Here is a 72089-nt window from a genome sequence, read left to right as displayed (position 1 = left end):
GAAGGGAGTACTATATATATTATATATTTTCTTGATACCAATATAAATTATAAGTACTATTGACGCATGTTTTTATGCCCCCGTCTAACCCGATGAGGATACAAGGATGCGGAATAAGGAATCAGGGTCAACCAGAAGTCTTTAAACCAAGAATTGATTTAAACCAGTTCAAGGAAGTCTGACCTGCGCTAGGGTTGCGTCACACAGCTATAAGGTGCGTGACGGCACTAATAGTTGCGTCACGCAACTCTAACCAGGATGACCTCACCTTGAAAAGCCCACAAAACGGTTTTGCTTTTTGTGTGGATACATGGCAACAGTCCAAAAAGTGAGCTGCGTCACGCAGCTCTCGGGTCCGTCACGCAACTGTTAGTTGCGTGACGCAGCTATGTTCTGTTGCCCTACCCATATAAATACTGCAATTTTATCTTTTAAACGGGACTTTTTGAGAAAACTGGAGAGTAATTTTTGAGAGAACACAGAAAACATTTGCGGCTAGGTTTTCTACAAGAACTCCTTTGAGTTATCTTGAAGAAAAACGAGCTTTAGAGATTAACTAGGTTGAAAAACAAAATCACAAAAAAAAAAAAAAGAGAAAAAGAGAGAAAAGAAAAGAAAAAGAGGTTTTTTGGTTAAAACTTTGTAAAAAGGCCTTCTGGGACCCTGAAGCATTATTCCTAAGGTATTCAAATCGTGTGCAATCCTCAAATTTGAGGGTTAGGTAATCATCTAAACTCTTCTTGTTATTTTCTTAGTTGTTAAGTTATTAAATATCTATTTTGTTGGTATTTGGGTAGTTTGATATTGGTCAAATAGTATTCTGCCTATTATTGAACATTTCTGAGTTATATTAAACAAGTTTTGATAAAAAGAAAACGTAAAAAAGGTAGTTGCGGACCAGAGCAGTTACGTCACGCAGCTACAAGCTACGTGACGGAACTATTCATGTCCAAAAGAGGTTGACATTACCCTGACCAGTTGCGTGCTGGAACTGTTCGTGTTTATAATTTTTACCTTTGTTTTTATGTTTTTATTTAATATTATGATTTAAATAAATGATTGATGAATCTGAGAATTTTTCCAAAGTCACGAACAGCTACGTCACGCAACTAGGAGTTCCATCACGCGACTGTTCTTCCATAGAACAGCTGCGTGACGCGACTATTCTAGGGTTCCAAAATAATTTTATACTTTGTTTTATTTTGTCCAATTAAATAAATGTTCAATTTCTTTTTATAATTCAAGAAACAGCCAATAATGGGCAGATTATAGTTTAATCAAATCAAGTAGGTTAATTTATTATCATGTATGATTTTGGGTTGTTAGGGTTTATTGAATTTAAATTGAGTAGAATGTATTTTAAATTCGGTTTGTGGCCCGCCTTTAACCATAAGGCAAGAGCGGGTCTTTTAATTATTTTAATTGCTATGGGTTGAATGATTGATGTGGTTTGAATGATTATGAATGCAATGAATGGATTTATTTGGGACGATTAAATAATTTTCCACATAAGAACTCGGTTCGATTTATTCGGGTTGGGTTTATGTAAATAAATTGGCTTTTTTAAATTAAAATAAATTAGAAATTGTAGGTTAAGAAAGGCCAATTTTCCCGGCGTCGGCTTCCAACGGGCCGACGTACCCAATTCCCTTATCTAGAATCGTATTTGGTACGCCTGATCAGTCTTTTAAAATAATTGGCTTTAAATAAAATCGGGTTAAATGAAGTCACTTTTAATTGGAAACGGTCCCATTGCGAAATAATGGGTGGCGACTCAAATGTTTTATAAGACCGATTTATCGGCATTGCGTTCCTAAAAGGTTTTGTCACCATTTTCTTAATAAGAATCACATTTCCAACCCAAAAAACATTAAATCGAGCGTTCTTCGTGTCGCTCGGGGGCGGTGCGAAAACAGATTGGCGACTTCACTGGGGATTCTGCATCCACTAATCCCCGGTTATTTTTAATAACTAAGTGGTTGCAATTAGGAATTGACTCTAGAGCCTACAGTTTTCTAAATAAAATTGAATAGAAAGCCGTTGGAAAATTCTTTAATCGTCCGTATGTGTTTATTTGCTTTCCTTTATCTTTCTAGGATCTTGCATTCATACCGCATTTCTCTCTTCTCACCACTTTCTACCCATATTACCCTTCGGTACTGTTGTTAACTTTGACGGTGGATCTAGTCTAAACCTCGCGTTTTAGGTACATCCATCCGAGAATTAGCAAAACTATCAACCGCAAGCCTAGTACCTTAAAGGTGCGTCAAAAGGAGTAGGCCCATAAAAAGCCCGAATCCTGTTTGCGGAACCCAGACCTTGTAAAGCCTAATGGACTGAAGCCTATGCATGTAGTTGAAAACCTTAGTTGCTTCCCCTAAGGAACACCTGATTCTGTTTGCTGTTATTATGCCGCATTCATTTCCGAGAGTTTGTATCGTCAATCTCAAAACCCTAGGAAACAGATGTCGGAATTTATACCAATGGAACTCGTGTGTGGGAGAAATAAGGTTGGAAGGCATGCATTTCCCAACTCCCGTTCCCTTGGATGTTATAAACTGTACATATGTTATGACATTCATGCACCATGTAATATTTTTCTTTTCAGCCATACATTAATAAGAGCTAATTTTCGGTATGGATGTTTGACCTTGGTCTTGAGACTGGACCTTAAATTCGCTTTGAATAAGATAACGCAATCACTTATAGCGAATTTATACCCAAAAGAAAAGGGAGATATAAGGGGGTCGCGATTCCTTTGTATTTTTACATTTCTCGCATTATCTGAAAATAAGTGAGAGACTACAAAATTTGTAACAAAACAAAATGAGATCTTGCTTGGGACCATATGTTCCAAGGCAAAAAGTAAGCATACAAAAAATAATAATAAGATAAAAATAACACAAAAAAAATGTTCCGCTTGGAAATTCTTTCGTTCCAAGGCAAAAGTTAGGGACTTGAGAGAAAATAGTCAACCGTAAAATCCAAAAGGAACGGTCGACGACAGATAATGCCAGAAATGTTTGAATACAAAATAAGTTATTGTCGTGTTATTCACATCGAATTTTTGGTCCAGTCGTTGAAATCGAGATCTTATTTCCATACCGGTCATTAGCACATTAGAACTGCATTTTTCATTCTATGTGCTGTTATTTCTCATGCATACATGCAGGACCTACTTTAACTCAGGTATTTCTATCTATCAGTCAGAATTGATCCTTCCCGGGAAATCACTTCGAGAGCTTGGCACCGACGCCCTGGTCAACGTTTGTTCAGAGTGTCCCCAATCCCCGAGCCTACTCCAGTTAGTTCTATGATTCGTTCAAGTTCATTGGATTCTGTTTCTGATTCAGACTTGGCAGAAATGGCTGACGATATTGTGAATGAGACCGGGTTCTCTCCAGCCTAGATAAGGACCATCACCGAGATAATAGCTGCTGCCTTCGCCCAAGAGAGGGCACAAAATCAGACTCCTCCTGCTTCAAGCAACCAGCCTGTGGTTGAGGAAAGGGAAATCCCAAAGCCTACTTCAGATAATCAGGCCTCTACTGGTAATGCTGTCCCAGTTGAGAATGATCTAATCTAGCAACTTGCTGAGCTGAAAGATAAAGTAGAGAAAATGTCTGTTGCAAAAGAGAAGGACCCAATCACTAACTTCCATGTAACCGAATATGTCTTGCATCCTTCAAGTTCCACTTCATTCAAGACTTTCAAGCATACTATGTTTGAAGGAGACAACGACCCGCGGTCCCATCTGTCTGAATTCCTCCGGGTCTCCCAAATGAACCGATACAATGAGGAAGATGTCTTACGAGCATTTCCTCAATCGCTGCATAAGAGCTACCGGAGATGGTATGATGGCTTGGACATGAAGACACAGAGAAATTAGGTTAAGTTACAGACCGCTTTTCTTAAGCACTTTAAGACTGATGACAATGATGAGTTCGGCCTGCGTGACTTGGAGAGTTTGAGGCAGGAAAAGGATGAAACTTTCTCAAATTATTATAGGAGGTGGAGGACAAAGCTATTCATGGTCCAGACAAGGCCAAAGGACCAAGAACTGATCAGGATTTTCTGTAGAAGCCTGTTACCCTTCTTCAAGGAGAGAATGCTAGCCCAACCTCTCACTGACTTTACTCTAGTTCAAAGGGCTGGGTTGAACATAGAAGAGCTGTATAAGGATGAGAAGAAGAAGAGTCGAGGGTTTGGTAACGATCGGACCTCCCACATTGATAGAAATGCCAGAAGTAGTACCCCGAACCAGTCAGGGAATAGTAACACGGTCGAAGCTGTCAACGAGAAAGTAAGAAGGGAGTTCACTGACTTGGCCAGACCTTTGAGCACGGTCATGAGATCCTGCATTAAGAACGGAGTGCTTTCAAAGCTGCCTGTTAATCCAGCTAAACCTGTTCGGGGAAGGTTTATGGATCAAAACTACGATTACCACCAGTGTAAGGGGCATTCTACTGATGATTGCTTTAAGTTAAGGCACGACATTCAAGATCTGATAGACAGTGGAAAGATTACCAAACCCTCGGAGAGGAACAAGCCGAGCACCAAGAACAATCCTTTGCCACAATACCAGTACAACTATCCACCCCACAAAGCTCAATCGGGTGGATCGGTTAATGCAATCGGGAGTGGTCTACCGAAAGAGCTAGTGTTGGCAGAAGCTGAATGGGAGGAAAGAATGTGTGCCATGCTGAACATCTGGGATGATTGCAGCAATGAGGAGGAAGAAGAGAAGATGCCGGTGAAGATCAAAATTGAAAAGAACATCACAGTTAAGGTGGGTGAAGTACCAGAAAGTGAAGACGAGCATATTCAGCTCGCGATCCAGAAAAGTTTGGCTGATCAGGAAGATCAGTGGTACTATAGCAGTGAGGAGGATGTGAATGAAGTCGGCATCCAGAGCTTAACCCGAAGCGGACGTGTGTATAATCCCGATAGCAGTGCTTAGTCTAAAGGGAAAGGAGTTGCCACTGATGGAATGGGAAAGAAAACATCAGATAAGGGTGAAGAACAGCCTAAAGAAAAGAAGAAAGAAGATGAAGTGGGGAAAGTGCAAAAGAAGACTATTGAAGTGGGTGAGAGCAGCCAAAACAGAACACCTAGCGGTGTAACAGCAAATTCAGTATTGAGCCAGCTACAGAGGACCAAGGTAGATATCTCACTGTGGGATTTACTGATAGCTTCAAAGGAGCATAGGGAGTCTTTGTTAGAAGCTATGACATTTGTTAGAGTGCCTGCCAGAGTCCAGAGTGTGGACATGATCAATGTATTGCAGCGCAGGATTGGTGAGATCACCTTCTTCGACTCTGACCTCCCTCCGGAAGGAAGAAATCACTTCAAGCCTCTGTACATTCAGGTTACTATTAACGGGCTTGAAACCCGCAATGTGATGGTGGACAACAAGTCAGCCTTGTGTGTATGCCCCCTGAAGATGCTGTCCAAATTTAAGATTGAGGAGTCAGAACTTGAACCGTCTAACATGGTGGTCAAAGCCTATGACAATACCATGCGCAATGCGAAAGGAACTTTCAGGGCAAAGATCTCAACGGGGACTATAGAGAGTTGGGTGGACGTCGTTGTTCTGGATATTCTGGCCAATTATGCTCTACTGTTGGGAAGGTCATGGCTTCATCCTCTAGGTGCAATCCCTTCCACCTTGCACAGAAAAGTTAAGGTTCCCTGGGGTACCGAGATGGTGACCATTAATGCGCAAGAGGATTTGAATGTGGTGGCTGTAGAAGGTTTGGAGGCGGTAGTGCCTTTGTCTGGTTTTCAGATGGCCATGATTGGTAATGCTGCAATTACTGAGAACAAAAGTGCAGTCAACAGGATGAGTCCTTTTTCTCGAAAAATGATGAAAAAGATGCAATGGCAATATGGCAAGGGACTAGGCCATGAGTTACAAGGAAGATTTGAACCTCTGTCGTCAGCACATGGACAACAAGATCGACGTGGGATGGGGTATTCAGAAAGGAGAAAGAAGGAGAAATATGAGATCCAGTCTCCGGTTAGAGAGCCAAGTCTGAATCAGATTTTCTTTGTCCCAGAGGCTTCAGGGGAATTTCAAAGTAGAGGAAAGACCTATCCTAGCCTTGAGATCTTCATGACAGGCTTTTATGAGCAGTTGATCAAGTCTCCTGAACCTTCCTTCGAACAGTTGGTTGAAGGCACACAGTTCATGGTTGGTACGGTTCAGACAGGCAGTGGCGCTGAATGGTCACAGAAGATATCTGAGTTTGAAGATTTCTTGGGGATTGGGGGTGAAGCTTCCAGAATGGTGCAAGAGCAGAAGGCTAAGGCAAGGATCCTCCAGTCAGTACTAGCAGCTGAAGATGTTGAAGACGCAGAGAGGAAGGTGATGTAGATGACAGAGCATGGAGAGACAAAAGGAGAAGCTGCCCCGGAAGCAAAGGAAGCTCCAAATGCTGATGAAGTGATTCAAGCAATAAAAGACAGTTGTGATGAATGTATCAAACAGGCTATTAATCCTGTCTTTTGTTTTTCTGATTATTGTTTTGAGAATAATTTGGATGGTATCCCTTTATTATTTCAATCAATGGAAGTGAATTTTGACTATTTGTTTTCTTGTTTTCCTGATTGTCACGTTCATGGCATTGATTATACCACGCGCATATTTGACATAAATGCATTGCATCATTTTGCATTTAACCTAAGCACCACCGAAGATCCTAAAGTAATCGAAATCAGATCGGACTTCAAACCTAAACTTAGACAGGATCTCCAAGAATGTCTTAAGAGAAATTCAGAGGTATTTGCCTGGAGCTATGCTGACATGCCAGGAATCGAGAGATCAATCGCAGAACACTTCATTCCTACTGACCCAGGTATTAAGCCGGTGAAACAAAAGAGGAGACGAGTCAGACCAGAGTGGCAAGACAAGATTAAGGCTAAGGTCCAGAAACATTTGGATGCAGGATTCTTAGAAGTAGTACACTATCCTGAGTGGCTGGCTAACATAGTCCCTGTGCTAAAGAAAGATGGGAGGATAAGAGTTTGTGTTGACTACAGGGACCTAAACAAAGCCTCGCCTAAAGATGACTTTCCACTTCCGCATATAGATGTTTTGATTGACAGTGCTGCCGGAATGGGATGTTATTCTATCATGGACAGATTCTCTGGATACAACCAAATATTGATGGCCTTAGTTGACAAGCACAAGACTGCCTTCACCACGGACTTTGGGACTTTCTGCTATAAAGTGATGCCATTTGGACTAAAGAACGCAGGGGTGACATATCAGAGGATGGCTACAACATTATTTCATGATATGATCCATAAATGATTGGAAGTATATGTGAATGATATGGTGATCATGACAAGAACACAGGAAGAACACACGGAGATGCTAGAAAAGTTCTTTGCACGGGTTAAACAGTACAACTTAAGACTCAATCCCAAAAAGTGCGTGTTCAGAGTAACGAAAGGGAAGTTGTTAGGCTTTGTGGTAGGACCTAACGGGATTGAGGTTGACCCCGACAAAATAAAAGCCATTCAGGATATGGAACCGCCAAGAACAGAACGTCAGGTGAGAAGCTTCTTGGAAAAAAATTCAGTATATCAGCAGGTTTATTTCTAGCCTATCCATCACTTGTGCTTCGATTTTCAAGCTACTTAAGAAGAATCAGCCAGTTAGATGGAATGAAGACTGCTAGAAAGCCTTTGATCACATAAAGAGATATTTGATGAATCCACAGGTGCTGAGTTCGCCTAGACCAGGAGAACCTCTGATCCTGTATTTGTCTATAGAGGATGCAGGAGTGGGGGCAATGTTGGCACAGCCGGATGCTGCTGGAGTAGAAAAGGCCATCTATTACATCAGCAAGAAACTACTGCCTATCGAGGAGAAGTACAATTTGGTAGAGAAAACGTGTATGGCAATAGTATGGTCGATAAAGAAATTGAGGCCTTACTTTAATTCTTTTAGGGTCACTTTCGTCTCTAAAATTGATCCTATGAAGTATCTGCAGAGAACGCCTACTCTAGAAGGACGGCTGTCCAAATGGCTAATTCAGATGTCTAGTGTGGATGCAGAGTTTGTCACGAAGAAAATGGTCAAAGGACGAGTTGTGGCAGAGTTCCTGGCAGAGAATCCCATTGTAGATGACGAATCATAGGAATTGGAGTTTCCAGATGAACACTTGCTGTGTGTTGAAACAAGGGCTTGGAAATTGTACTTTGATGGATCAGCCAACAGAAATGGAGCCGGACCCGGTATTGTAATAGAAGCACCTAATGGCGAGGTCACAATAATGTGCAAAAGATTATTGTTTCCGGTCACCAACAATATGGCCGAGTATGAAGCGTGCATCATGGGAATGGAGGCTCTTCTTGTATCCGGTGCTAAGGAAGTCGAGGTGATAGGAGATTCACTATTGGTTATCGAACATGCTAACGAGAGATGGAAAGTGGAATAAGAAAGGTTGAAGCCATATGTCGAGTACTTATTGAAGAAGGCAGCGCTCTTTGATAAGATAACCTTCACTCATATAGGGAGAATCTATAATAAAATTCTGGATTCCTTGGCAAACTTAGCATCAGCTTAGCAAGATTTGAGACCCGAAGAAGCCGTTCATCATTACCGCAGCCAATATCCCATGCTATGAAGAACATTTTGTGAATCAGGTGGAGTCAGAGGAAGAACCCTGGTTTACGGATATTCTGCGGTACATGAGAGACGGAACCTTTTCTGATGACGCGACAAAGGAAGATCGTTGGGTCCTAAGAAAAATGGCTCTGAATTATGTCTTGGCTGATGGTGAACTCTATAGGAGAGCTTGGGACGGGATGCTGCTAAGATGCGTAAGTAAAAAGGAGGGAGAAGAAATAATGAAGAAAATTCATGAGGGAGTCTACGGTACTCATTTAAGCGGCATGAGCTTAGCCAGAAAAATCATGAGGCAGGGTTATTTTTGGATGCAGATGGAAGGTGACTGTGTCAATTATGTACGTCATTGCAAAGCCTGCCAATACCATGATAATAAAAACCATTTGCCTGCTGTTGAACTCCATCCGACAGCTCATTCTTGGCCTTTTTCAGCATGGGGTATAGATATTATCGGCAAGATCACGCCAACAGCATCGAATGGTCATCAGTATATATTGGTTGCAGTAGACTACTTTTCTATATGGATCGAGGCTCAATCCTACAAAACTTTGACCGCCAAACATGTGGCTAGATTCATTGAACAGAACATTTTTTGTCGCTATGGTGTTACCCATCACATAATTACAGACAATGGTTCTCATTTTCAAGCAGATGTTGGTCAGTTGCTATATGGATATAAGGTTAAGCATCACCATTCTTCTCCTTATCGCCCTCAGGCTAATGGTGCAGTAGAAGCCGCGAATAAGGAGATTAAAAGAATCCTATCCAAGATGTGCGAAAAGTATAGAAGCTGGGCTGAGAAACTTCCTTTCGCGCTCTGGGGGCATCGCACTACCTTTAAGTCAGTGAATGGAGCTTCTCCCTTTGAACTTGTATATGGGATGGAGGCAGTGTTACCAATAGAGCTCGAAAAGAAGTCTCTCAGAGTTCTTGTGGAAGCTGGTCTGACCGAGGAAGAATGGGTCAAGAAAAGGTATGAAGATCTGGCGCTTTTGGATGGAAGAAGATTGAACGCTCGATTCCAGGATCAGATGAGAAAGAGAAGGATTGCTCGTTTCTACAACAAACGGGTACATCCAAGGGCTTTAAAGAATGGAGATTTGGTGTTGATCAGATTGTTGGATCATGAAGCCCAGAATCATCCTAGTGGGAAATTCAAACCTAACTGGTATGGACCATTCAGAATTCAGAAGCTATTAGCTAAAGGTGCCATTGAATTAATCACCATGGAAGGGAAGCCTGTCAACCGGATTGTCAATCAGGACCAAATGAAAAGATTCTATGTCTGAAATGATGATTTCGAATAAAAAAAAAAAAGAAGGGCTAAGTTGAAAACCCGAAAGGACGGCTTAGGCAAGAAATGAGCTCGCTAGGTTGAAAACTCGAAAGGGCGGCCTAGGCAAAAGTTAGAGCATAATAAAAATAAATAATGATAAAAATAAAACTATCGGGATTAACGCATGGTGCTTAGTTTAAATGCAAAATCTATGCCATGCGTTCGTGATAGATTTGTGATTGGTTGCTCAATGTCATCAACTTGACTAGAAGGAGAATAAGTAAGTGAATAGCTAGAATAAATGACCATTGTATTAAAATAGTTTTCTTTACTTCTGTATAATGTTGAAAGAAGTAAGATTAATAAAGGGTTGAGCTTCAAAAATTTTTCTTCCTTTTGTTTCGGGGATATGGTTAAAGAATGCAAGACCTTCCTCTCTACTTATCTGATCAAGATTGACTCATCTATTTTCAAAATGTTCTGGCTGCTGATCCCGCCTAAATGATGAATTTTTTTAAACATTGATCAGGAGACTAAATACCATTTTCTCAGTGATTTCCTTGGAAAGATCAATAAAAAACCATGGATAAAACCTTAGTACTCAGTAGGTTCATGCATACATAAAGAAGTTACATAAATTGTTTTTGTTTGATCTATGCAGGTAATAAAAATAGTTACCCCATCTTTTTGTTTCTAAATGTAAGCTTCTGTCTTTAAATCAAATAATTCATTTTTATGAGCTTTTATTTATTGACCCAGGGGCAGGAGGCCCAAATAACTAACACAACAAATAATTTCAAAGGAAAAGATATGTTGTCTTTTATTGTCCATGTGTGCAGAAAGCAGAAATGAATAAAGACAAACCATCGGAGTCATTTACTAAAAAGAGAAGGACACATTAACTAGGAGCTCGTGGCCTGGGAATACAAGGAATTAAAAAAAAGAGAAAAGCAACAACAACATTTATTCCAGTAGGGGCTATCATCAGACACCGATCTTTGCAGAACCTAATATCATCATGGGGTGTAAAACCAGTTGACGTACTCGGGTGTCAGAGTGTCCTGCATCACTCCTTGACCTAGGTACCTGGTGTTTCAGTTTTGCCAGCGGTTAGCCAAATTGGTCAAAAGACTCGGTGTCATGAGACCACTTTCAAAGTCATGAATTCTGGGAATGCGCTGTATCATTCCGTATTGACGGCTGATCCTGTATGGGAAATAGGCCATGAAACGGTCTAGACTGGCGTATAACACGTAATTGAGATTCATGCTTCCAGTAGTGACCATTTCGATCCTCCACTAAGGACAAGTCCACCGGATCACAGGGTTATCCCCAAAATCGAAGTGTCCTCGGGACCGAGATCAAAAATGGGCAGGGCCATAGGTTGGAATCAAATGAGCTGGGACCGGAGGAATCAGGCTTAGCTTGTCTAAAGCCCAGGCTTGCAACAACATCGGACAACCTCGATGGTGAACGTTAAAGTTGGTAACATGAAGGGCAATATCCCTGACCCACCACATCGTCTCCCCCATGATCATCATGAAGATAGTACGATGATACATTTGCATGTCACGAACAACTGTCAGAAGTCGAAAGTCTCCAATTCCAAGTTGGCGGTTCTTCATGGCATACATATTCAACAGCAGGAAACAACAAGCTCGAATCCAAGAGGGATCTATATCCATGGACAAAACCCTACTCAGAAAAGGCTCTAAAGGAAGACCTTGATCTGTGTTTATACCATCAGGAAGGTAAACTGGACATAGAGCTACAATCTCGGTCAGATCATATCTAGGGCCTGGGGGCAAAGCTGGAGTTTCACCTTGTTCAGGGTGATGATCCATCACAGCACACATCTCCTCATAGGTCGGAGTTGCTTCGGAATCTTCAAACCGGAAAACCATGGTGTTGGGGTTGAAGTACGTGACGAGCCAAGATAAGAAACTATGATCAGGCTTCAAGTCTTTGAAATATTTCAGCCAAGCGAGTTGGTTCATGGGGGGAATCTGCCATAGGTCGTCAAGAATGGACTGGACGAAGGACGAAACTTGCTTTCTGAAAGCCATAAAAAGGGACTATTCAAGCAATGGAGTTGTTTTGAATTCTGGGAATGAAGAAGACGCAGAAGAAAATCGCTACTTATAGAAGTGGAAATAAGTCAGTGAATGGGATGTCATCATCATAGTATTTACTGTCGATGGTGGTTGGATGAACATTTATGCATAGATCACTCCGGTAGTTGGGCATTTATGCCGGCATTAATAAGAAGGACAGCTTGTACAATAAGGAGGTTGAGCCTTTATGATCACATTAACCGAGAAAGGGTGGTTGAGCCTTTTATGTCCGCATTAACCAAGTGGACCGCCCTATAAGGTAAGTACTACAATCCATTTCTGTTTCTCATTGATTTTTGTCGTGTTTCATTTTAAGTTCCTTATTTTGTTTTTATTTCATTTCATTTCATTTACTTTTTTACAATGAATTGGTTGGTTGAGCACTAACGAGGTGGACTGCTCTTGTGAGTAAGTGGGACGCTGCTATGTTGCGTTTTTGTGTGTTTGTGTTTTTCTTATGCCGGAATCAAATTTTACACAGTGTAAGTAATAAACATGTAAATGACACTGTAATAAAAGCAAACATACTGTAAAAAGTGTAAATAATGTTGTAAAATTAATAAAACTGTACATATAATCGTACAAACTACAAAAATGTTCAAAAAGTGGTCAAAACACAGAAGGCTGGTTAGCATCGCCTCCGGTTGGGACTAGCTGCTGCCTGAGGGGGTGGAGACGGCGGTGCATCATCAGATGAGGAGCCATCATCATCCTCCTCATCCTCGGAGAAGTCCAACGGAATCCCCTCCACCTCTAGCCTCGTCTGAAGTCGATCCACCTCCAGCTGGAGTCGGGTAACAGCGCTGGACTGGCGGGACTGGTGCCTCCGCAACTTCCTAATCTCCAGATCCTGTAAAAGCATAAAGATGTAAGAAGGGTATACAAAGAAAAAGAAGAAGAAGGTAAAGAGATTCATACCCTCTCATGATGCTCAGAGTAGAGCCCGGCAATGTAAGACCGGGCGAACCCAAACCTCCGGCACAGCTCCTGGTATCTCTGAGCTGGCACTTGCGAGCACAGAAAAACATTCATTAAAGAATTATCCAGGTAAAGTATTTCTTTACTTAGTAAATTCAGTTTATTACTCACGTGTGTGGCATGCTCAGGATCCAGCTGCAGTGGTAGAGGAGCCTGTCTGAGGTCAGCAGGGATGATAATAGCCGACCCGAGACCCAGAGCAGGATCCAGCGCCACCTCCATACTCGGAGGGAATGGGACATCACGCAGTACAGCTCTCGCTGGTCCAGCCGGAGCAGCCGCCTCCGCCTCCCCCTCAGCCTCCGCCTCTGCTCTATAGTAGGCTGGCGTCCGATGCTTCTTCCTCTCCTGCAACAAGTCAAAGACAAATACACTTAGTCGCTTGGCCAAACAATTAAAGAAAAAGGGTCATAACTGAAAACAAGAGAATCACCTGGGTGTACTCCCGAACCTCTGGCAGCCGGGCCTGCAGTCGAGTGGAGAAGTATGTGGCATAATCGCCAGCCGACAAAGGGATATCAGCAGGAGAGCCATCATACTCCTCCTCCAGGTCCTCCCGAGTCATACCCTCCAGCAAGCACATGTGGCGAGGAGGAGCATGGGGCACTCGCCTCTGTGCCGTGGCCACCTGGATCTCATAGACTCTCTCCCCCAGGAAGTACCGGTCAAGCCAGTACCCCCGCAACAGGAGTCTCGACCGAGTATAAAACTCTGCTACCTCACGAGCGGGATAGGTCCTCTAGGCCTCTCCCTCCCAGGGAGTCAGAAGAAGCTGCAAAACAGGAGAGCCAGTGAGCGCAAAGTGAAAAAGAAAAGAAAGATATGTTGTTCAGAAGATTCTTGTACTTACATCGGATAAAGCCCTATCATTCAGGAAGCACCTCCAGTAGTGGGGATCCTCGGAACTGGAGAAGGTATGATGGCAGTGCGCCAGATACCGAGGAATCCGCCGGGAGTCAGCCGGGGTATCACCACTCGGACCACCTGGATAAATGCGGTACTCGTAGGCCCACACCTGCAGTAAAGATCACAATAAGTTCAGTATACAGTTGAGCAGTAAAAAAATAATAAGATGATAAAAAAAAGAGGGTGAAGAGGATATGAGTCTTACCTCAAGCGGGCGAATGAACTGCCAGTTTGACTTACCACTACCCCTGGTCCATACATCAAAACCATGGTAGAGGTGAGCCAAGGCGGGAGTGGCCCAGTCGTAGGAATCAACCTAGCTCAAATCTCGCAGACATGCCAGCACAGCAGGATCTCCCTTATTCTGGGAGGTGCATAGCAGCTGCGAAGAAATGATATAGAAGAGGAAGGATTGGGCCGCCTGATCCCTCTCCTCCCGAGTGTATGCTGGGGCAGCAGGTCAAGCATCTACCGGTAGCTCTCTCCATGTGGCTAGCCTTGTCCGGATCCGCTCGGCCCAGAAGCGGTATATCACCTCGTAGGATACACACCCCTGCGCGGTGTACCTAGTCTGAGTGGTCACATCGAGTAGGGTGCGGACCAGTTGAGCTCCCAGAGTAGCGGTCTGGTACCGAGCGTCCAGAGGAGCAATCGGACCATTAAATCCGAGCCCAGTAATTACGGTGTAGTCGGCTGGTGTCAAGGTCATCTCGCCGAAGCCAAAGATGAAGGTGTGGGTCCAGTCATTCCACCGCTCCATCAGCGCATAGCGCATGGCGGGTGGAAATCGAGGCTGAGTGCGACGAAGCCCAGCAGTGTAGTCGCCGAAACCAGCAGCAACGACCCTGGCACGCATGGGAGGGTCCAGCAAATCCTAGAATGTAGACGCGTCAGTAGAAGATCCGCCAGCGTGGGCCTTGCCCAGATCAACCTGTGTAAGAAATATTTCAATTTAAATAAAAATTAAGCTAACAATTATTTATTTTTGTTTCATGGCAGGAAAATAAAATATTCAAGCCTCGGGCCAAGCACAGCTGTGTCACGCAACTATAGCTGCGTCACGCAGCTTGCACAAGTCACGCCTCCTGAAGAACAGCTGCGCCACGCAACTGTCCAAGGCCTTGCCTTGTTGACGAACAGTCGCGTCACGGAACTGTTCTTCCATAGAACAGTTACGTGACGCAACTGTCGAAGGTACACAGAAACTAACTTATGATCAAATTTCCTTGTGTTTGTGTTATTTCTATACATTTTCAGGGCAAAATTATGTTGCATGGGAGGTAACATCAATTCGCAATCAATAAATAAAGCGTTAAACACATGCAAAGAGGAGAATTCACCAAGTTCAGAAAAGCTAGGGTTCAACGGCGCCTCGAACAGTTGCATCACGCAATTGTTCACTTAGAACAGTTGCGTCACGCAACTGTTCACGCAGGAACAGTTGCGTCACGCAACTCCTTCCTGCGTGACGCAACTGCCGACGCACATACAGACAACAAATTCAACAAAAATTCACAATGCGCAATCAAAAATAAGAAATTCAAAAGCAAAATTACTTACCTCAGTCTGGAAACCGCGCATCCCGCTGGTCTCATAGCGAACCGGGAACTCAGTGCCCGGCAATGGAAGCAGCTGCAGCGGTCGTGTCCCGGGAGTCAGGGGATTACGGCTGACCGGCACCCGCTCGCCCTCGAAAGTCGTGATATTCGAGATCGCCCCCAGTGTGTTCATCTCCAGTGTGTAGGCGGAGGCGGGGATCTCGGGAAGTTGAGACATTTTTGGTTGGAGTTCAGAGTGTTTGCAGAAAGCTTAGGGTTTTGGAAAGTAAAAAATGAAGCGCTTAAGCAGCTTACTTATAGTAAGCAATGAGCCCAAGCCCATTATCACCTTTTCAAGCCCAAAAGAGGGAGGGGCCCATTAACCTCTTCAAGCCCACAAGGCCCAAACGGCCCGTTCAAGCCCATGATGGCCCACTTAAGCAATTTGACGCCGGTATGCGGCTCGTAAACTTCAGCAATTTTGTCCACTCACCGCACAAGGGGCAGGAGCATCAAATTGCCCAAATTACCCTCAGGTAAGTTATCTTTTAAACACTGCATCAGGAAGGGTATACCTGAAAATTCAGGCTTAAAATTTTATCTGGCCTAAATTTTTGCTAAATTTTTGCAAAACTTTTAAACCAAATTTTGACAATAAACATTAAAAGGCATGCCTAAAACGATAATATTTTTTGTCCTAGGTCGAAATTCTGGACTGGGGGCAAAAGTATAATCTTTTGCCCTGATGCAAATTTTTTAATTAATGCATTGGGGCATGTGACGTCCCAACATTTTTCTAACAAAAAGGCAAGGTCTGTTTGTACATAGATATTTCTCTTTTCTCTCGAACAATTTTTCAGGCCAATCGGTGATGGTTTTTCGAAGCCGATAGGTCCCACCAAGCAGTGATGGTGTATTACGAAGCTGTTTGGATCCTTTTTCTCGATTAGTGATGGTGCATTGCGAAGCTGATCGAGTCAATCTTCTTACTGATTAGTGATGGTATATTGCGAAGCTGATCAGGACAATTTCAACCACCAAGCAATGGTGGTGTATTACGAAGCTGTTTGCACTCTCTTCCCGGTCAATGATGGTGAATTGCGAAGTTGACCAGGGCAATTAAAACCCTTCGAGCCAATCAAACCGAGCCTCAAAGGTATCTTCATATCCAATCAGACCGAATTTTGGATGTCGTTACTGATCTGACTGGAGCCGACGAAAGCTGATCAAACCGAGCTGATAAGGTGGCCAGATGATCAAGTTAACCCAACATCTTTCAAGCCAATCAAACCGAGCTTTGAGGATGATTGCCAGATAGAAGGCGCGTCAATGGACCACTTTAACATTAATCGTTTATACAATTAATGATAAAGTGGGGGGGCAAACTGTTGACGCGTGTTTTTATGCCCCCGCCTAACCCGATGAGGATACAAGGATGCGGAATAAGGAATCAGGGTCAACCAGAAGTCTTTAAACCAAGAATCGATTTAAACCAGTTCAAGGAAGTCTGACCTGCTCTAGGGTTGCGTCACGCAGTTATAAGGTGCGTGACGGCACTAATAGTTGCGTCACGCAACTCTAACCAGGATGACGTCACCTTGAAAAGCCCACATAACGGTTTTGCTTTTTGTGTGGATATGTGGCAACAGTCCAAAAAGTGAGCTGCGTCACGTAGCTCTCGGGTCAGTCACGCAACTGTTAGTTGCATGACGCAGCTATGTTCTGTTGCCCTACCCATATAAATACTGCATTTTTATCTTTTAAATAGGACTTTTTGAGAAAACTGGAGAGTAATTTTTGAGAGAACACAGAAACCATTTGCGGCTAGGTTTTCTACAAGAACTCCTTTGAGTTATCTTGAAGAAAAACGAGCTTTAGAGATTAACTAAGTTGAAAAACAAAATCACAAAAAAAAAGAGAAAAAGAGAGAAAAGAAAAGAAAAAGAGGTTTTTTGGTTAAAACTTTGTAAAAAGGCCTTCTGGGACCCTGAAGCATTATTCCTAAGGTATTCAAATCGTGTGCAATCCTCAAATCTGAGGGTTAGGTAATCATCTAAACTCTTCTTGTTATTTTCTTAGCTGTTAAGTTATTAAATATCTATTTTGTTGGTATTTGGGTAGTTTGATATTGGTTAAATAGTATTCTGCCTATTATTGAACATTTCTGAGGTATATTAAACAAGTTTTGATAAAAAGAAAACGTAAAAAAGGTAGTTGCGGACCAGAGCAGTTGCGTCACGTAGTTGCGTCACGCAGCTACAAGCTGCGTGACGGAACTGTTCATGTCCAAAAGAGGTTGACATTACCCTGACTAGTCGCGTGACGGAACTGTTCGTGTTTATAATTTTTACCTCGTTTTTATGTTTTTATTTAATATTATGATTTAAATAAATGATTGATGAATCTGAGAATTTTCCAAAGTCACGAACAGCTGCGTCACGCAACTAGGAATTCTGTCACGCGACTGTTCTTCCATAGAACAGCTGCGTGACGCGACTGTTCTAGGGTTCCAGAATAATTTTATACTTTGTTTTATTTTGTCCAATTAAATAAATGTTCAATTTTTTTTTATAATTCAAGAAATAGCCAATAATGGGCAGATTATAGTTTAATCAAATCAAGTAGGTTAATTTATTATCATGTATGATTTTGTGTTGTTAGGGTTTATTGAATTTAAATTGAGTAGAATGTATTTTAAATTCGGTTTGTGGCCTGCCTTTAACCATAAGGCAAGAGCGGGTCTTTTAATTATTTTGATTGCTGTGGATTGAATGATTGATGTGGTTTGAATGATTATGAATGCAATGAATGGATTTATTTAGGACGATTAAATAATTTTCCACATAGGAACTCAGTTCGATTTATTCGGGTTGGGTTTATGTAAATAAATTGGCTTTTCTAAATTAAAATAAATTAGAAATTTTAGGTTAAAAGAGGCCAATTTTCCAGGCGTCGGCTTCCAACGAGCCGACGTACCCAATTCCCTTATCCAGAATCGTATTTGGTATGCTTGACCAGTCTTTTAAAATAATTGGCCTTAAATAAAATCGGGTTAAATGAAATCACTTTTAATTGGAAACAGTCCCATTGCCGAAATAATGGGTGGCGACTCAAATGTTTTATAAGATCGATTTATCGGCATCGGGTTCCTAAAAGGTTTTGTCACCATTTTCTTAATAAGAATCACATTTCCAACCCAAAAAACATTAAATCAAGCGTTCTTCGTGTCGCTCGGGGGCGGTGCGAAAACAAGTACTAACAATCCATCCTTCTCCTCCAAAGGGAAATTAAAGACCCCAAATAATTTTAGCATCAATTGCTAAATACCCAACAATGCGATATTAACTCCTTCAGGCTTAGTCAATTAGGCAAATGTATCTTACAGTGACTGAATGAATATCTCTACTATCACACTATTGTATAAAATGTTAAATATAGTATAATATAGTATATATGTACTCCGTTCTATTTAGATAGCAAAGTTGAATTTGCATAAGAATTAATGGACAGTTAAACTATAATTTTTGACTATTTTTTCCTAATATGCCCCCAACATAATATTAACTCCTACTCATATTCCTATATAAGGCCACACATAGGTGAAAGAGAAAAAGGATGTATTAATTTCAAATTCCATCATTCAAGGAGTGATTTGGGGTATCCAAGAACACTAATTAAAAGTGAAAATTAACCTACTGTGATTGAATTAGACTCTGAAATACAGTTCAATGTCCAATTACAAATTTGTTCACAGATTGATATTTAGTGCCCCAATTTCCTTAAAATTTGTTTAGTTGTTTATAATATACTTTATGAATATATTTATGTGCTAAATTGTACAATACGTTTGCATATTCTCATTACTTTGTGCTTCCTACTAACATATGTCCACATTTTTATTATTACAGTATCATTTTACCCACTGTTGATATAAAGTTGTCCCCAAGTTTTGTTTAAGTGCTCAGTTGATGTAAATTTATTATTAGTTTATGTATACTTGTTCCTCCTTTTTTTGTTAATGTTTTCCAAATGACAACTTGAATGAGTATAAAAAACAAAAAGAAAACAAAAAATTGAAATCGTGTTTACAAATCTAGCTCTTGGTCAGTTCTTTTTCTTGCTCACTATGAGCTTTTTGTCTATCAACGAATTGACTATCTTTCATTTGCAATTGTTATCTCCTTCATTTTAGTGCTCATTTATGAATAAATTCACATTTATTTATCAAGGGATAATTCTCAGTAAAGTAACCTCATTAAATGCACTTCAAAGTCTTTGTCCGCCACTATCTGCATATTCTCCTAATATTAAAGTTCTTTTTCAGAAATTAAATAAGGGCAAAATAGTATTTTTAACTAGTATTGTTCACAAAGTTACTAAACAAGTGATTTTCTCTATCGAAATAGAACTCCCAAAATAAAAACTTTTTCTATCTAAATAGAACGGTGGAAGTGATAGTTATAAAATATTAATCAAAGTTATAAATATAGTTAGAAAGCTGAAAACTATAGAAATCAATTCTAACTCTCACATAATAAAAGAAAAATATAAAAGAATTTGAGAATATATATATATCTTTTTTTGCACCCCTTAATCAACAAAATACCAACAGAGGACAGAAAGCACTAATTTGATTAAAAAATTTTGTTTGAACACTTGATTGTAAAACATTCACACTTTCCATTCAAATACTAAAATAAAAAATTTTAAAAAGTCCATACATTAAATTTACCCATCTAAACATCAAATTTACAATTATGACCCGATGAAATATGATATAATTTTTTTTTTTAATTCAATCTATGTTCATAATCTACTAGTGTTATAGTACCCATATTTATAATCTGCTAACTATGAAACGTTGAGACGCCAAATCGGTACTAAAAAGCGCATAGCATGATATCTCCTACTCGTTAAAGCCACATCCTCTACATTAAGAAATGATGTTAACGAACAGAACATCCAGAAATACAAATGGTGTAATTACAGAAATGAGTTGTGAAAAGCTAGATATCATATTCAGCACCATTGTACATATTCGAAAACCGATAACTTTGTACACAAAAAGACTGGACAAACAAAGTAAATGCTACTGCATTCGCCATCTTGCTGCTGTCTAACATTTGAAACCTCGACAGACAAGAAGCCAAAGTATGACAATCAGGACAAGTATTGCTCCTCCTATCATCAACTTCATTTGGAGATTCTGCAGCCACATTTTCCGTCGGAGTTGTCTTCCCTGCCGCTGGAAGCTGTCAGCCTGGAACAAAAAATCGATGACAAAGTCTATTGTTACAAGCCGCCCCTTAAGTCTTTCAAAATTTGATCAATCAAGGAACAGTAGTTACCTGAAACTGCAGGTTCTCTGTTTTATCTACCAGAAGTTCAATCCTCTCCCCACGATCCAAAACCTGCAATTTATGGGATTAGTCCCCTTACAGCAACAAAATCTTTTACTCACAGAAATTTGGGGTAAAGAAATTTTGAAACGCAGAATATAAATGATATAGTTTGGTCTAGTTATGTAGATTTTTTAAAAAAACTGAATTTATGGCAGTACCATGAACATTTCACTAAATAGCAAAATGAAAACATAATTACAAACTAATTCTACAAAAATTGATGGAATTCATTAACATCAAGAAAGCCTTAAGCACTTGGCATGGCAGCTTGATTAAAGAGAGTAATGGAAATCTGTAAATAGTGCAGCTGTTCAATTCACATCAGAATCATTGTTTCAATTACAGCTGTTCAATTCCACAACTATTTGTCAAATTGTTACATGATGTTTCCCAAAGCACTATTTGAATGTTATTCTTCCAAGAAACTGTTTGTTTGATTATAGTCCTTGTCAATGGAGGCGTATATAATCCTATTTTCTGCTATCACATATGGAATCCAATGTCCATTAGGAATTCATTTACCTAGAGTTCAATTATTTGCAGAGGTTTTACACTGAAACTTTATTGTATTTGAAGAAATGCTCAAAAGAAATTAATAGAAATCAACAACTAATAATAAGTCCATACAACTGATGAAAACGTTTCAAGAGAGTCTGGCCACTTGAAGTAGGAAAAAGAAGCCAATATTGCAAGATGTGAACCAGGTGTTCTCTAATTGAGAGCATTTTTTTCTTACATGAAACACAATTTTGATTTCCACCTAGCCACTGTTTTCAAGTGCCCTAATTTTTAATGAGTCTCTTGACACCAGTTAGGCCGTAGTTACAAATGAATTTACTTTGTTTTCTTCTCTTTGCTTGGTTCTACTTCAAACCCAGCATAATTTTCAACTTTTTTCTTAATAACTAGATAGTTGGTGTCCCCATCAATGAGAGGTTAACTAATGCAGTCCTATATAAGTTAACAGTATCTTTAAGGTTTTGCAAATTTAATGTAGCTAAAATAGAAAAAAATTGAAAGACTATTACAGATTTGGGCATGTCAATGTTATTTTGACCTTTAAACTGACAAGTATAGCTCTGTAGAACACACGAAGTTGATATTTATTCAGTAATTTTCTGTTCATGCCTTTTTTTACCATTGCTATTGTCTAATTCAAGTAGAAGAACTAGAATCACCATTTTAGCAAGTTTTATTGAAAGATTCTTGAGAACTTTGACATGGGGGCTCAAGTGAGTTTTCTTTTCACATCTAAGACCTTCCAAGATTCTGATTCCTTCAAGTTTCTTAGGGAGATAACAAGAATTCTTAGGAACTGACTTTCTCGACATAATTTTTCTTCTTAGTCCATTATCACAGTTATTTGAGAAAGTCCTTCCTCAGTCCATAATTGACCAAGAGTATATTTAATAGATGCATATTAGTTAGACTCACTGAATGATCCTAATAATGAATTCTCCTGTTTTACAACTGCACATCCATGCACTTGCACTATGGAAAAGGAACTTTTGATCTATCCTCAACAACTCATGAACTAAAACAACCAAGAATTTTTCATGAAATTGTCTTAAAGATCAGACCATCTTCAAAGGAATCCACATATAGAATCAAACTTATCTAATAACCTTAGTCTCAAGAACTTCAAAGATGACTCATGTTGGAAACTTCATTATGTCTTCAAAAGACAATTTGAAAACATAGCTTCAATCTAACTGAAATTCACGAAGGTAACAACAGGAGTTGATGAAAAGGCATGCTGAGTGACTTAATTTCCTTTTCCTTCATTGTCTATGCAAGAGAATCATGAACAAGTAGAAAGCGACAGTTAATAGAGCATAAACCTTATTACATAGCTTCTAGTACAGATTTCCTAGAAAATGAATATCTCTAGCATTAGATTGCATTTACTAATTACTAAATATCATATCATGACATATACCTGCATTGTCATCTCAGGGCTTTGTTGACTAATCTACTCCACAATTTTGCTAATGTTTATTGAAAGGCTTTCATCTGACCAATAAAAACCAGATGATGCTAGGAGACTCAGTTTGACTTACCCCTAAATGGCAATATACGTTAAATTTCAAAAAGTACCAAATGGGAAATTTCATATAAAAATGAAAAGATAGTAACTCAATCCACTCTTTGAAAGCATGAAACAGAGGTAAAAATTCACAATTATTTCTCTGGGATCAGGTGTTGATAACTTTACTGCCTATAAGATAAAAATAATCAATTTTCCAATGTTGAAAGCCGTCTTAAAGATATCATGCAACCTAAAAGTTAAGGCCTTTTCAAAATTTATTGAGCACACCTCAAGTTTGGTTCTTTGATCAGACTTAAATCTACTATTATTCAAATGCTGAAGCTAATCAATGAAATTCTGCATCTAGAGTAGCAACTACAGGGTCATCTCTTGGTACAATATGGTTACATTTCTCAAATTGCAACTACAAAGATGCAATCAAGTATTAAGAGGAACCAATATGGTTAAATTCAGAAAACCCTCGTTTGAAATAGATGGAAACAATTACAATAGATATAGACGAGAAATGTAACAATATTGTACCATATTAACATTGAAAGATGCCTCCCTGATCTCCAAATGCAACTCAAATGGAGAATATAAAACATCAACAGTAAACATAAAACAACAAATACAGGGTGTTGAACACCCTATAAATAATATTCAGTGCATCTTAATTCCACAAACTATTCCCATAAAAAAAATGAAATGACATTATTAATCGCACCAGAAAAGTTAACCAGGACAAGTAATAGCTAATTTGAATAGATTCTCCACAATAATCTCAATTATTCTTCCACCTAACTGTGTTCATTATCTTCTTAATTATCTTCTGTAGAAATTCTAAAATATTCATGCTACTAAATTTACAATTATAGAAGTTCCCTCTCTCAGCCAACCCTCCGCCCCACAACCCCACTCAAAAAAAAAAAAAAAAACACAAGTAATGCATGGCAGAACCCACACAACTCAACAAAGGCTCAATCATCCACAAGCTCAACAAACTCTACCTAATTTGCTATCAGAAGAACAGCTTGAGTGGTGTGATATATTAATCATCTTCCCTGTTTGGGATAATTCATCTAACAAAATAAAATCCAAATAAAGCCATATAAACACTTTGGACAGCATATAATCAAAGAAAATAAGATCCACAATAGCCTGAATTACATAAGAAACATAGTTTCAAATAACGCATTGCAACAAAGTCAATGTCAACCATATGGACCAGAAAACTTGCTTAATAGTATTACGCAAAGCCAAAAATTTTAAAGGAAATACAGGCTAGAAAGATGTTATTTGCTGCTATTCTATCTATTTGTGCATTGGAGTGCTTCATATCCTCCTTGCTCTTTGTCTAAGATTGGACTAAAGGTACCAGTATATTCGATGAAAACTCCCAAAGTCCAACTCAAAACTTAACTGAGAAAACATACAAGCTTTAGAAAAGTTTTTCCCAATATAACGACCAAGAATTGTTTGATAGATGCACTTATTCCCAATATTTATCCCAACGGATAAACCCTGATGTTCAAAATCAATCAAATGATTGCATGAATAAGCAACAATATCATTGGTAGTAACTTCACATTTCACAGCTTCCTCCCTAAACCATCAAAAGAAAGCAAAAGGCCATACAGACATAAATAATAACACTTCATGCTAAAGAAACCATGGTGAATACTGGATAGCATCCATTCATGAGAAAACATGATATTTCATGTTTAAATGTTAACATCAATTGTTCCACACCAAGTCTCAAAAATTGAAAATTACCTTTTCAATATTGTCCATCATAATGCCCTTGACCTCAGTTATCTGGGCCTTTAATTTGGATAACTTGCTGATCTCTTCTGGGTGGTTCATACAATATTGCATGTGTTCCTTAAGCCTCGGCCTATTAAGTAGTAGAACACCAAAAGTAATTCAACATGGGCCAAAAAGAAAATCCAATAGCCACATCCAAGGATGTACTCACCCAAACTCTCTGTCAAGATTATAGGCAACACTGAATCGGTCTTCAAACAAGTCATCATCGTCATCTTCATCCACAAGTGGGTGTGCCTCATTCTTAATACTCGCACCATAACGCTGTTTAAAATCATCCTTCACCCGCTCAAGAAAAACAAAAGGCACACTTCTCCCTGTCGCTTCATCTGCAACAACAAGGAAAACTGCAAGCCAAAAAAATGAATGGTCAAGCATGAATTTGCATAAGCTAGCACTATGTTTGCATAAATAACCAACATGAAGAAATTATACCAAATCCACCGTCGATCAGGAAGTTAAACGTATATCCATCACATGAGTATGTGTATTTGCTGCTGTTTGAAGGAAGCTTCTGTAAACATTGAACGGCAATGGTACTGAAGTTCCCTGAATATGGGGTGTGTTCTGCTAATACAACCGTACCCTTTGCCACAAAACTATATATCAAACCTTTCTGACTCATCTCTCAATTGCAGTTTCAATCAGGGTCAAGATCCACAAAAGAAATGAACTCAACCCTTAATGTGATATTAACCAAATCAATGTATTGCTGACCTAAATGAAATGAGAGAACAGCATTTCCCAACTTTGTCCAGCTATGAATTTGAATTCCTAACAAACAAAAATAAGAATTAATAACACAGACCCAGCGCACAATTTAGCCAATGCTTATAGATTAACCACGAAATTCATAAGAAAAGCAAAATAAATTACCGGGGAAAAAATATATACATCTAATCAAACAAATATCACTTACTAGATGGTCAAATAAGTCAATCAAAGAACTACAGAAGAATAATTTATAGCAATACAATCAGTTAGTAGATGCACGGTATAACCTATAGCAACAAGAATTTAGCAATTCTAAGTAGTCACAAAGAACTAACCCTAATTCTATTATTGCTTGCCGTGAGAATCTAAGAAGAGAAAAAGAAAAAAGAAAAGAAAAGAAAAACTGCATAAGTAACATAATTATTCGATTCAATCGAGATTGCGAAGACGAAACTTTGAATCAGAAATAATACTGTCATTTTTTATTTTCTCAGGAATAAAACAGAAAGAAATGCACGATGATGTATATTTCCGAAATTACGTAATTTTTGTTTTTCGTTGATCTAATAAATGAAAACCAAAAATTGAAAATTGAGTATTTGAAGGGAAAAAAAAAATACCTTAATTTGTTCGTCAAAGAACACGAGAAAGAAAGAGAGATAGGCTGACGATTATCTGCAAGAACAATACCTGTTTTTTTTTTCCGTAACGTGGAAGATGGGGGTGGCGTTAAGGTGGATTTTAAGAACAAATAAATTGCATTCACCGGTCTTTAATTAATATTTAAGAAATTAAATTTTTAATTATTACAAAGAAATATTCTTTTAATTTTTGAAAAAAAAAAAAATTATTTTTCAATAATTCAAGCGGATATTTTTTTTAAGTAAAAAAGCAAAAATTACTAATGAATTCCTAATTTTGACCAAATTACTATTTCATCCCTATTTTTTGAAAAAATAAATGAATTGAACTAGTTTTATGCGACTCAAATTTTTTATTAAATCAATTTGAATTGGTATTAGAAAATTTTGATTTAGTCATTTTTAATTGTCCAATTCAATTTTGGTCCACACTGAACTTTTGTACAGTCATAGTCAAATACTCTTGAATAACAAATTTTATAATGTCTAAAGTCCAAATTATATAAGATTTTATCAAAATTAATCATGAAATTTGAAAATGTTAACAATTAATAATGAGTAGCCGTCTTCTTATGCTTTAGATAAGTATATTATATGTTTAAATAGTAAGTTATTGAAATACATGTGTTAATTTGAAACTTTTTTTTATGTGCAATTTTTTAGTAAAACTAAAATTAAAAAATATTTAAATATCATTGTCATTTTAAATACATGGGTTAACTATCATAAATTCGATATAATTTTAAATTTATCATAATGATATAATATAACTGGTCATGTTTGAACGTTGTACGGGTTAATACTTACGAATAATTGATGCGACTTAAATTTTATTGCAAAAATGAATAATTAATATGATGAAAAGATAATATTTGTTATTCACCTTTTTCCTGTTTTTTAATTATGATAACAAAAATTACTCATCTAACTTTTTTTATAAATTTAAAAATAATAAAAGAATTCTAGACTAATAAATTAAAAACAATAAATTCATCTTCTTAGTTAAACTAAAAGCAACAAAACATAAATATTGCTTTTACAAATTAAAACAATCACTCAAATCATAAAATTATCTAAATGGAAAAAGAAAAAATTTTATAAATCTTTAATTATAGTTGTTTTTTGCTCAAGGTATTAATATTTATCACTATCTAAAAATATATTAAATATTAAAAAGTAAGTAAAAATTTACATGATAAATTTAATAGATATAGTACTCACTTATATAGTACTCAAAAGGAAATTAAGATTAAAAAAATATAGAATAATTAAATTATAAAATAACAAAATATTACAATCAATCTATTGTATGATTATCAGTTATTGAAAAACCTAATAAGTTTTTATTATATGGTTATTAACTATTTAATAAAGAAAATGAAAAGTTTTTATAATTTGATTTCTTCAAATTAGAAAATTAAATAAAACTTTTAAAAATTTTAAAAATATCAAAATCATCAACTGAGTTCACATTATCATATATTTAGATAGATAGATACATGATATAGATATAGATAGATAAATACTATCATGGAGCCAATTAAGTATTGTAATAAAATCTATTTTTTTTTTACCATAAGATAAAGAATATATAATATAATGATTAAAACCATTAACTGTAAATTCATATTATATTTATAAATCAAGTAAAATTCATACAATATCCATTATAGTCGATTATTTACCATAATAACGCATACTGTAAATTAAAATTTCTATAGTTTTTCTTTGTTAGTGTAGTATTTTAGTGCAATACAATTTATTACCGTTGACCCAACCATTTAGTAGTAGTAAAGTGATATATTCTAATCTAGAGCTATTAAAATTCACCAAAAAATATAAGTTGAAGTTTTTCTAAGCAAAGTGAAATTTTTTCTAACAATTCTTGAAATTATCATATAAATTTTTATTAATGAATTGAATATTTTTTGTCTGTATAGAAAAAGATTAAGACACAAGAATTGCTAAAAAGAGAAGCAAAGTGAACCAAATAACATGAGGTTATCTAGATTTTAAAGGAACCCCTGGAAAGTCCTCCCTACTTGGTTATAATTCAAAACTGAAAATATTTGAGTTAATTTAATCAAACTTTTCAATTTAATTTCAGCCTAATACCAATCTAAATTGGATAGTATAAAAATAGAAATTTTAACAATGGAAATTTCAAATTTCAATTTCAAAATCATTATATATATAATATGGAGAATCATTGGCTTTCTTTGATTGTTGACATGACTCTTCCTTAGACGAGTGAAACTCTCAAACATTAGTATTTGCTTTTTACTTATTTGAGAAAATTTATAACTTTTAAATAGAAAATACGGCTCCCTCTCCAATTTATCTCTTCTTCTTTAATGATAATTATACATGAATTAAACAAAATTTATTGTTGTTGGGTGGAAATTTATGACTTTTGTGTGATATATGAGATTCTATAATTTTGTAACATGCAACCAATCATCTCCCCTTTAATTAAATTTTACTTAATTTTTTTCTCATTCTTTAATTCTAATTTTTAATCTTCCTCTCTCTAGTTATTCTTACAATGTATAATGGTGCTTACTTTGCAAAATATTATATATATATATATATATATATATAATGTTCATTTCAGAAGAGGTTTTGCAAAAATTGATTTTCAAAATCAATGATATTATATTGAAAGATATGTGGTTATTTTTTCTATGAAATCAGATAGTATTGGAGAAGTGGTTTATTCTTCTACTGACAAAGATGCAAAGATGGTGTATTTTAATTCTCATAACTCAATTTTAGTTTAAAAATACCACAACTATAATATTTTATGCAATCCTAATCTTATAAATCGTGCTTTTATTTTCGATAAAAATTTATTTGTCTATCTTTTTCTATCAAATTACATTCTTTTGTATATGTAAATTAGGAAAAGAAAGATATTATTTTCTCTTTGATATCGAATTTTAATTTGTACCCTACTATTTTCATATGTTGTAATATTGTTATTTTTCAAATATTACTCTTATTTTATTCTGTGTAGAAAAAGTAATATGAAAGAAATATAATTTTATTTTAGAGAATAAATGCAAACATGTAATAATTTTATTGTGATGAGATGTAACATGTACAAAGTTCTCTATTTGTGCTATTTTGTTCATTAAACTCTATGCTATTTTTTTCATAACTTTGGCTGATATAACTTGGAAACAACAACATAATGGTGAATGTTTATATTTCTTTATCTTTGTTATCTTTTTGTTTTTGGATTGTTTGTTTATGATTTTTAGTTCTTAGTTAATTGTTTTTGCTTAAAAGTTTGTTCTGCTTTTCATACATAAATACTAAACAGCCGCGCCAAGTGCGAAGGACCACCTAGTTACTAATATATGAAAAGCCTTTTCAAACTTGAAAATACAATCATATCAATTGTTCTTTACAAGAAAAATAGAAAATTATAGTGTAAACTGAAACTATTCTGTCAATCTGCCATTGAAAGATGATTTCTCATTTAAATAAAAACTCGAATTAATGAACAAGTATTAGAACATTTGAGTTTCTTGGTTCATTTTTTCAAAAGACTTTGTATTCTCTCCATAACCAAGTAAACTCTGAGAGTTCTAACCCTTCTTCGTCTTTTTCATTTCTAAGCGTTAAAAAATGCCTCCTTTTCATTCGTTGTGAGGATAGCCATGTGATGACCCAAGGGGTGTGTCCTGAATCGGAATGGCGCATGCCACTACATGTGGCGCACGCCACTGTGGTTAGCCAAACAAAGGGAAAATATTCTTTTTTTTTTTTTAGGTCTCTACTTTGGGCAAGACTCTTACACGCCACACGTAGTGGCGCACATGTCTTCACTTGAGGCCCCTGAACAAATATTTCCACATAACTTGTCATGATTCTAGGATTCAATTGAGTCGAGCATCAAGCACTTTTGCTTAAAATGCATACAGAACCAATTTTTGGCCTAGATGAACAAATAAGAAATTGAAAAAGGATAGTAATGGTCATAGTTGTTCATCATTCGTGATGAACAACAAATTCTTGAACTCAAATCCTATTCTATGTTAAAAAATAAAGAATTACTATTCTGTTATTTACTTTCCAGTTCATTTAGATTCTGTCATTTAAATTTCAAGTTATTTATTTTATGCTTTTTCATTATTGCATTGTGATTTAATGTGCTAACCATTGTTCATTAGTATTGTTATCTTTTATTATGATTCTTTGAAGTTATTTCATGTTTCGTGGCCTGTGAATGCTCGATTATAGTTATGTCATGATTATTACTTTATTCTTTATAATTGATTTAATGCTTTTTATTAAACTTGATGTAAGGGTCTATAATGGATTCCATAAATTGCATATTCGTAATCTTAATAGGTTGGAATGGGTTAAAGGGTAGATGGTCAATAGGTTGTGGTTTGTAACTCTATTCTCCTTTTCCCATTTCTTTGGTTAGTTTTATTTTACTTTGTTATATTTGATTGATGATGTGCATGGTTGCCATATTTAAAATGCATCAAAATATGTTATACACCTCAATTAAAGTTATGGTGTTATTAAAGTTGCGAATGAATGGACAATAAAGAAGCGCGGTTTCTAACCTGGCAGTCAGGGTGCCTAACCCCTTCCTGTGACCGTACCTAATTCCCTTACCTAGTGTTTGATTAAAAACTGAATTAGTCATCCGAAGAAATGACTATTCTGTGGATTTCTTCTTTAGAGGGTGGCGACTCTAAAAATAAAGTTTTTACCAAAATAAGAGTTGTTTTTACAAAAACTCTTTTTAAGTTTGCTTATCTAGGGACGCTAAAACTAGTCTAATAAGAGAAACCCGATTTAATAAATTAAAATAAATCAAGCACGTTTTCCTTTTTTAGTCATTCGTAAAAGACTATCCATGCTCACTCATGTTTTTTTGTCCAGGACTATATGTATCATGACTTAGTCATGTGGATATTTTGTGGGGTTATAAAAATTGTAATGGAGTTCATTTGATCTCCAATATGGTTGATCTTTTCTTTTATATTTGTACTATTACTTTATGTAAGCATAGTGTTATTTTCTCTGCAAACTCTTTATTTACTTTGATTTGGAACTTGCAAATTGTGCACTATGAGTACTTCATTACACTGGGCAAAACCTGATGCTGATCTAAGATGTTTTTATGAAGCTCATAATCACCTTGTTTTTTATCGGTTGTCAAAAATCAGCCATCGTTTTCAACTGTTTCTTCTTTTTCATATAATTAGTGTGGCTATTATCCTATTTTTAAGCCTATTTCTATCCATAAGGACAGAGGACAAATGTTGTATCCTTTTTCTATATTGTACTGATTTTCTGGTAAGTGCATTTGTAAATTTGTAGTCTCTTAGAGTTAGAGCATTAAAGGGTTTCATATTAAAGAATTAATTTGATTTTTGGCAGGTGTCTATGTTGATTCAGTTAGCTGGAACTTTGTTGCTTGGGCAAGGCAGTACTGACAATGCATTCAGCCTAAGAGATTGTTCCTGAAAATTTCATGATCGCATGTAAACACATGCTGCAATCTTGAACCCATAGCCCCTAGTCAACTAATACCCAAACCTAAGAGAATTTGATTCATCCTCTCATGGGGTGAATTTTAAGCCCACATTCAGATCTGCAATTCGTAAAGTCTGGAACCATGCCGATAGACATTGTAGTCTCTAGTGTAGCAATTTACAATAAGTGACAAGCGTTGGGTAAGGCTTGCTTTATAATTAGTTACTAAATTTGTAATACAACTTTTTTAATTCTTTGTTTTTAAATTTGTAATATAGCTTCTTTAATTCTTTGTTTTACAGTGATCTATTTGGAGCACAATCCTAGTGGAATCATTATGTATGGGCTAATCGTTGATCATACTTTGTTGGAGGCCATTTTTTTCCTTGTTGTCTCGCTGCTAAGCTTCGTTTGACTCTTATAAAAGGAGAATGGAAGGATAAGTTGGTTGTCTATAAGATCTTGTCTTATGGTAGTATAGGAATCCGCGGTATAACCACTTCTTTAGTGGAATTGACAAAATTCAATAGTGTTACAACCTAATGGAAAGGGATTTGGATTCAAAGGCTTAATAAGACTACCTTAAAGGCTTTTCGAATACCATGCTTAGAGGCATGCCCAAATCAATAAAGGTCATAGGAAGTGATTTTGAGCAAGAGTAGCTGGGTTCGATTTTGGAATAGTATTTTCACTTTTGAAGGAGAATCGTAGATCATGAGTGTGGTTCTTGGGCTGGATTCATTATATTTTCAAGGTGAAGGATTGGAGACTTTCCTTTAGTCAAGGAAGCGGGGAGATGAGTGGCAACAACTTGTTGGATCATACCCTTAACTTCTTCGAGGATGGACAGTTGTTGTTTGCTAAGGGCAAGAGCCAAGGTGGTTTTAAAGGATTCCTCTTATTCAATAAGGAGACCAATAATCATAGATTCTATTTCAACATTGTCAAGAGTCATCGGTACATTTACGGAAATTAAGAGAAGTAGGGTAGGTCGATTTTAACATGATAGGTACTTACTATGTAAGAGTTTTGAATAATAATGGGTGCATTATGATGCATGGCTTTTAAGGATGGTGGATGTCTTATGATGTAAGGGCCTTTTGGATAAGGTTGTCTCATGAATGGATACCCTCTTCAGGTTAGGGAATGATTTTGGCATTGTAGGAGTTTGGCTAGTTCATCAAAATCTTCATTCTCCGAGTTAACTTGCTCACTCCTATTCATCCTCATGACCAACTTTACTCTCTTAAATCGAGCATCTCCTTTCTCACTCTCTATTGAGGACTTCACGACAAGTGGCGAATGAGATACAACAAGCACCGACAAAGGTGGGACTAGAGATATTTTTTAATGGTGTCATTTAGTAAATATGATTTTTTTTTTCAATCAATTGGATTGAAAAATTTGAAAAATTTTCACATAATGTGTGTACTTTTTAGTTTAATTTCATCAATTTAGTCCTATATTATAAATATGTATTTTTAACAATTGACTCCACTATAATAGTTTTAGTGTTGCCCCTGCATGTCGAGTGAGTCAAGTAGACGACTTGAGTTTTGGACCCAAATAATGAAAATGTGCATGGCTTTTTTTTTTTGCTACTAATAACGAAAATAAGGGCTCTTGGCTACCATAGAAATTACTAAAACATAAAAGACAAAAAAAAAGGGGGGGGGGGGGGGGGGAGAGAAAAGACGGTAGGAGAAATTTTATCAGTTCAAAAACCCTCCATCACCTCTCTCTGTCTTACTTTTTCGATCGATTAAAACTGATAAAGATCCCTAAAAATTTAAACGGAAGGATTATTTAGGATGGCAAAATCGAATCTCAAAAAACACGCTGGATATTCAACCAAATAATAAGACTAAAATAATTTGGTCATATCTCGAGACGAAATAATAATTTTTCCAATGTATAAATCCTTCATAAAATTTTGAAATTATAAAAGTATGAATTGTATAATAAATCTTCAACAAATTTTGTACTCATTTTGTATTAAATAGAAATTGATTTATGGATTTGTTAGTAAATATAATATAAAACTAGTGAGCCATAATATGTTAACGTCAATATTATGTGAGTTATCATAAAGCGGGCCTAAAGCCTTTGATTGTGATCGAGTTTACATAATGGAATACCCGCTTAGGCTTGTTTCCACGACTTTAATAAGCCTATCTAAATCTTTGCGCTAGTCCTGCCCAATAAAACGTATCATGACATTTTCTTATTCTCCCACTTGAAAATTTTTTGTTATTGCAGTAAACAATTCAACGAAAATGGACACTAACCGAATTTAATTAGCGCATTACTGCATATGCTATTAGCGGATATTACAACCAATTTCAAGCCTTGTCATAGATGTGCTATCTACTCTGCCGATATGTGCAAGGTAAGTATCACGATCCGTTTTCAAGGTCCAGACGAGCCCAGGATAACTCTTTAACAGTAACAAGTATATAGACAAGTTTTATCCTATGCAGAATGGACTCACAAGTAATTTTAAAGACCGAAAACAATGTTAAAATGGCTTAGCTATATAAGGAAATATTTCTATATAAGTACATTGCATATCTATAGTATATATGATCGGGCTCACAAGTAATTTCAGAGGCTGAAAACAATGTTAAAATGACTTGACTATATAATGAAATATTTCCATATAAGCACATTGCATATTTATAATATATATAAAAATACGAATGGAGAACATTGGATTTCCAAAACGCTCGCATGGACTTTTAATTTTATTAGTTGATTAAAAATATAATTAAGAATAATTTAGTTCTATTTCAACTAAGAAATTTTAATTTTATTGTTATTTATTGGTTGATTTTGTCCCATTCTAATTAGAAAACTTTTAATTTATTATTTTATATATTATATTTAAAATATCATCAAGTATAATTTAGTCCTATTCTAATTAGAAAATTTTTAATTTTATTGACTAAAAAATTAAAATTAAGATATAATAATATAAAATATTTTTTAGATGTTTAAATAGACTACCTACACGTATTAGTACACTAGAAAACGAAAAAATAAAAAATAAAAATCTTTTAATTCATTTATATTGATCCTAATTGTTAAATTATACAAGAAACAGAAAAAAAGTTATTAGCTGATTATAAATTATTTATTTTAAAGAAAATCATTAAGAAATATTAAATATCAACTAAATATATAGGAATATTAAATCAATTAGGAATCCTAATATTAATCTAATTAACCTAAAGTCTCACTATAAATAGGTCTTTTAGAGCTAATTGAGAGAAAGTAAATGTTGAGAGAAAACAAATGTTACCTCCAGATGATCAGAGAGTACAAGAGTTCCAGTAAAATGATAGTTTGATTTTCTAAAAATATTTCATCTCTTGGAATTCTAATGATTCACAATTTTTGATTTGTTTTATTTTATTTTATTAATTGATTTTCTTCTTCAATTTTTCACATTATAAATTTGTTATTGTTAGTGAAAAAATTCAGAATTAGGTTCAACTATAGGTACATCGAGAGAATTTTAATTGTTTGGAATAATTCTATTAATGTGTTTATTTATATTAATTTTTTAAAAATTTGTGCATTTATAGAGACTAAATAAGGAGATTTTGGCTTCAATGAATTTATCACTCCTATGATAGTTTTAATTAATAGTACTTTTTTATTTTTGAAGTTTAGTTTATATTGAAAGTGTCTTATTTTTACTATGTGATTTATTATTAGATCAGTTGAAGGTTAAATATTTTTCTAAATATATATTTGAGACATGTTAGCTTTTACCACTTTATTAAATTCATAACTTCTGTATTAAGTATTTTATTCCTAATATTCTAATTAAATTTTATAGTTTAGTAATAAATATAAGTTTTATTAGTTTCTTATAAATATACATGGTTGTAACTTTTTTTTTTCCCTCAAGTTTTTACATATTTTTGAATTAGAGGACCTAATTATTATTATTATTTAGTTTTAACATTGCAATAGTGTTTTGTACGTTTTAGATTCATAAAGGAAAAATATTAAAGAATAAAAAGAATTAATTTAAGCATATAAAATAAATGTATCTTATTTCATATATTCTATTTAACATTTTAATTAATTAAATTTATGGATTGATAAAAATATCATTAAGGACTTTAATTTTATTGGTGAAAAAATAAAGGTAATTTAATTTTAATTGGTTATGTTAATTTACTAAATTTTCATAGGAAAATATTATAAAAAACCTTATTCGATTTATGATATTTTGTTTAATTATTATTATTATTATGTCATTATTATTTTTTTATCAACATTAAACTGATAACAATTAATAGTATCAGTAGTAAATTTAGAGGCTGCAAATCAAATCATATAAAACAAAACCAGAAAGCAAAAAGATAATGTTTTCTTTTATTTTTTACAACAAATACACATAAATTCAAAATTAAAATACTTTTTCTTGGATAGCAAATACTAGAAAAGGAAAATTCCAACATGACACACACTGCAGAAAAATAGAAACTTTTTTTAATCACTCATTTATATTCATAATCAAATATCTTTCTATTGGATAGAAGACATTCAGAAAATTGCATTCAGTGAAAATTTTCTAATCCTTAGGGCAGAAATATAAAAATCGACAAAAATTAGCCTTAAATAAGAAAGCATTTTTATTTATTTTGTAAGCAAAACTAACATAAGAAATACCAATTTACATAAAAAAAAGCCCTAAATTCTCAATATTCTTAGGGCGAAAATATGAAAACCGACAAAAATTAGATAAAAATAAAGGAAATATGCAATCCCAATTTCTAAAATTCACATATACAATCAACAGTCAACCATCAAAATTAGAATTGAATTCTCAAGTTAGAAACTGCACAAGTAGAAAAAATAAGTACAAACATAGATTTATATATTGCTAAACTATAGATTCCAAAGTTTGAGGTACTAACCAAAAGAAGCAAAAGATTCAGAACAAAGAAGATAAGTTACAAATAATTTTACAAGGACCGATCCCAATAATGTTATTAATAATAATTTTTATTATATATATTACTTTTTTAGAATAATATATCAATTTTAATAATATATCTTGTTGTTTTTTCAATTATAATTTTTCTTAAAAAGTTATACAACTATTAAACTTTTTTATTTTATTATTTCGTAAATACTCTTAGATTTTTTTAGTAATATTAAATATTCATAATTTATAACAAAAATTAATAAAATATACATAAATTAATAAAAAATTATATATATAAATTAAATTACTACTAAAAACAAGTAAAAATCATCAGAATATATATAAACACACGAGTACAAATAACAATTACAAACAACGCGCAACGCACTTCACAAAAACTAGTTCGAAAAAAGAACACAATCACATCATCAAAAATAAATAAATAAATAAATAAAAGGGACACCCTCCCTTTGACTCCTAGTTTTAGCAAAGAAAAGGGCCGATCATTGAATACTCATGCAAATGATTAATTACTTGCAAACAAGATATAGATGAAGTTTTAAATAAAAACATAAGAATGTTAGGGTACACGAACGCACACTGGATAATTTCAGATTTCTAACTTGATATGAGTTCAAACGACGGAAGCTTCCACAGAGGAACTGCTGCATGTGAATGTTGTATGATAATCCCACAGAAACATGAGTTCACCGTTAGGTGTGTTTCTGATTCTTTCTTCAAAATCAAATGAATTTGAAGAATGATATTGACAGGTCATAACAATTACTGAAGCAGTTTGGGTGGAACAGGAATAAATCCATTCCAACCCATAAATGATATTGACAGGTCATAACAATTACTGAAGCAGTTTGGGTGGAACAGGAATAAATCCATTCCAACCCAGAAATCCTTTTGAAATAATTCTTTGGTTTAGACAAACAAGCTTGGCTGGTTAAGCAAAAGCTTGTCTGGATATCAATGGTTGCTGGGCTTAGCCCCAGTAATAGTCGGAGCTGCACCCCTGGTTGCCTTGACATAAGAGACGTAATCACCGTAGGTCATAGTAAATATCGTGCTCTGGTAACGAGTCAATCTTATAGACTTCAGAAGTGACTCAGTGATGTGGCCACCATAGCCTGCTTTACGCATCAATGATTCAATTGCCTCCAATTTTGTCCAACCTGAACCAAAATGCCCAAATCATAAGAGACAAGACAAGAGAGAGAGAGAGAGAGAGAGAGAGAGAGAGTCAAGGCGGTATTGTCTCTTTATCATGATCTGCAGCATTCACGCAAAGTGGAAGATAAATCTCTTATGCAAAACTTATACACAGGTGTAGCAACACAAGCCACTCTGCTCACAAATGCAAAAGCTATTTTTGGCATAAGAATAACCAAACAACCCAGATATATGCTGCAAAAAAAAAAAAAAAAAAAAAGAGATGCATGGCATCTACCAAAGCCTTTTAGATTAGGAAGATGTGAGCAAAACTTTGTGACAAAACCAATCTAACAGTTACAGAACAAGAGGCCAAACGGACCTAACAAGTACAATTACTCCTCAGACTGAAACTGGATTAATCAGAAAGAAGGCATGGTAAGGAGATGCCAGACCTTTGTTCTGTCAGCTATATGGACAAAAAGACCAACTAAAATAGCTTACCCCAATACTGTATGAGAAAATTCAAGAGTTTTTTCCCCTTCGATGAGTCTTAACACTTAATAACTCAACCATCTGTACTTTTCCATTAATGTTCCAGATGTAGCAGAGCTGGCTGCTTCCTCCCACAACTTGCTGAAGTGCATTGCAGAGTCAAATCAGAGATAAAAAAGGGTCCAAGTCTGCTCTTTTTGTTTTTAACATATCTAATGCAGCATATTACTTTATTCTTTTCATCCCATTCTTTTCGTTTCTCTTTCCAATATTTTCTTCCTCTTGCTTCATTTGCAGAAATTTTAACAGTCGACCAAAAAAGGTTGCCAACATACAAATCTTGTAAGAAAAATTTGTAGTAGTATGACTTCAAGACAATAAACTAATCTTATTCCAAATAACGAAAGCATTTTCATTCAGAAAAGGCTTGCCAACATACAAATCTTGTAAGTAAAATCTGAAATAGTATGACTTCAAGACAATAAACTAATCTTAATCCAAATAAGGAAAGCATTTTCATTTCAGGTTCAGTACTACTGCTACATGATAGAAAGATCGTAAACCACCACAAGTTTTTTTCCCTTGTTATACTCTCCGAATACATATACAATGTAGGAAGTCATCCATATATGGTACCCAAATCAACATCTTAAACAGTCTCTTCCCTTCTATTTTCTAAAACCATAATTTTCTAACTAGACACACCAACTTTCTTTCTCTAAAAATTGACAGACTCCAATTTTGGTTCTATGCTTTTAAGTTTGAACCTTAATTATTTAGCCACCATTCAGGAGTCCAGCCCTGAGAAATTGTGAACTTCTTCCAATGACAAAAAACTAGATGATATACTAGAGAAGTTGAAAATAGCAATCATCAATTGTGAAATCACTATTGAGACACTTTTATGGGCATAATTCAACAGACTGAGGCTAGGTCATTACAATTGAAGATGGTGCCACCTTAAGGGGGCTGCTTTATGGGTTTAGGGACATTATACTGCCTTTGCCAATGTTGTCAAGGCAAATTTAGATGGCATCTGTTACACTGATGTAGTCATGTAGAATCCCACATTCATCTTGCAATAGGATGAATTATGCTGTATATGAAGATTTAGGATCCACCTATATATAAAACGCCTTTAAGTGCAAAATTGTAACACCCAGAAGAACAAAGCACAGAATTCATCACTAGCTCGACTAGATAATTAAATCCAAATCATTAACTTCTTTTTAGGGAAAATAACCAAAAGCTGTCTTTTAAAAGCATCTGGAATCAGACTGAGGGTGTGTTAAAAGTATCACTGCTTGATTGGATTTTTCCAATAGCATAAAGGCTAGTAATTAGTAATCCAAATTAAATGAAACAATTGCATACAGCCATTTTAGAACACTATAATATATTTGAACATAATCAAAACATTTACATCAATGAGTCTCCATGAAACTGTTACCTTCATGGGCAGCCACTTCAGGTAAGTATGTGGCACTTCGCCTTGCATTGTTATTAGGATCAACAAACTCAATAATTAAACCATGCTTTCCAATCTGCAGCCAAAACCAAACTGTAACTGGGAAAGGAAAAAATAAAGGATCATGTCTTGCTAGATTTCAATTAAGTAATCTTGGAAGCATTTGCAAAGAGTAACAAAATAACTACATTTATTTTTGTGACAAAAGATGTCTTAGTCACAAACTAAACTCCTCATATAACTGTGTTATTCATTCTGTTACCACATATAATAGTTGATAGTAAAATCATAACAGGATTACATAATATAGGCTAAAATTGAAAATACAATAAAAGTCTAGGAGGATTCTTCTTGATAATTAAGCCATCCATTTGCCACTATGACTTCTTTGTTGTCCATTTAGGGGCATAAATGAGCCAAGCTACATAAACTCCATTTGCAAACTACTTGAAACAATTCAGCTTTTAGTCAGGATAGTTTTGAACTCCAGTAGCTTAAACAAGCAGAATTGCAAGTTCTAAATGCCTGAACCATTCAATCAAAATGAAAATTTTGAACTGTACATCAAATTGGCTAGAAAAAATCAATTGTTTGAGCCTTTAGCTTGAGGAACATCCTAAACTTCAATAATCATGGTCTATGGTTCCCCCCCCCCCCCCCCCCCAACACAAACACAAAAAGGAAAACCAATTTTATCATCTGAACATAATGTAATTTTAATGACACAGCAATAACCAGCATGGGAAAAGTGACACCAATATCCCTTAAAATGATGGAATCGGCTAGAGAATGAAAATGCTAGCAATCTAAGTAGTTTACTAGGACAATGTAACTCTGGTAAAAAATATTAGCCTGTGGTTGCTTTCATCAGCAGCAGCATTAAAATTGCATGAACAAGGGAATGTTCTGAAAATATTTGGGACAGATGAAAAGAAGGGACAAGAGGGTAGAATTTTTCAAGATTATGTAAATAAGTATAACTGGAACATTGTGATGCTCAACACGAAGTGGCATTTCAAGTTGAAATGGGACCCATTATTCTGGTTGGACCATCTCTAGTTAGTCCCTGCCATTACTATATTTTTGCTCAACATCTCGTAGAGATGAAATTCTTCTGCTTTCACCATAAGGCAAAAAGAAATGATTTTTCATGACTATTTAGTTGTGACTATAATTATCAGCTTAGCTATTTCAACTACAATAATGCATTTAAAGATTGGTTTGTTTATTTTGAAATTGTTTTCACATTAATGGTCTTAACAATGTATGAAAGTAGCACTGTGAACCTTATGCTTAATAACAACATTAATTTTTTTCTTTCGTGAAAGCATATTTAAATTTGCAAGCCCAAACCAGGGGGTAACATTTTTGCCATGCAAGGAAACGGTTGCATGCATTTGACTCTCCAAATGCAATGAGGGATGCTCCATAAAGTTTTAAATAGAGGAATCAGAAATGGTTTCAGAACTGGAAATGGTAAAATGGAATTGGATTGAATCAGACAATATCATACTGTATTGGCAGCCGCTATCGTGAATTGTTTTCAAATTAGTAGCACAAGTGAATATGAAGAATGAAACTATCTTCATTGCCAAGGTGTTATGGCCGTCGTAGCCCTTATGTCACAATGAGGAAGCGTCCTCCAGTTGGATGTGATTTCCAATAACATGTGTCAAACTGAGGTGATTTCCAGTTACATGTATCATAACAGGGATAATATCCTTTAGGCCAAAAATCCAATACATAACGACTGATATGCCATATTTAAAACCACGCACACATGCAATAAAGCACCTTTGATATTTAATCAAGTGAATTAAACAATTTTTTCATGAAATCCTTATAATTCAGTTTAAGGAACCCTCCACTGATCCCAATTAAACATGCAATTATAGATAAACTTGACCACAACAAGATTTTTATAGAAAGCTTTTCTGCTTGTTAGAGATTCTGTATGGTAAAACATGTCAAGACATTATTTAAGGCAAGAGAACACTCTCAGACCAACAAATAAGGAGCCCATCATTAACAAAAGGCAAAGATATTATTCACAACAAACTTCAGTCATCTAGAGACCTGAAAAATTCCAACCCCAGGAAAAAAAAAAAAAAAAAAAAAAAAAAAAAAAAAAAAAAAACACATACCTCCCAATCAAGATAATTGTTAGCAATTTCATAATCAGTCAGAATTGAAACAGTACATTCCAGAGAAGGCAATTCTTTAGGCTGTATTGGAGGAAATCTGCGATCCTTCAAAGCACTGCAAGATATTAATAATGAAATGGAAAATAGAATCCATGTAAGCATGGTCTACAAAGAGCGTCAGAGCAAATGAAGACATAAAAGTGATAAATATTATGCCTGTTAAGTTAAGAAATTTATCATTAAGCAATGGTCCAAAAAAAAAAAAAAAAACGTAAATGACTTTGGTAGTTTGAAATGTAACAGCCCAGCAACATAAATTCCAAGGAGCATGCCAAATAAATAAAAACGAAAAAATGTAAAAGATTTCCCAACCCTCTTTGCTGAGCAGCATTTCACACCATAAAAGGAGGGGAAGGGAGGGTTTTCTAAGGGGAAGGGAAAGAGAAGAAAGAGAAGAATCTTTTAACTATTGGCCTGACATTAAAGGAGGAGAAGAAGATTCTCAGAAGGGGAAGGAAAGGAAAGGCAAGGAGGAAACTACTCTCTAGCCTATTGCATTTGACAAACTTAAAAGTAGATATAGAAGGGGAATGGAAATTTTTAAAATTTGTTTGGATGAGAGAGATCAAGGGAATTATAATTGTAATAAGCCAAATGAAACCCTCATCCTCCAACTATGTTGTGCTAAAACAAACTAATCTTTTTGTCTATTGAAGTTGGCAATGCAATTTGGATTGATAATGTATGAGAAAAATGCGAAGGTCTTGATCAATATAAATTGAACTAGCTGGCAAGTAAGTCAACTACAACCTGAGAAGAAAATGTTTGATCACAAATAGAAGCGATATAAATTGTTACTATTGCAATGTTCAAGGAAAAAGAACTCTAACTGAATTTTCCATACTGTCTTGTTAGTTAATGATAAAATCAAGGCAAGTAGGGTAAATCATCTGCCTATCCCCTCTTCCCATGCTTTCATGCATTGAAAATCAAGTGTACATGTAGTTTTTGAAAAGAGAGAGTTTTATTTCTCTATATTGTGTTGTTCTTGTCCAATTTCTACTCTACTATATATATACATACAATGATTGTTCCAATATAGGAAGTAATCTAAATAAGAATAAACCTAAAATAGGAAAGACAATATTTACTCTAATTAGGAATAAACCTAAACTAGGAAAGACAATATTTACTCTAATTACAAAGATTTCAACGCTCCCCCTCAAGTTGGTGCATAGATATTACACATGCCAAACTTGCAAATTAAAAGATGAAAAACTTGCTATTCAAACCCTTTGTGAAAACATCAGCTATTTGCTCTTTTGAAGCCATATAGGAGACACTTATAAAACCTTCAACTATCTTCTCTTTTATAAAATGACGATCAATCTTTATGTGCTTAGTTCGATCATGCTAGACTTGATTATTCATAATATTGATGATTGCTTTACTATCACAAAATAAGGATATATTTGTTGTTTCAACAAACTTTAATTCTTCCATTAATCTGCACAATCATTGGAGTTCACAGATTCCCTGCGCCATAGCTCTATATTCAGCTTCTGCACTGGACCTTGCAACAACAACCTACTTATTGCTTCTCCATGTGACCAGGTTTCCTCCAACAAAAACACAATAACTTGAGGTTGATCTCCTGTCATCAAGGAACTAGCTCAATCTGCATTTGTATAGCCTGTTATTGTCAAATGGCCATGTTTAGAAAATAAAAGTCCTCTACCTAAAGCTGATTTTAGATATCTTAGAATCTGATGCACAACTTCAAAGTGAGACTCCCGAGGGTCATGCATCTACTGACTCACTAAACTTACAGCATAGGCAATATCTGGTCTAGTATGGGCAAGATAAATCAACTTCCCGACCAATCTCTAGCACCTGCCAACATCAACTAGACTTCCCACCCCAGCTTGAAGCTTATGATTGGCTTCAATAGGTGAGTCTGCAAGTTTACATCCCAATATACCAGTTTCTTTAAGGAGATCAATGATGTACTTTCTTTGAGAAATAAAAATCCTTTTTTTTTTTTATTTAGCAACTTCTATTCCAAGGAAATATCTCAATTTTCCCAAATCCTTAATCTCAAACTCCCTAGCTAATAAACTTCTCAAGTGAGTCATTTCTTCTTCACTATTTCCAGTCATCACTATATCATCAACATAAACAATAAGCAATGTGATTTCACCTTCAAGATGTTTAATGAACAAAGTATGATCAACATCACTCTGAATGTACCCGAAAAAAAGCATAGCTTTACTAAACCTTTCAAACCATGCTCTTGGTGATTGCTTCAACCCATATAATGACTTCTTCAGCTTGCAAACTTTTCCTCTGGTCTTGTCATCATCAAATCCAGGAGGAATCTCCATATATACCTCTTCTTTCAAATCACCATATAGAAAAGCATTTTTAACATCAAATTGATGTAACTCCCACTCAAGATTGGCTGCACAAGACAACAAAATTCTGATTGTGTTGGCTACAGGGGCAAATGTTTCCTGGTAATCAATTCTATAGGTCTAACTGAACCCTCAGGCTACCAATCTAGCCTTGTACCTCTCAATTGAACCATCTGCCCTATGTTTAACTGTGAACACCATTTACATCCAACTGGCTTCTTTCCTGGTGGAGGAATTACAAGGTCCCATGTCTCGTTTTTTGCTAAAGCTCTGATCTGCTCAACCATTGCAGCCTTCCATTTTGAGTCCTGTAACGCCTCTTGCCACTCTGGCGGTATAGAGAGAGAAGAAACATACAAAACGAAGGCTCTATAGGAAGGGGACAGAGCATTATAGGAGATAAAATGGGAGATGGGACGTTTAGTGCATGTTCTAACACCTTTTCTAAGACCAATAGGAATATCAAGGTCATTGTCAAAAGGGCTAGAATCAAGATTAGGTTCAGAATCAACAGGGATTAAAGAAGACTCACCAGGTTCTTCTTCTTCTGTATTTTCAGGGCCTGAAATTGGAGAGGACGGTTGATCAGAGGTCTCATGCTCCATAATTGTATCTGTATTAGTCCGCCGTGTGTAGGTTTTCAAATCAGGTCTATCTAATCTTCCTAGAGGTTTGGGTGGTTGGTCTCTCTTATTATCTATGTCTACAGGAATCTCCCTTGGAAAGGAATATCATCCATCACCTCTTCCATCTAGTATTTCTCCCCCTGAAGAGGTGATTGGGAAGGAAAATAAGACTCAAATTCCCGAAAGGTTACATCCATACTCACAAAGTATTTCCGAGAAGGAGGATAATAACACTTGTATCCTTTTTGAGTAGTAGAGTAACCAACAAATACACACTTCAAGGCTCTAGGATCTAATTTGCTTAGACCATTCTGATGAACAAAACAAACACAGCCAAAGACGGTAGGATGTACAATACAAGAGTTTTTTCCTTGAACAACCTCTAATGGAGTTTTAAAATTTAAAGTACGAAGAGGCATACGATTGACAAGGTAAGCAGCAGTTAAAATAGCATGCCCCCAATATAGTTTGGGGAGATTCATAGTGAACATAAGAGACCTAGCTACTTCCAGTAAATGCCTATTTTTCCTTTCGGCTACGCCATTTTGAGCACTAGTATTGACACAACTAGTTTAATGTATAATACCATTAGAATCTAAATAGGTATGAAAATCTGCATTCGTGTATTCAGTATCATTATCAGTTCTTAGGATTTTAACATGCGCATCAAATTGAGTACAAATCATTGTATGGAAGTTCTGAAAACACGAAAAAACTTCATTTTTCGTTTTCATCAAATAAACCCAAGTCAATCTAGTGCAACAATCAATAAAGGTCACAGACCATCTATAACTAGAAAGAGAGACAGTTTTAGTAGGACCCCATACATTAGAATGAATAGTAACATAAGGAATCAAACTTTTATTATTAATTGGAGAATAACAATGCCTGGTGTGTTTGGCAAGTTCGCAAGCATCACATACTAATGAATCAAAATCACACTTAACAAACAAAGTGGGAAATAAACGTCCTAAAACAGAAAAAGAGGGATTTACTAATCTCCTATTCCATTGAATAACTTCATGGGAAGGATTTCTAGAAGTTCCTAACAAAGCTTGGCTAGTACCTGGATTTGAAAAACAACAAACATCATCTAACAGATGCAGTCCATCGGACAAACTACCACTGCCAATCGTTCTCTCCGTGTTCAGTTCCTAAAATATACAATGAGTAGGGTAAAAAGTTACTTTACAATAAAGTGCTTTTGTGATTAAGCTAACAGATTAATAGGGAATCTAGGACCATGAAGAACAGAGGAGAGTTTAATATTGGAAGTACAATCAATAGGACCTGTGCCAGCAATCGGTACTAAGGAGCCATCCGCAATGCAAATTTTGTTTGTGCCTTGATACTTAGAATATGTGAGGAAATGTGTTATAGAGCTTGTTGTATGTTTATTGGCTCCTGAATCTATAACCCAAGAGGGTCTTGCAATTTTTGCAAGGTAAGAAAAACATTACCTGAATTAATAAATTAGACGCTGCAGTCTGAGTTGAGGAAGAATCAAGATGTGATGACAATCGTTTCAGGGACTGAATTTCCTAATCAGAAAAACTACCAGCAGTAGATGGGTCCTCAGATAAAGCTCCACTATCAGATATGTGTGTCTATAGTCTAGAAGAACTGACCCGCTTCCCTCCACGCCCTTTAGTTGGGCGTCCATGTAATTTCCAGCAGATCTCCTTAGTGTGCCTATTCTTACCGCAAGTCACAAAATAATTGATCTATGTCTGAAGAACGCTCTTTGCAACCTGTATCTGTTCTCTTGCAAAATTAGCAATCAACCCTGCTTTATCAATTGTAGATCTGTGAACCATAGCACTCCTCCTAGTCTCCTCTTACTGTACAAATGAGTATGCTTGTTGCAAGGATGGAAAAGGATTTCGTCTAAGAAGTTGGACTCGAATCTGATCATCCTCGTTATTTAGGCCAGCCAGAAAATCATACACACGTTCTACTTCAATCAACTTCTGAACTTGAGTCGCATATCAGTACATTTTGCTTGAAAGTCTTGGCAATAATCCAGCTCCTGCCATAACCCACTAAGTTCAGCAAAATATTGAGCGATAGTCAAATCTCCCTGCTTGGTTTCATGAACTTTCTGTCGCAATTCATACCTCTGAGCATAGTTTCCAATTTGCGAGTAAGTCTATGAAGCGACATCCCATTATCTTCTTAACTGTATCAAGAAGTAAATATCCTCATGAAATGATTGGCTGCATAGAATTGATTAGCCTAGACGTAATAAGGGAGTTCTCTGACTTCCACTTGTGATCCACTGTCAAGATACCCCTAAAAACCTAGCGTCAATGAAGAGCAAACAGTACCGAGACCAAGCCAAGTAATTTGTGCCATCTAACTTCATTGGACTAATCTAGAGTGAAGGATTCTCCGAGTGAAAAGCTACGTCTACCTTTTTTCCGTCAACCATACTGTCAGTCTAAAATATTTGATAGTTGATTCAAAAAACTAGAACCGGAAATCACACAAGCATCAATACGTGAGATGAAATCAAAAAAAGGAACCAACATAAAGTCAAAACTGGTACTGAGTGACCAGTGGGTTTGAATCGCAGCACCAAAACAAGACCATCGGAACAAGAATCGTCGGCAAAGGTCACCGGAAAACGCCGCACGCGCCGACGCGTGAAGAAAGGCTAGAAACTTACAAAGGCGCGTGTGCACACACGTGTGATCGGACGGCGATGGAATTTGACCGAAAGGTCGATCGTCGGTTGCTCCTCCTGAAGTGGACGGTGATAACCAACTTCCTCTCCTAGTGGTGTTACTTGAAACTCAGACCTGTTTGCGGACAAAAAAACCTATGCCAAAAAATCACGGCAAGGCTCTGATACCATGTAGTTTTTGAAAAGAGATAGTTTTATATATCTATATTGTGTTGTTCTTCTCCAATCTCTACTCTACTATCCAATATAGGAAGTAATCTAAATAGGAATAAACCTAAACTAGGAAAAACAATATTTACTCTAATTAAGAATAAACCTAAACTAGGAAGGAAAATATTTATTCTAATTACCAAGATTTCAACAGTACGAATCAATGGAGGAGGATAAAGTAGCAACGTGGCATGGAGGAAAAAAAAAAGATTAGGAAATGAGAAGATGACAAATAAAATTTTTAAGGATATTTACATTATTAACGAAATAATAAAGAGTGAAAAGAACAAAAAAAGGATCATCCTCTCCTAATAAGGTCAAACATTAAATGCTCCAAATGGACATGTAACAAATTTGAAGTTATAGGGGAGAAGAATGAAGGGGAAAGGCACCCTCCTTTCTGTTTCCCCTCCTAAAAAATGTAAAACAAGGGGAATTTCCCTCCATTCTCCTTACTTAACCTCCATTCCCTTCCAAGACATGCATAATGCATAGAAGACAAAGGTTAGCCCATCTTCAAACCTCAAAGCTCAAAACTATTTCTCATAATGGACCTAAGAAAAATAGGAGTCACTTAGCTCGTGTCCCAGTCCATAAGTTGAGATTCTGATCATTTGGAACAACATGACCAAAGACTAGATAGTTCATCTATCTTCCACATCCCCTCCCCCTTCAACTCTACCAAAAGAATATAAGCATTAGCAAAAAGAAGAGATACCCAGAAAAACTAACAGCTCATTTGAATGGGAGTTAATTGGGAGGTTTTGAGGGTGAGACAATCAGTTGTTTGGGAAGAGGGTTTGGACAAGGAGGTTTTTTGGTGGTTATTTGAAGGGTTAGCCCCAAAACACCCCATTTTTCCTACCACAAAAGTGGGGAATCGGAGGGGTACAAATTTTAATTTCCCATATTACCCGTGTGTATTTTTAAAAACCCTCAAATTGAACCCTTCATTATTTCTTCCATTTTTTTCTCTTTCTAAACAATTTATATATCTTTGAAAATTTAGTTCAGGATAAAATAATTTAATATCCATGAATTAATAGTTTATTATAAAAACAAATTTAACCAATTCATATATCCAAAAAAACAACTTTAATAAGAAGGGTATCTTTGTAATCTTCATATTTAATTTTACTTTCCAGTACCCCAAACCAAGCAACACAAGTTTAACCTCATTTAGCTTAGCTTGCTCGCAAACATAAAAAAGAAGCAAGCAAGCAAGGCTAATAAGCACCAATACCCTCATGTCATCCATTAACATTGTGTAATTCACCAATTAAAAATTGATTTATTGGTGATTAGATAAACAACTAGGGCCCAATTTGAATTAAACGTTAATTTCTTGATTGTTATCCAAAATCAACACAAAATGAATTTTGGATAAAAAAAAAAAAAGAATTATCAGTTAGCTTCATTTGCACATTCAATCTTTGATGATCTTTCTTTTCCCCTACTTGGACATATATCCTATGTTAAGCTTAGTGCCTATAGATAAGAATATAGAAAAATTCTTGTGCCGTAGAAAAAGAGCCGGTTAAGCTCACTAGAAAGGAATCGGTTGATGCAACAAGTTTCATCCTCAACCTGAAAAAGACTAATTAGTGAGTTGAAATACCAAGAAGGAATCATAACGGAGTTGGATTTACACTTGTTAAGAACCTTAACCAATAAAAAAGTGTCTGATTCATGCCTTCTTTAGTCTTTACCATTCTTTTATTTTATACTCTATATATCTTGATAAAGTTTCTAATTCTCCAGTGAGCAGTCTTCGAGATACTAACCATGATACAGATATTCACTGTTCACAGAACACGAGCATCCTCCAAGTCACACATTTTCTACTCTATTCAACCTCTCAGTCTATGCTTATCCTATCATCACTTCGATATTATCATAACAGCAACATATTTCTCCTAGCCTTTCTCATCAAATTAAACCCTCCAAACAAAACTCTGAAGCCCTAATTATCTTTTCTGTCAAGAAACTTGCAGCTTGTCTCCTGAAGCAGAACAAGAGCTAAGCAGAACCTAATCATTCACTCAGCTACTTTGAAGTTTAGGCTCAAGCTTGTTCAGGATGAGCTAAATGGAGTGTTGCAAATTCAGATAATTTGTGAACCATGCATAAAATACAGTGGGTTGTCTCAATAAATTTATCTTTCAAATGAACATATTAACAAGCTTACATGATAAAATACTCATCAGAAAAAGTCGATAAGCATTATCGTTCCTGTTAATATTACATGCATGTGAAGAAATGTATGACTTTCAAGGACATGCTATAAGCAGATGGAAAATGAAAATTATAAACTGTAATCACTTTAATGAACAGCTTAAGTAAGTAATTTTATATACATTGCAACACCTCAAATTAGTATACATGAAATTGAAGTGAACATCAAATTATTAATAACTAATACAGAGTAAACAAGTAACTTCAAAGGCTAAACAAGACATTTCACCTAACTCAAGTTTGCTCATTTATTAAGTAAGCCTTAACAGTAAATGTTACATCAACTCATTATTCTTCAAAAATATGTTCAAGTGAGACTTTTCAGAACGGGCTCCAACAAACTCACAAAGTGTTTTCCTCATTTGCAGCCTTATGACTCTCAGTTGAACTTTTCAATAGAACTCTCGTTATCTCATTGTACAAAAAATTGCCCCCACATTTAAAAAGAGTTTCACTGGACCATTATCCTTTTCTAATTCTTACAACATATTATTTCACTTTATCAGAAGGGAAAGGTTCACATAAACCAGTAACATAGCCTATACCACAGGCGTACCTCACACCCTCAAAGCTAAACACACAACCAAACACCCAGGTTCAAACATACTTTGAAACATGCACATACACACAAAATAACAGAGATAGACGGACAGATACACAGACACACGTACACATAGGGAGGGAGGGGGAGAGAGAGAGTTAGAAATGCAAGCACATGAACTTATTCTTGGGAAGAGAAGAGGAAGACAGCAGGATTGTGAGGTTCATGATTTGGAGAAAACATATTATGTGCCTGAGCTCAGAGTTGAGTGAGAAAATGTTGCAATACCTGGTTAAAGCATAGTCCCTAAACCCATTAATCAAGCGTCGAGCTTCTAGTGTTCCAATACATCCACGTAAACGAGGCTCACCACCATTGACCATTTTCTTCCAAGTGACAAAAAGTGGGCTGAAACCAAATATTATTCATGTCACAAGAGATCAAAACCAAGAGGTTTTAGAATACAAAACAAACAGATCTACCAACAACATTGCTCCTAGATTTCTGTCCTCTATTAAACATTCAGATTAATAAAGCCAGTTACACTTTGGACTTTCCAACTTGAATTCAGGTCGGTAACTAAATATCAATTTGGTCCAATTTCATCACTGTACTTTTCTTTCAACCGTAAGGTGGTCATATTTCAAGACTGGGCAAATGTTTTCACACATCACTTTGCCAATTTCCAACATGAACTGCAATTATACATGCATATGCTTCTACTTGACATAATCAAATAATGAGATATTCAATTGCCTGTTAATCTTAAGGTTTTGAAACAAATTCTTACAATTTGGATATCCATTGAGTTAATTCACTGAAATATTGCAATTCCAACAATGATGACCAAATTGTAGACATAACCAAAATTTAATGATGAAGTTTGAACAAATTTTAGACCAAAAGCAATTGCTGATTAAACAAATTCAACAAATGAATTTGTAAGGCTATGCATTTCAGTTTGGGATATGATGCATCAAAGCTCTCATGATTTCAACATTTTAGACCAACAATGATTGCTGATGAGACAAATTCAACAAATGTATTTGCAAGGCCATGCATTTCACTTTGGGATATGATGCATCAAAGGTTTCATGGCAGCTAAAAAGTTAAAACCTGACAAAACATCCAAGCTTCTTAATTAACACCAAATATACATGAATATGGAACAAAATACATCCCAACTTGAGTTTGAGTATGTGTGCATGTCAAAGCCTCAAAACTACATGACTGATAAACATGCCAAACCATATTAACCCAGTACACATGCAAATGACAAGTGAAGAAGATAAAACACCACCCGAACATTATGAAATGCTTTTGAGTAAGCAGAAAATGTAAAATGCCGATAAGTTATAGTGACTCTAACATTTACAACTGAATTACCATCCAAGGTATTGAGTTAAAGTTGGGAACTGAATGTTATCAAAATGGTTCGAACCTATGGCCCTCTGTACCCAAAACAGATGCGCTGAAACTGGTAAATGTAAATAGGATGCAACTAAAAGCATCATTAAAACGATTTGCCACAAAGCAACTGAATGCACCAATGTGTGGCAACACCAGCCAACATGCAGTTAACATTATTGTCTTAAATGTTATGGCTTTTACAACATATCCAACTTAAGGAAGTACCAAGCATTGAACTGCAGAAAGGGATAACATGTTATTAAGGAACAATGATATGTACCAAAAGATTTTTTCCTATAGCATAAAAGCAAAAGTAGCTCGTCAAATTGCAGAATCTTAAAATTTGAGGTTTCTAGATTCACATGATGCAAGAAATGTTTTGGTTTATGCCCTCATTTAAAGAAGTGCAGAAAAAAATTCACTCCAGACATGAAATGGAACACAAACATAAAAGAAAATAACAGTAACTTCCATATAGTAGCTAGATTAACAATTGAAAAGCTCATAATCTGATGATCATATCCAAAGGAAGCTTCCCAGCACTCCCTATCAGCCCCGACCCAGAGTCTTGCTTTTTCTAAAAAGTATATATACAGCACCCATATATACGTATGCATAATCATTCATTGCAAATGATAAAGAGAGGATTTCTAGATATCACGACAGTGAACTCTATTACTCCATTATCTGACTTAGTTGAGTAAATTGTATTCCAATGATGCATCAGCATAATAGAAATAAGAATTATATATAAGATATAAAAATGACCAATCTTTTCTAAATCAATTTAAAAAAAAAAAATTGCTGACTTTCAGAACCATTTATGTTATCATAACAGAACAAAAAAAATGCGAAACAAGCATGAACCAATCATAAGCAGATACACATAATCTCTAGTAAATGCAACTTCATCCAATAAAAGAAAATAAGAAACAAAAATTTTGGGAAGAACAAATTCAAACTTGGCAATATATACAAACCTAGCAAAACTAAACCCATGAAAATCTGTATAACAGATGAAGAATCACATGCAAATTCCACCAAAATGCAATCACCAGTAAATAAGCAAACAAAAATTAAAATACCCAAAACAGAAGAATCAATTTTTTCTCAAAAAAAAAAAAAAAAAAGCGATCAGATTAAAGGACGATCAAGGGCAAAATTAAAAAGGACGAGAGAGAGAGATTACTGTTCGCCCTCGTCAAAGGCAGGAGAAGGAGCTTGCTCGCTGTTGTAGTGAGCTACGAGAGTATCAAAGCAATAGACGGCCATTTCCCTGTTGGCAGAAACCATTGTCTTGGAAATGGAAAAAGAGAGAATTCTCTGTAAGAACCGAACAAAGCACGCAATTAATCTTCTCTCTCGCTCGACAGGTAGAATAAGATAGGGAATGGAACACTTTTATGGTTTGGTTACTAAATAATTGAGAGAGAAAGCTCAAGAAATCACTTTTTTATATTTTGTTTACTTTTGTATATTGTTTTTCTCTTATCTGTTTCCATGGCTGAAGTATACGTTTCAACTCTTTTCTTTCCTTGGGAAGGAAAAATTGTCGTTATCGACATTAAAGTTCATCCATCAATTATAGCAAATTAATAAGTGAATCTCTTTTATTTTTAAAAATTAACTGTGAGGTGTTTGATTTATGATTATGTCAATATTTTAGTCTTTTCATTTCATTTAGGTATTTTTACCTAAATACTCTCTTTTCAAATTAATTGAAAAATTGAACTCTTAGTTATAATCAAAACTAAATAGGAAATATCTAACTTATGATTTCATTAACAATTTGCTCCCTTTGTTTTGGATAGAATGATCAAAAGAATATTAACGGAAGGATCAACGTATTAACAAATTCATATGTTAAAACCTCATAGTTAGTTTTTGAAAATAAAAATTCTTATGTGTTATTTTTTTTAGAATATTTTTATATGTTAATAGTTGTCGGCAAAAAAGGAAAATAAAAAGACAAAAATAAAAAGAAAAAAGAAAGAAAAGAAAACAGCTTTTTACTTCCATAATGCTGTAAAATTTTCCTAAATTACTGATAAACACCTAAAAGTTATCCACATTTTATATAGGATTGTATTTGTAATTGTGTCAAGGAACAATATGTAATTTTATAAATAGGGAAAGATATTAGGGGATTATATCTTCTAATATATCTCCCACAATTTTTCTCATATAACAGTCATGAATTATACTCTATATAAGATCTGTCTTCCGAAGAAAAAGGGTTAATGCAATTTTATTCATCATCATATTATACAAGACAAACCTTTATTTGCAACCTACAACTCTAATCCCAATTCTTTTTAGAAAAAGAATTATCAAATTGATGTGGTGAGAATGGACATACATCTTAAATTCTCAAATATAAGTATAGTTCCCATTACTACCTGTTGAATCAGTCTCAATGTATTCATTACAACTGTTGAAAGGATACCAATGGCTAGATTAGGTGAATCTAACTGGGCAAGAGCTTTGGTGAGCAACTAATCCCTACACCGTTTGATGTATCTACTCTCGATCCTCAAGCCGCAACCTTACTGATGTAAGTCTGTAATAACTTTGCAACTATCCTAGAAAGGATAATGGCTAAACCTATACCTACGGTAACTTAGATACCCCCGGTAACTTAGATACTCCTGGTTGGTAGGGTGGAAAGAAAAGAGAAATGTGACCTTAGAAGGAGGTACAATAGATAGACAAGTTGGAGAGTGAATGGAAGACATGGAGTCATCTTAGCGTACGGGCACCGAAGACAAAACGGTCATGCACATGCATTCCAAACATCTCTTATGAAATTTTTGCAATAATGCCAAGGAAGATTCCCGAGCAAAAACCCCTTCAAATGCTGAAAGAAGTCCGAGAGACAAGAGACAACACCAACTTTGGTTTGAGGAATGACTCACCCCCTGTGCTTGGAGATCATGATGATCAACTTTCCCCCTAAATTTAAAATTCCTTTGCTTAAAAATAATAATGGAAAGGCTGATCCGCGAAGCCATCTAGCCAATTTCCCCACAACCATGCATATTTAGACCGAGGAGGATGTGCTACTATGCCGAGCTTTCCCCATCACTTTGAAAGGGTTGCACAAGAGTGGTTCTAGATACTGAAGACCAGATCTATCAACTACTTTACACAGTTAGCTCCCTCCTCCAAAGCTCTGTTTATTATATGGATACCAAACAATAAGATATCATATGCCTAATAGATTTGAAGATAACAAATGATGAGTCTCTCCAAATTACATTAACATATTCCAAAAGCTGGCTATGCAAGTGGAAGACCTCAATACAAAAGTGGCCATCGCTAAAAACTATAATTATAACAAGCTTTTCAATTAAATAAATATTGACCGACCTTAAGCAAATAACTTCACGAGGCTAGATGAAGCCTATAAAGCTCAATAAGAATAATCTAAGAATATGGAAGTTAGAAGACAGAATGACAGATATAAAAGAAGGTCCCCCATTAAGTTGAGTTGGTCAAGTCAACCTAGGCCAAGCTACTCTTCAAGAACTCCATATTCTAGGGGCAGCAATTTAGCAAAAGAGAGGAAGATTTCACCCCCTTAGTCAAAAGTAGAGCAACCATACTGAGATGGCAATAAGAGAACAAATAAGAACTCCACTTCAACTACCCAAAAAAATTGAGAGACGAATCAACAACACATTTAGATAAAGGTAAATATTGTGAGTTCCATAAAGATGTTGGACGTGATATAGACTATTGTAGGCAACTCAAAAAAGAAATAGAGCAACTAATTCAGATGGAGTCTTAAAAAAGTTTATACGGAAGGACGTGAGCTTAAAGGATCAGAGAGAAGCCCAGACTGAAGCCTAGACTAACACGTCAAAGAAAGTAGGTAAGCAACCGGTAAGATCTGAAATCCTTGGTACTATTAACATGATATTTTGGTGGTACTACAGTAGGTGATAGCAGCTCGGCTAGAAAAAGGCATGTGTGAGAAATTTACTTAGTATATGTCGAGCAAGCACTGAGCATCCTATACAAGTCTATCATTATTTTAGAAGAAGACGCTGAGCATGTAAATTTTCCCCATTCAGACGCTTTAGTGGTTGAAGGAATAATGGAGAACTACAAGGTGAGAAAGATTTTGGTGGATAATGGTAGCTCGATCAATATAACCACCCCGTAAGTGTTCAAGGTGTTAAAGCTCAACAAAGCCAAGTTAAGTTGTTTTCGAACACCATTAGTGGGGTTGCAAGGAGACAGGTATCTATAGAGGGTAGCATAGAGAATGTTGGAACTCGGAGATGGAGAGCATACCAAGACTACAAAGGCAGAATCTATGGTGGTAGATATCCCTTTCCCCTACAACACCATCCTTGGCAGGCTACTGCTATATGACCTAAGAGCATGTGCATCTATGAGGTATTTAAGAATAACATTTTATTCTAACATTGGTGAATCAGAAGATAGTGAGAGAATCCCATGTGGTAGCACTAGACTCCTTTCTATCATAGAAGTCCTAAAGAAGAATAAAGAAAGCTTTGTATAGAAGGCAAGTGACGTAAAAGGTATCAACTCAAATACACTCACAAGTTGAATATTAACGCAAGCACTAAACCAGTGAAGCAAAAAAGACAAAATCATTCGCCCGAGCGATAAAGAGTGATCGTCTTAGAAATAGATAACCTCGTCTCTACATGCTAGCTAATGTGTTTTAGTACCTAAGCCAAATGGTAAATGGCACTATGTGTGGATTTCGCCACCCTAAATAAAGCCTTCCGGAAGGACTCTTATCCCCTACCAAACATATATTAGTTAGTGGACTCCATGGCCGGATACGAGAAATATAGTTTCATGGATGTAGCAACAAGGTATCATAAGATAAGAATGAATGAGCTTGATGAGGAAAGAACCTCTTTCATCATTTACCAAGGAACATATTGCTACAAGGTTATGCCATTCGGGTTAAAGAACATGGGAGCCACTTATCAATGCCTTATGAATACCATGTTCAAAGATTAGATAGACAACATAATGGAAGTCTATGGGGATGACATGATAGTAAACAGAAAACAAGCAGAAGATCATGCATGTGACTCAGAATAGACCTTTCAGATATTATCTAAGTATAACATGAAACTTAAACCCAAATAAATGTGTATTCGGAATGACTGCAGGAAAATTTCTAGGATTCATGATCTCTTAAAGAGGGCTTGAAGCTAATATAGAGAAAATAAAAGTCATGATCAAGATGAGACCACTTAGGAACATAAATAAAGTACAAGAGCTTAATGGAAGAATCATGACTCTAGAACACTTTAGTTCTTGATCGACTAAGAGATGTATGCCATTTTATCACCATTGAAAGGCCTTAAGCATTTTCAATGGAAAGTAATGCCAAAAGCCTTATAAAAGCTAAAGAAATTCCTCAGTTCACCATTGCTCTTCAGGCGACCCAAAAGAAATGGAATACCTAGCAGATGAGTGCAGATATACAATGAAAATCATAATACAGGGGCTTTGAGACTAGAGCTTGATTTATATGAGGAAAAAAAGGATGAAGCAGAAGTACGAACCGCTGCCTGCCAACAATAGATGGCAAAATACCATAATAAAAGGATAGCCATGAGGAAATTCAATATAGGTGATCATATATGGAGGAAAGTAGAAATCACAAAAGGATCTGCAGGAGTTGGCTAGCTAGGCCTCAATTGGGAAGGCTTGTATGATATTACCCTGAAATGGGGAACGAGTACTTGCAAGATCAAACGAATTGATGAGGTGGAGCTATCACAAATATGGAATGCCGAAAACTTAAGACATCACCACATGTAAAAGTTGTCTGAATTTATGTTAAAGAGTCAATAGCAATAAAAATACTTAGATAAAAGCCAGGTTTTTTCACTTAGCTTTTAGGACTATAGAACTGGAATGTATTAAGGGAAGCTAATTGGCTTGGGATTAGATTCAAAAAGTCCTAAAAAAATTAAGATTTTCTTAAGCTTTTAAGATGAAATTACTATGTGAATCGTCGAGCCCTCGTGCTCGTCATAACTGTATATTGACCGAGCGAACACAAAAGAGTCTAAGTAGCTCCAAGCCAAAGCTCCTATCATAGAATTACAAGCTTGCCTCGAATAAGAAGGACCTAAGTGGTTCTAAGGCTTAGTGCTAAAACAAAATAATTAGTAAAAGCTCAAGTAACTTCGAGCCATCGCGCTCATAAAAATCGCACAACATGCTAAGTAATAAAATATGTTGAGCCCAAGAAGCTCCGAGCCATGATGCTCATCAAAACAAATAAAAAGAAGCCTAAGTGGCTCCGTAAGACTCACTGAGGAACTCAACAAGCATCATTTACGATTTATGTTGAATGAAAATAAAATACTTTCTATGAATGTAAGAAAATTAAAGTAGTAGTACTATAAGCTTTATTGATTCCAAAATTACAAAAAGAAAGGTAAAAAAAAAAAAAAAGAAAGCAACATTGTGGAAAATATAAAAAATAAAGATACTGTCATGGCATTTATAAACTATTCTACTGTAGGAGTACCCTAGTCATGCCCCGACTCTAATCATTAGAGGAATTGTCCGCTTTGGATCAAGCCAAATCCCCCATACAAGATTGGCAAGACCTGCATGACTTCCCAGGAGGTCACCCATCCTAGGATTTCCGCTAAGCGAGCACGCTTAACCTTGAAGTTCTTCCAACTCTCTAGCCATTCCACCAAAAGACGCCTCTAATGATTAGTTTCCTCCTTTTTGATATATGATTCGATTCATTCCTGTGTTCCGCATTCCACTGCCCTAGCTGGCCTACCATCCTAGAAGCTAGCCAAGAGCTTTGCTCTACCTGCCCTCTTAGGATCGCTTTGCCGGGTCGGGATGTCACAGGCCCACCAGCTTCGGCGTGGTTCGTCCTCGAACCATACATCTACTGGAGGGGGTTCGGCTCTGATACCAACTGTCACGCCCCGACTCTAATCACTAGAGTTATTGTCCGTTTTGGATCAAGCCAAATCCCCCATACAAGATTGGCAGGACCCGCACGGTTTTGTCCCGCAGGTGAAATGGGAAACTTCCCAGGAGGTCACCCATCTTAGGATTTCCGCTAAGCGAGCACGCTTAACCCTGGAGTTCTTCCAACTCTCCAGTCATTCCACCAAAAAGCGCCTCTAATGATTAGTTTTTCCTTTTTTGTTATATGATTCGATTCATTCCTATGTCCCACATTCCACTACCCTAGCTAGCCTGCCATCCTAGAAGCTAGCCAGGAGCTTTGCACTACCCGCCCTCTTAGGATCGCTTTGCCGGGTCGGGATGTCACACTTTCACAATAGCTTCTCACCTAAGCTATTACACAATTGTTTATCAAATAAAAACCTGTCTACTAAAGATTACAGAATCTAAATAGACAGCTTGAAATGCAAATATAAGCACAGGAAAAACAGTTTTTCAGATTAGAAAATTGTTTAGAAAACAGAACTGTTTTTCAAAAGAAGTTGTTATAAAAATTCTTTTCTCTTTTAAAGATAAAAACGTGAAGTATAAAGATGAAAAGAAAATGAGGGGGTAGAGAGTAACTTTTGAGAGATGAAAGATATGATCAATAGATGAATACTCTTAAAACAAAAACTTTTTCTTCCACACATTTCAAAGAGTGAAAACTCCTTTTTATAGAGAGATTTGTGACTTTCGTTTTTAGAAAGTGGATATTTCTTTTTGAAATCAGAATATTTGCTTTCCTCATTTAGAAGATACGAAAATCTTAGTTACCAAAAATTTGTTTTATCCTTTTGGTAAGAAAATAGGAGACGATCTTTCTTTCCTTAAACATAAAGATTTTCGAAAGCAATTTATTTGAGAAATATTTTTTGAAAAGATTTTACTTACTAAAACGAAAAAATAAGATCTTCCTTCATTTTAGGTAAGAGAATAAATTAAAATTCTTAGATCTTCAAAGAGAATTTCCGAAAAAAAAAGCATATGATTTATTACCAAAAATTGTTAAAGACATAATCTCTTTACTTTTAGGTAATTGAATCATTTCGATTTCTTTTTAAGGGAATGTCGAAAACAACTTTTTGACAAAAGGATTTATTTTGAAGAATCTAATTTTCGAAAAAATTTTTGATAAGAGAAAGATTAGTTTTTGTGCTTATAGATGAAATTTTTCTCTATCCTATAATGAATCCTAAAGATCTAACCACTAGGGTCTTCGGATGTCTTCAATATGGATTTTGTAGGACTTGCCTTGTTCGTTTATTTCTTTCCATAAGAATTCTGCATAAAATATTATTAGCACGAATAATATAATTTAAATTTATTTGTTTTGTTTTAATCATCAAAATTTCGAGATTAGAATTTGACCCTTGAGCCAACAATCTCCCCCTTTTTGATGATGACAAAACCAATAAATTTAGCAAACATAAAACATGTGCTCCCCCTAAATTTTATGCATATAAGTTCTAAGTATGCCAAATGATCTTAATATGAAGCAAATTTAGAACATAATACCCCTGAATAGATGCAATAAAGCTATTTGTGAGATTTAGAACTAGGGAGATATTTTAGAAACTAATTTTAGAACTAGCAAAGATAGGCAAGATATTCTAAGTTCTAATAATCAGAGCATATGGTCAGAGCAAAAGAATAGAATAGAAGCTGATATTAGTAGTAGAACAAAAGATCTTAAGTCCAACCTGTAGAGCAGATGTTAGAATAAGAATCTAAGTTCTAAAACACTCAGTTGATCATATAAAATATATAGCTCGCCAAAATAGAACATATAGATAGACAACACAGATTAGGAAATAGTAAACACTAAGATATAAGTACTTTGGTCACCACATAACAGAGTACGTACCAAAATATCACCAAAATATCCTGCGTTCTCCCCCTTTTTGTCACCATACAAAAGGGTTAGAAAAGATCAGAACATAAAAAAAATTAAACAGAATTTAAGCGATATATCCTAAAAAAAATGTTCATAACACAGAAATCAGAAAGGCTTGGGATCAGTTCTAAGTCTTTTAGAACTTCTTAGATTCTGAGCAGGAGTGATTTCAGAAGAGCTTTCTGGCCGTTTAAAAGAAGGGTGCAATGGAGGCTTTCTTCCATGAGTCTTATGTTTACCCGTAGTGTGCTTGACTTTTTTTAATTTTTCTGAGGTAGGAGTGTAGGGTGTTCCTTTAACTTTCAGAGTAGCTAACTTCCTTTTATTGAAATCTTTCATTCTTTCCAAGGACTCAATGAGAGACTAATTTTGTTCAATCACAGTCTTGCAATGCTTTATTGCCTCATCGAGCTCCTTATTATGCTCTTTTATAAGCTCTCTTTCCATTCTTCCTAGCATAGCTTCCCTACTCCTTTGAGCTGATAAGAACTCAGTTTCTTTTTCTGTTTTGACCTCAGTTAACTTTTCTTCATCACTTAATTCCAGTTTTTCTGTCTCAGCATCACTGATTTCTTCTACTTTCTTTCCTTTTTCAGCCTTTCCAGACTCCTTTTTCTCTTCTGTTTCTTCCTCTTTTTCTGATTCTGCTTCCTTCTCAGCTATTTTCTCTTTTTCTGTTTCTTCCTTCTTTTCCTCTTCTAATTTCTTTTCTTCTTCTCTTACTTCCTCTATCTTTTCTTCATTCTCTGTTTCTCCCAATTTAGCTTTTCTTTTCTCTTCTTTCTTCTTCTTTTTCTCAGCCTCTTCTTTTCCTTTCTTTTCTTTCTCAACTTCTTCTTTTTCTTTCTTTTCTTTCTCAGCTTCTTCTTTTCCTTTCTCTTCTTTCTCTTTTTCTTCTTCACCTTCTTCATCTTTCATTTTCAACGACCCACTGTCTAGTTTTGAAACATTATAGCCATCGCTTTCCTTTAAATCAACATCCAGAAATTCAAACACTGATATAAGTACCATTCCATAGGGCAGTTTCTTAGGGTTATTCTGCATTTTGTCAAAAATGGTATGACATAGGTTGAAAGGTTTCTTCTCAACTATGTGCCACATAATGCACAACTCAACCTGATTCACATATGTAAGTGAAGCACTTTTGGGATAAATATAATGTACAATCAGTTTGTATAGCCATTTCATGCTATCTGTCAAATTTGAACATTCAATAGTGCCCTGTTTGTCTGCAGAACCCCTTTTAACAATTTTCTTCACAAATTCTACCTTTTTGTACTCACTAATCCTAGAAATATCCTTAATCTTCGTTACCCTAGACCTAGTGTTTGGAAAATCAAAAATCTTGCTCAAGTCAGCGTAAGACAACGCTTTGATTTCACCTTTAAGCTTTACAGAAATCGACTCTGTTCCACTAACCTTAAGAGAACCGTAGAACTCTTTGACTAAACTCTCATAACACAGTCTGTTTAATGACAAAAAACTCATCCAACCTTGAAACTCAAAGAGTTCCTTGAAATCAAACTCATCACTACCAAAAAATTTCTAGTCAATGACATACGAACGCATGAGAGGATATGGTGAGAGGACAAATTTACCTTTGTCGCGAGCCCTAGCTACTTGTTTCTTTGAAGTAGCAGTTTCTATTTTTCCTTCCTTTGGTTCCTCATCTGGCTTTTTCTGTTTTGACTCCTTTTGCTCATATTTCTTTGATAGTCTTTTTAGGAGTTGGAGTTCTTGCTCAGTTAAAGAATCGGATGAGGAGGTGGAACTTGATTCGGCCATTGTTGAAGTTTTTGATACAAAGAACAACTTAGGGTTTCGTTAGCAAGAGAGCGAGAAAAAGAGTATGAAGTAGTTTATAGAGAGACAAGAACATTTAAGTAGCGAAAAAAAATCGAAAATAAAGGACAGGTTTTAGGGAAATTCAAAATGACAAATAGAATAATAAAAAAAAAATGAAACCGCCAAAAGCTAAGGATACGAAATATAATAAAACAAACACACACAATAAATTAACTGTTTTCAGATTTGGTCTAAAGCAAGATTTTGATAGTGACATTAGAAAGTCACATCAGAGCAATATGCATTTCTTTTTAGACAAAAACGTTTTTCACACATGTATAAAATAAAGCATTAGAACATAGCAGGTCTTTCATTTTCGAATATAGAAAGCAGTTTAGAACATACTTATAGAGTTCTAAAGTTAAGAGTTTAGAACATACTTACAGAGTTCTAAAGTTAAGAGTTTAGAACAATCATACCGAGTTCTCTTCTAATTAAGCAGAATTGACTTTCATTCAAAGGCTTAGTAAAGATATCTGCCAATTGCTTTTCTGTAGGAATGAACTCAATCACTATGTCACCTTTTTGTACATGATCACGTATAAAGTGATGTCTGAGTTCTATGTGCTTGGTTCTAGAATGCTGAACTGGATTTTTGGATAAATTGATGGCGCTTATGTTGTCACACTTTATTTGCACTGTTTCTAATTTTAGTCCATAGTCTGCCAACTGTTGTTTGATCCATAGAACTTGTGCAACACAGCTTCCAGCAGTAACATATTCTGCTTCTGCAGTAGAAAGAGCAACAGATGTATGTTTCTTGCTAAACCATGATACAAGGGCACTGCCTAGAAATTGGCAAGTTCCAGACGTGCTTTTTCTATCTATTCTACTTCCTGCAAAATCAGATTAGAAATGTATCATCTTTAGAATACCACAGACCCAGATTAGAAATTCCACAAAGATATCTTAAAATTCTTTTTACATCAATTAAATGAGATTCTTTAGGACACGATTGAAATCTAGCATATAGACAAACACTAAAGTGTATATCTGGTCTGCTTGCTATTAGATATAGTAAAGAACCAATCATACTTCTAAACAGTTTGATATCCACATCCTTACCTTTTTCGTCTTTTTCTAATTTTGAGGATGGACTCATTGGTGTACTACATACCTTGGCATTTTCCATTTTGAATCGTTTCAACAATTCTCTAGTATATTTTTCTTGATTTATAAAAATTCCATTTTCACATTGTTTGATTTGAACTCCAAGGAAGAAGTTTAATTCTCCCATCATACTCATTTCGTACTCACCTTGCATGATCTTAGAAAATTCCTTACAAAGAATATTATTAGTAGATCCAAAGATTATGTCATCAACATAAATTTGTACAACTAGAATGTCATGTGCTTTATTTTTGATAAATAGTGTTATATCAACCTTTCCTCTTGAAAAAACCATTTTCCAATAGAAACTTACTCAATCTTTCATACCAAGCTCTAGGAGCTTGCTTCAAACCATAAAGAGCTTTAGTAAGTTTGTAAACATAATTAAGTTTATCAAAAATTTAAAAACCAAGAGGTTGTTCTACATACACTTCTTCATTTAGAAAACCATTTAGGAAAGCACTCTTCACATCCATTTGATATAACATGAAGTTTTTAAAGCATGCAAATGCACAAAACATTCTAATGGCCTCGAGTCTAGCAACCGGGGCAAAGGTCTCATCAAAATCGATGCCTTCCTCTTGGTTGTATCCTTGAGCCACTAATCTTGCTTTATTTCTCACAACGTTACCTTGTTCATCAAGCTTATTTCTAAACACCCATTTTGTTCCAATAACAGAATGGTTTTTAGGTCTAGAAACAAGTTTCCAAACTTGGTTTATCTCAAATTGATTTAGCTCTTCTTGCATAGCAAGAATCCAACTTTCATCATTTTGAGCATCTTCTAAATTTTTAGGTTCTAATTGAGAAATGAAAGCAACATTACCGAAATATCTTTTATATTGAGCTCTAGTCATCATCCTTTCTGAGGGATTATCCATAATGTCTTCTTGGGAATGATACTTATGAAATCGCCATTCTTTTGGTAATTGAGAATCTTCATTTTCTGTTTCTGGCATTTGACTTTCAACTATATTCTGATCTTCATGTTCAACTTCTGGTTCAGCCTGATTATTAGTGTTCTGCTCACTTTCTGGCTGTTCTAGTTGTTCTGATTGTTCATTCTGCTTTTCATAATTAGAATCGACAACATCATCACTTATGTTCTAGATGTAGAGTCAGTTTCATCAAACACAACATGAATAGATTCTTCTACAACTAGAGTCTTTTTTATTAAATACTCTATATGCTTTACTATTACTAGAATATCCCAGAAAAATACCTCTATAAGATTTAGCATCAAATTTAGCAAGATGATTTTTCTTGTTATCTAGAATAAAGCATTTGCACCCAAAAATGTGAAAATAACCAATATTTGGTTTTCTACCTTTGTATAGCTCATATGGAGTCTTTTTAAGTTTAGATCTTACCAAAGCCATGTTTAGAATATAACAGGCAGTGTTAACTGCTTCTGTCCAGAAATACTTTGGTAGTTTAGAATCACTTAGCATGGTTCTGGCCATTTCTTGAAGTGTTCTATTCTTGCATTCCACTACTCCATTTTGTTGAGGTGTTCTAGGTGCTGAGAAGTTATGGAAGATTCCTGACTCGTTGCAAAAAGCATCGAATTTCTGATTTTCAAATTCTCCTCCATGATCACTTCTAATTGCCGAGATGTTGTATCCTTTCTCATTTTGTATTCTCTTGCAAAGGTGAACAAACATGTCATATGACTCATCCTTATTTCTAAGGAAGAGTGTCCAGGTGAATCTAGAGTAATCATCTACAATAACAAATGCATAGAATTTTCCTCCAAGACTAGAAGGAGTAATTGGACCGAATAGATCAAAGTGTAGCAATTCTAAAGGTCTAGAAGTAGAAACCATGCCCTTGGATTTAAAAGATGTTCTGGTTTGTTTGCCCATTTGACAAGCATCATAAACGTGATCTTTTTCTAATTTCAACTTTGGCAAACCTCGAACCAAATCTTTCTTAGACAGTTTAGAAATAAGGTGCATGCTTGCATGTCCAAGTCTTCTATGCCATAACCAACTAGAATTATCAACAGAAATTAAACATATATCCTAGTTATGCATATCAGAGAGATCTACCAGGTATATATTTCCAAACCTTTTTCCAACAAATAAGGTTTTATTATCATGCATGTTCTGAACTTCACAATAAGAAGGTTCAAAGATCACTCTTCTATCTTTATAACAAATCTGACTAACACTTAACAAGTTATAATGTAATCTTTCTACTAAGCATACATCTTCTATTGAAGGATTAGAACCTACCACACCAATACCAATGATTTTACCTTTTGCTTTGTCTCCAAAGCTTACTGTACCTCCCTTTTTCTTTTTCTAATCTGGTGAACTTCTTTCTATCACCAGTCATATGCCTAGAGCAAGCGCTGTCCATGCACCACATTTCTATTTTCAGCTTACTCCTTAGGCACACCTGAAAGGATCAAGCAGATTTAGGTACCCAACTCATATTGGGTCCTGGAGGGTCAGTGGTAACAGGTGCATTTAGCTTGTTATGATTTTTCTTCTCGTTGAAACTTTGATATTTTAAAGTCACAACATTAGAAACTGCATTTTTCTTATTAGAAACACGATTCAGTTTAGAAATGCTATCATAACTAGAACTTGTTTTTTTCTTTAGAAAATGATTCTGAATTGATTTTAGAATTCTAATCTCAGTTTTTAAAGATTCATTTTCAGAATTCAGATTTTTACATTTTTCCTCAAGGTGTTTCAGATTTTTAGAAAATTCATTATTACAATTTTTAAGATCTTTAATTTCTATGATAAGATCTTTGCATGTAACTTCTTGATAAAAAGCATCTTTCAAATGATTACATTCAGTTTTTAGTTTTTTGATATCCTTCTTTAGAACTTTATGCTTTCTAACAAGCTTTTCAAACTCATTGCAAAGGTTATTATAAGTATCTAAAAGATCATTTTCTGATTCAGGTTCAGAAATACTTACAGTGCTTTCTTCATGCTTCTGGACCGTTGCATTTGTTTCATTGATTTCAGCTTTCTGTGTTGAAGTCAGAGTGCTGATTTCTTTGGAGTCAGAATCGATAGTAGCCATTAAATAAATATTAGCTATTTCTTCTTGATCACTGTGGCTTTCAGAATTAGAATTATCTGAATCACTCCAAGCAGCTACGAATGCCTGCTTCAGCTTCTCTTTCGTTGACTTCTTTTTCAATTTAGGACAATTAGGCTTGATATGTTCGGGTTTGTTACATTCATAACAAACCACCTTAGAAGGTTCCTTCTTAGGTAAGTTACTATTTTTAGGTGGAAAGTTCTTTTGATAAACTTTTTCTGTGGCCTTCCACTCTTTCTATAGAACTTCTTGAATCTTTTAGCAACAAGTGCTAAATCATCACTATCAAGATCGGAAGAACGTTCTTCACTAGAAACTACTTTCAATGCTAGTCCTTTCTTTTTCTTATCTTCTATAGTAAAAAAAGATTTCATTTCTTCTGAAACAAGACCTCCTATAAGATAATCATAAGTGACGGGAGTCTCTTTGTAATTCATGACAGTTCCTATAGAATCCAATTTTTTAAATAGAATTCTAAGGATTTTCTTAACAAGCTCATCTTCTAAAATTTCCTTACCGAGAGTTCTCAAAGGATTAACTATATTAGTAAATCTAGAATTTAACTCTGCAATAGTTTCCCCTTGCTTCATACTAAACATTTCATATTCTTTCCAGAGGATATTTATTCTAGATTCCTTTACTCTATCTGTACCCTCATAGGTAACTTTAAGTTTTTCCCATACTTCTGTCGCAGATTTACATCCAGACACTTTGTTGTATTCTGTTGCGTCTAAAGCACAATGAAGAATATTGATAGCTTTTGCATTTATAGCAATATCATTCCAATCAGCATCTGTATATTCTTTTGTTTTTCTAATACTCTCATTTTCTACAATTTTCATGGGAATACGAGGACCAGTAATAACATTCCTCCAGCAGTTTATATCAACTAATTTCATGAAGTTTTCCATTCTAGTTTCTAATAAGAGTAATTAGAACCATTGAACAAAGGAGGTTTAGAAATAGATTGACCTTCTAACGAAGTAAGAGGAAGTGAGGTTGCCATGGGATCTTATCTCTTAAGCGGTTAAGCTTCGGTAAGTAGTGAAATATACTGTAAATAGAAGAACAATTTAGAACTTGGTATATTCACTTATCAGAATTCCAGAGTTCTAATATTCAGAGAAGATAAGACTTATTCCAGTTTTAGAACATCAGAACCATTAACAACTTTAGCATTTCTAGAGTATAAACAGAGGTGTGAGTAAAATAGTATCAAGCAAAACTTCAGAAATTAAAAAGATCAACACAGTGATTTATAGTGGTTCGGCACTAACTCGCCTACATCCACTCCCCAAGACTCATCTTGAGATCCTCAACTATGTTATCTCTTTTCAAGGGTAAGAGACAAACCAACAGTACAAGGTAATAGATCAACACCTTGAATTGAGTTTCTGTACTCTGCCAAAAACAGAAAGGGTTGAGGTTAACTAGAACCTTTGGAAAATCTAGTGGATGAAAATTTAAATAGACAGACAGAAATGCAAATATAAGCACAGGAAAAACAGTTTTTTCAGATTAGAAAATCTTTTAGAAAACAGAACTGTTTTTCAAAAGAAGTTGTTATAAAAATTCTTTTATCTTTTAAAGATAAAACGTGGAGTATAAAGATGAAAAGAAAATGAGGGGGTAGAAAGTAAGTTTTGAGAGATGAAAGATATGATCAATAGATGAATACTCTTAAAACAAAAACTCTTTCTTCCACACATTTCAAAGAGTGAAAACTCCTTTTATAGAGAGATTTGTGACTCTCGTTTTTAGAAGTGGATATTTCTTTTTGAAATCAGAATATTTTCTTTCCTTATTTAGAAGATACAAAAATCTTAGTTACCAAAAATTTGTTTTATCCTTTTGGTAAGAAAATAAGAGACAATCTTTCTTTCCTTAAACATAAAGATTTTCAAAAGCAATTTATTTGAGAAATATTTTTCGAAAAGATTCTACTTACTAAAACGAAAAAAAATAAGATCTTTCTTCATTTTAGGTAAGAGAATAAATTAAAATTCTTAGATCTTCAAAGAGAATTTTCGAAAAAGAAAGCATACGATTTATTACCAAAAATTGTTAAAGACATAATCTCTTTACTTTTAGGTAATTGAATCATTTCGATTTCTTTTAAAGGAATTTCGAAAACAACTTTTTGACAAAAGGATTTATTTTGAAGAATCTAATTTTCGAAAAAAATTTTTGATGAGAGAAAGATTAGTTTTTGTGCTTATAGATGAATTTTCTCTCTATCCTACAATGAATCCTAAAGATCTAACCACTAGGGTCTTCGGATGTCTTCATTAGGGATTTTGTAGGACTTGCCTTGTTCATTTATTTCTTTCCATAAGAATTCTGCATAAAATATTATTAGCATGAATAATATAATTTAAATTTATTTGTTTTGTTTTAATCATCAAAATTTCGAGATTAGAATTTAACCCTTGAGCCAACACAAACTAGAAAAAGAACTCACTGAAGAGCATAATAAAGAACTTGATGAGGCTATCAAACAAAGTTAGGCTGTGATTGCACATAATCAATCGCTTATTGAGTCTATAGAAAGGATGAAAAGTGTCAATGAGAGAAGACAAGCTACTCTAAAGGTAAAGGGTACGCCCTACACTCCTACATTAGAAAAGCCTAAGAGAGTGAAGTACACTGCGAGCAGGCATAGAGTTCATGGAAGGAAACCTCCTCTGCATTCTTCTTCTAAACGTCTAGAGAGTCCTACTGAAGCTTCTCCTGCATAGAACCTCAGAAGTTCTAAAAGACTTAGAACTGACTCCAAACCCCTTTGACTTCTTTCTAATCTACTTTGACTATGTTTTGTGAACTATTTTCTGTTATTTGTTTTATTTTATTTGTGTTTGTAGTTTATGTTATTGAATTCTGTTTAAAATTTTCTAGATTTGTTTATTTGTTGTTTTCGCTTTTATGTTGCTCTGTTTTCACTAACCCTCTTTTATGATGACAAAAAGGGGGAGAACACAAGACATTTTTGGTGCTTAAGTACTTGAAGGAGAATGTTATATTTTTTTAGTACGTAATCTCTATGTGCTTATCATGTTCTAATCTATGCTATTTTGTTTCCATATAAACAAAATATTCTTTGTGGTTTATATGATGATCTGATAGTTAGAACTTAGTTTTTCATTCTAACGTATGCTCTGCATGTTAGACTTAGAACGTAGTTTTAATTCGAATATCAGTTTCTAAATCTATATTTGCTCTGATTATATGCTCTGATTATTAGACTTTAGAACTTAGTTCTTAATTCTAAACACATGTTCTATATGTTAGACTTAGAACATAGTTCTAATTCTAATGTCAGTTTCTAAAACCATATTCGGTTCTAATTCCCACAGATATTTTACTGCATATATTTAGGGGGAGTTTTATAAGTTCTATTCTTGCTTCATGATAAATTTGTTATGTTTAGAACTTGAATTTTTGTTGACATGCATAAATTTAGGGGGAGCAAATGATTTTATATTTGATAAATTTATTAGTTTTGTCATCAACAAAAAGGGGGAGATTGTTGGCTCAAGGGTCAATTCTATCTTGAGATTTTGATGATTATGCAAAACAAATAAATTTAATATTTTTTTGTGCTAATATTATTTTATGCAGATTTATTTATTTTTAAATATGGAATTGATAAAGAAGGCAAGTTCCTACAAATCGAAGATTAATTAAAGACCATGAAGACTATTGAAGATTTTTAGTGGTTAAATTTCTTAGGATTTATTGTAGGATAGAGAGAATATTATTTTATAAGCACAAAGATTTTTTTTTTCTCTCTCTCTTTCAAAAATGATTTTCAGAAATTACCTTAAAATATAAAAGTCAAATCATGATCTTTTTGATTTACTTTCCTAAAAGAAAAATATTTTGTCTTAATTATTTTTGGTAACAACATATTTGAAAAAGATTTTTATATCTTTTATTTTCGAAAATTATTTTATAAGAAAAGTCCAAAATCTTGCTCTTATTTGCTTACCTTAAAAGAAAAGATTTTAACTTAAAACATTTTTGGCAACAAGATCTCTATATCTTTTATCTTTGGAAAGTCAAAATTCTTCTTTAAGAGCTAAACATTATGCTTTCTCAAGCGGGATCTTCATCCCTTTATAAGAGGCGTCTTCATCTTGTGAAGACGTGGGTAATTTGATTTTCAAGAGTAAGAGTTCATTACTTCAACGTTTTTATCTCTCAAAGCTCTCTCTTAACCCCCTTATTTCTTTTCGTCTTTTTCCTTCTCGAAATATTTTTTAAGACAAAAGAATATTTTATAACAACTTCTTTTGAAAAACAATTATGTTCTTTAAATCGGTTTTCTAATCTTAATTTATTTTTTTCCTGTGCTTATATTTGCATTTCTTTCTATCTATATAGATTTTGTAATCTGTTGTAGACAAGCTTTTTAATTGAAGAACTTTTGTGAAATAGCTTAGGTGAAAAGCTATGGTGGAATAGGTTATCAAGTGAACTTCTCCTTATGTGAGATTCTAATGTCTTGATTTGAGTTTCTATTCTCTGCAAAAATAGAAAGCGTTGAGGTTGACTAGATCCTTTGGAAAATCTAGTGGGACAAAGGGTAGATTTAGGTGGTGATCTATTGCCCTGTACTGTTGGTTTGTCTCTTACTCTTGAAAAGAGATAACATAGTGGAGGGTCTCAAGATGAGTCTTGGGGAGTGGATGTAGGCGAGTTAGTGCCGAACCACTATAAATCGCTGTGTTTATCCTTTTATTTTCTAAAGTTCTGCTTGATTCTATTTTATTTACACAACTGTTAATCTTTTAGAAATGCAAAGTTGTTAATAATTTTATGGTTCTAAACTTAGAGAAGCTTTAACTTTATTGAACATTAGAACTCTAGATTTCTGTATTGTGATTAGACCAAGTTCTAGTCTGTTCTTCTATATTCAGTATAAATCACAATTTGAATTTTAATTAGTTTTCTAAGTTTGCTTAAAGCCTTGTGAAGCAGTTCTAATATTCAATAACTATTTTTCACAGAATCTGTAATATTTGTCTAAGCTTTATAAAGTAGATCTAAACGCAATAACTTTCCTTCATAAAGTGTTTCTGAAATTGATTAAGATTTGTGAAGCAGTTCTAATTACAATAGCTGCTCTTTACAAAGTCTTTCTAATCTTACATCAAGCTTTGTGAGATAGTTCTAAACTTGATAACTATCTCTCAGAAATGCTTTCTATTTCCGCTGCAACAGAATCCTAATTTTATTTTTGAAAGTTAAATTTTTATTTTTTTGAAAATTCAATTCACCCCCCTCTTGGGAA

At 35.1% G+C, this 72089-nt stretch overlaps 2 protein-coding genes across 3 annotated transcripts; both read right to left on the bottom strand.

The window, feature by feature from the left end:
- Window positions 1–20357: 20357 nt before the first annotated feature.
- On the bottom strand, window positions 20358–26192 carry VAMP727 (vesicle-associated membrane protein 727). 2 transcript variants are annotated; one of them, XM_012210353.4, is made up of 6 exons: window positions 26043–26192; window positions 25144–25482; window positions 24860–25055; window positions 24658–24778; window positions 20799–20861; window positions 20358–20710 (listed from the first exon to the last, which is right to left on the bottom strand). In XM_012210353.4, exons 2-6 carry the CDS (start codon window positions 25331–25333, stop codon window positions 20567–20569), a joined length of 714 nt encoding a protein of 237 aa, XP_012065743.1. In that variant the 5' UTR covers window positions 25334–25482; window positions 26043–26192; the 3' UTR covers window positions 20358–20566. The 2 variants fall into 2 exon arrangements, with proteins under 2 accessions (XP_012065743.1, XP_012065744.1); XM_012210354.4 differs by lacking the exon at window positions 26043–26192 and adding an exon at window positions 25758–25891.
- Window positions 26193–37293: 11101 nt separating this feature from the next.
- LOC105628873 (AMMECR1 family) lies at window positions 37294–53397 on the bottom strand. The gene is made up of 5 exons (XM_012210352.4): window positions 53087–53397; window positions 50776–50895; window positions 41776–41890; window positions 39614–39707; window positions 37294–37691 (listed from the first exon to the last, which is right to left on the bottom strand). Exons 1-5 carry the CDS (start codon window positions 53188–53190, stop codon window positions 37486–37488), a joined length of 639 nt encoding a protein of 212 aa, XP_012065742.1. The 5' UTR covers window positions 53191–53397; the 3' UTR covers window positions 37294–37485.
- Between the last annotated feature and the right edge of the window lie 18692 nt (window positions 53398–72089).

This window comes from Jatropha curcas, chromosome 6 (assembly GCF_041381405.1).
Source record: "Jatropha curcas cultivar XTBG-Jc1 chromosome 6, XTBG_Jcur_1.0, whole genome shotgun sequence".
Classification (NCBI taxonomy): Eukaryota; Viridiplantae; Streptophyta; class Magnoliopsida; order Malpighiales; family Euphorbiaceae; genus Jatropha; species Jatropha curcas.
This window is presented reverse-complemented; position numbering and strand designations above follow the sequence as displayed.

Bases quoted from the DNA above. Each gene is read 5' to 3' on its own strand.
- VAMP727 (XM_012210353.4), bottom strand. From the start codon at position 25,333: ATGAGTCAGAAAGGTTTGATATATAGTTTTGTGGCAAAGGGTACGGTT. The intron at 24,779-24,859 runs GTGAGTACATCC...ACTACTTAATAG, and splicing joins AATCTTGACAGAGAGTTTGG to GCCGAGGCTTAAGGAACACA. The intron at 20,862-24,657 runs GTAATTTTCAAT...CATAAATTGCAG, and splicing joins TGATGGACAATATTGAAAAG to GTTTTGGATCGTGGGGAGAG.
- LOC105628873 (XM_012210352.4), bottom strand. From the start codon at position 53,190: ATGGTTTCTGCCAACAGGGAAATGGCCGTCTATTGCTTTGATACTCTC. The intron at 41,891-50,775 runs GTATTGCAACAT...AATATCTTGCAG, and splicing joins AGGGACTATGCTTTAACCAG to TGCTTTGAAGGATCGCAGAT. The intron at 39,708-41,775 runs GTATGTGTTTTT...TTTTGGCTGCAG, and splicing joins ACAATTATCTTGATTGGGAG to ATTGGAAAGCATGGTTTAAT.